The sequence below is a fragment of the Silene latifolia genome, chromosome 5, assembly GCF_048544455.1.
Source record: "Silene latifolia isolate original U9 population chromosome 5, ASM4854445v1, whole genome shotgun sequence".
NCBI lineage: Eukaryota > Viridiplantae > Streptophyta > Magnoliopsida > Caryophyllales > Caryophyllaceae > Silene > Silene latifolia.
The window spans coordinates 89,411,780-89,483,868 of NC_133530.1; the positions used below are offsets into that span (position 1 = coordinate 89,411,780).

Below are 72,089 nucleotides of genomic sequence, written 5' to 3' on the forward strand. Positions count from 1 at the left end.
TAGCAATGAAAACGAAAAAAACCACCAAAACTTACAAAGAGCTTTGGCGGCGATTTGTGTTTTAGCGACAAAGGCGATCGCCAAATTAGCGATCGATTGACAAGGTAGTCGCCAATTTGGCGATCGATTGATTGAAAGGTAGTCGCCAATTTGGCGATCGCTTTCGATCGCCAAAACACAAATCGATCGCCAAAATTGGTCACCAAATCGCTACGTCACCCAAAAAGGCGATGAAAAGCATTTGGCGATAAATCGATCGCCAATTTGGCGACTACATCAGAATCGGTCGCCAAATTGGCGACTACCCTATCAGTCGCCATTTTTGACATTTGGCGACTGATTTGTCAGTCGCCAAATTTGGCGACCGACTTTAGTCGCCAAAGCTAGAAAAGGCGACTAAGGTCCGCGACTGACATTTGGCGACTGATTTCAGTCGCCAAATTGATTTTGGCGATTTTGATCGCCAATTTGATCTTTGTTTTAATTCTTTTTGTAGTGTTGATTCCCTAAAATTTGGGACTAAAATTAAGGAAATGAATTTGAACCACACAAACCACCATACTCTACATGGAATTGAATTTAGACCACACAAAATTTACCAAAAAAAGAAAAGAAAACCAACACCCGATTAACATGAAAATCGAAAGGCAAACCAACACTCGGAATAGGAGGAAGTAGGAATTATTTTGCATGATGAAATATTGATATGACGAGTCGAGGTATAGAGAAAATATTTGGGATGCAATACGTGAATAACGTGATTACGTGAATGTAACGGAATATAATAATAAGTATGAAGTATTTGTTATGAAAAATTCTTAGGTTCTTCGGGAGGATCATTAATGTATCCTCTCTAACCAATAAGAAGAGAGGAGAAAAAGATTTGACGGTTTATTTACGCGCACTAGAAGAAATTAAGGGAAAAAAGATTTGACCGCAATAATAGGAGAACATAATACTTCGATTCACGGATAATATCGTCAATAGTTCCTTAGTCAATCGTGTAATTCGAAAATGGAGTACATAAGAGTCAAACAATTAATTACCTTTAATAGAGAAGTCGAACAATTACAAATTAAAAAATTAAGCAAACATTACCTTTAATTGAAATTTGATTTAAATTACTTTTCCATTAATTCCAAAATCATCAAGCATAATATGATAGAGATACTATACCAAACACATACACCAATGCAATAATGAAATAGTGGTCCTATTAATTAATTGTATGATTCCATCAATGATAGCTAAAGCATCTATTTAATTATAGTAATGCAATAATTCATAATTCAACCTTGATTTACTAGGACGATGCTAGAATTAGTCTTGATGTATATATATGACTATAATCTCTGGCCTTGTTTTCTCTTCTTGTAACATCTGAAGGCTAGATATCCCACGATTAGGAATAAAATAACTACCCCTATTATCTCCCATATAATGAAAGGCGCGTAATTTCTCTCTTTTTTTAGCGGCTCCCCGGTAGTATTGTATGGAGAGGGCAGGGGTGGGAGTCGTGTAACTGGAATTTTATTGTATTTCGGTGGAGGTTCTGGTGCAGGTGCCCGTGCCGGTGCTGAGAGTTGCCTCATCTAAAAAAAATTGATAAACCAAAAACCAAAAACCAAAAATAGACATCAAATTCAATCATCAAATATCATATAGTAGCTGCCAACTAAGTGCGGATTCAGAAAATTTTCTATCCGCCAAAATACTAGAGCTATTTTACATCAAAGGTATTCCCTATACGTTGTTTTTATTTTATTTCCATAAAAAATGGACAAAAGTAGAATTTTGTTTTCTGGTGTCCCCGGACACCGAAACCTAACACATATAGATTCACAAATGTTGCAAACGTAACGGATTTATGTACGAAGTATAAAACAAAATATTACATACAATATGGTTAAACCCTAAAAAAAACTGTAAAATGGAACAAAAAAAAATATTAAATATAATTTAAATAAATTTGTATGACAATAATGTTTAGAAATTAGAATAGCACTAGTTTTAATCCCGTGCAAAATTACACGGATTATTTTTAAAACTATGATATACAAAATTAGTTAACTTAGGCATCGTTTGGTTGCCACTAGAAATGTGGGGGATTTCGAAAATCCCATGAATTGGAAAAAATGAAGATGTTTGGTTACCCAAAATCCCATGATTTTCTTTTTCCTAGGAATTGCAAACTCCTCCATAATGGAGGAGTTTGATTACCTAGGTCCCCCTAGGTAGTTTGAAATTTCTGTGTCCATTCAATTCCTACATGTCAACCAAACGTTTTTTTAATAATTCACATGAATTACCTAATTCACGTGTTTTTGAAATTAACGGGAGATTAATTCCGCCATGACAACCAAACGACACCTTATATGAATAAATTTTTGATTGTCTTTTGTATTTTGCAGTAATACAACTACCTAAATTTTTTTTTTTTTAAATGATATGATATATAAAAATTATAAAATAAACAACTAAATGAATGACAAATTTCAAAACTGATAAAAAAAATGCAAAGTGCATATGACACTTGTCTAATCTTTAATTGCCGTTCTATATCTTATTCATGACATTGATAAGGGTTAATTAATCAGATAATATTAATCATATAAATTTGTGACTAAAGTTAATTAATGAGATAAAATTATGGTCATTTATAATTAACTTATTTAATTAATCTAAGAGATCTATCGTACTTTGTATCATATACTACCAAACATTAATATCATATGCTAAAAAAATAAATTCACTTAAAAGGAAGTCGGATTAAGCACTTTAACAAAAAAAAATGACTCTTTGAAATTCACAGGCTTTTCAAAAAACTCATTTTTATATATAGAAGATTTAAAAATTTTAATTTTAATAAAGAAGGATGGAGTAGTTAAAACATGGAAAAAAAATTGTAATCTAATTTGATGAAAAATTGACGTTAAATAATTCCACATTAATTAAATAAAATTTGATTGTTGATGTGGGAGTAAAAATAAATTTAATTGTTTTAGAAATGAGAAAAAAGATAATGAGGTGATGTCACCATGATATTATTACATGGTTGGAGAATGAGGTGGCTTCATCAAGATGTAAGAAATATTCTTGTATTAATAAAAGTAAGTAAGATACGTACCCATGCAGCTTGCGGAGGTTTAGCCGTAGACTTGAACGATGGACCAGATTGTAGTAGCTTGTTAGTATTAGCAACATTACCGTCTAAAAACACTATAATAAACACAAGAATATAAATCAATTTGAAAGGATTTATATATTGCATGAAGATCGACATCGATGAGGTCTAGAGAAAATATTAGGAATAATGTTTGTGGGAAGAGAGTTGTTATTAATTTATGAGCGAAATGATATGATTGTTGGGTGAAGTTTATTGTAAGACGTTCGTCCGTGAACGTTAGTTCTATAAGAAGGTATAGCTGCACTATTACAATAGTGACGTGATGGTGATGGGTTTTTTTAACCCAAATTTAATTTATTTTCTTTCAATATTTGATTTTGTTTTGGATGTTGTGATTGTTGTTGTTCGGTTTTTAAGTCGGAGTTTGTTGTTAAGTGACGTGGTGATGATACGGAGAACAACGAAGCCTGGCCAATAGGCAATAACCCCGCGTGCAATTTAAAAGACTTTGGGTGGAGCGGAAGTAGACTAGGCAATTGGGTCACGGTCAGCTTTGGGCCGGATCATTTCTAGGTCATTAATTATCGGGTTATTTAATTTGCCTAGTTAGGTTATTTTCGGTGGGGTTGTTTGTTTCATCTTGAGTCAAGTTATCGAGTCGGGTTTGTTTAGGTTGGGCTAGCTTTGAGAAACTCAGCGTATGTGTAGATATACTACAATAGGCCAATGTATATATGATTACTACGAAGTACAATGATAATTCAATTTCAGAATAAAACATACAGAAATTGTGATTATTTTTACTTGTCAAGACCGTATTAATTGTTTGAGCAAAACTCTATTTTGGGGTCCAATGTGAAACAAGGATCATAGGGTCCCCTTATGGACTAGTTTAGGTAATGATGCCAAAGGAATAATTGGACATCTAATATAGGAGTAGTAAATTACTTCTTAATCATTGTCAAAAAAAAAAAAAATTACTTCTTTTATCAAAGATGTTAGGAGTACACGGCGTGTACAAGGCTTTGGTACACTGGCCAATCAGCGCTCGCCACGTGTAAAGGTGAGTCAAAGATTCTTTTTTTGTTTGGAGGGAAAGTTGGAGGGAAAAATGGGAGGGATTATTTGGGTTTGGGCGGGATTAGTATTGGGAATAACCCCAAGATTAATTAACACTTATTTTAATCTAATCTCCATAATTAACAACACTTATTTTAATCTAATCTTTATAATTAACAACACTTATTTTTAATCTAATCTTTATAATTAACAACACTTATTTTTAATCTAATCTTTTTAATTGACACTTTATCTCTCTTATTATTTTCATTACTTAAATACAGTAACTTATACTAGAACAAAAAAAATACAGTGATTAAAATTTTGGAAACCTTATTTTTTAATACTCGTTGAACATCTACACCAAAAAAAAATATAGTCGTTCAACATTTGATTAAATGGCGCTTGATTTTGATCTCAATAACTTGTATGAAGAAGGTGAATGTTCACGAGCAGCAGAAACAAAAGGCAACGGTGAAGCAAAATATAATGGCGATGTTGATTTAATGAAAGAGTATGTCGAGTTGTATGGCGACGGTCCAGTGGATGATGTTGACACCGTCGTTCTTCGCAAGCGACAACGACAACATTGTTGAACCTGTTGTAGGTTTGGCTTACAAGTCATCTGAAGAACTCATGACTTTCGCCCATTCATACGCATATAAGAAGGGGTTTTCATGGTACATTCGCACTAATAAACTCTTTAAAAAGTACAAGGAAGACGGTGTTTCAAAAAAAGGTTCCTTCAAGAATGAACCGCGGTATCATATGTATGAAAGATTAAGGCTTTGTTGTGGTCATGCTGCTAAAACCAAGGATGCCTGCAATGTTTACATTGAGTCCCGTTATTTCGACGATGAAGACGTAGTGAAGATAACGCAATGCCATTTAGAGCACAACCATGAGATGGATCCTAAGAAAAGCCGGTTATTTGTTGGGTTTAGACATATAAATGACTACTTCAAAAAGAGGATGATGATCAATGATGCTGCTGGTATTTCTATATTAAATAATTACAAGTCGTTGGTCTTGGAGGGGGGAGGTCATGAGAACCTTGGCTTTAAGTTTAGTGATAGTCGAAACGCCATCAATCAAGAACGAAGACGTAGCGTCATAGATGGCGATGCTAAAGAATTGAAGGCATATTTTGAGAAGATGAAAGAGGAGGATCCTAATTATTTCTATGCAATTGAGCTCGATGATTTTGGGGCTCCAATGAATGTTTTTTGGTGTGATTCACGCTGCCGAGCTATGTTTAAATCGTACGGAGACGTTGTGTCGTACGATACAACTTTCTTGACGAATATGTAAGGCGTTATATCTCAATTTATCTGTGTTAAAATGTTATTTTGATTAATCGTATTTGTTTGTTTTGTTATGTAAGAGTACCGTGCTTCAAGAATTCATAAAATTTAAATTAAAATTACCAATTTAATTGTACTATAGAAATTATTCTGATTACTGATTTTATCTGTTTGGTTCTGTAAGTATAAGTTTTGTAGTATATCATTAATCTGATAGAGTAAATCATGGTGTTACAGGTATCGCATGCCTTTTTCCCCTTTCATAGGGGTGAATCAACATGGGAATTCAATTGCTTTTGCTTGTGCTTTGGTTACGCGTGATTATGAAGAAAGTTTTGAGTGGGTTTTTGCCAAGTTTTTAGAATGCATGGGTAAAGCTCCGTCAGTTATATTGACAGACCAGGAAAGAGCAATTGGTAATGCAATTAAAAAAATCTTCCCAAACACTCAAAGACAGGCTCGCCTTTGGCACATATTGAAAAATCTTTGGTAAAAATCTGGGAAAACATCCACTTTGGAACGATATCTCAAGTGACCTTAATTTAGCAGTTCACGACAGTTTGGAGGTGCATGATTTTGAGATAGCATGGAAGGAAATGGTTCGTAAATATGGTATTGAAAAATGTTCGTGGGTGACGGAGTCGTATTTGATCAGGGAGAGTTGGGTCCCCGCATATTGGCGTGGGATATTTTGTGCTGGGATGTCGTCGACGCAGAGGAGTGAGCAACAAAACCGGTTTTTCAAAACTTATGTCAATGGGAGGACTACTTTAAGTCGGTTGCCCAGAAAATTGAGGAAGCCTTGAAATTGAAAGTGGAGGAGGAGACCGCGAACAATCACGATTGCACAGAGAAACCGTATAAGATTGAGTGCAACTTACTTGTTGAGCAGGTTTTCCATAAATTGTATACTAAGAAGATATATAAGTTGGTACGTGACGAGGTAATTGGGTTAATTTATACGAACGCTGATCCGCCGAGAAGACTTGGGCATAGTGTGACATTTAACGTTGAAGATAAAAAAGTGGCGCCATTTGGTAAGTGTAAGAAATATTGGGTTGATATTGACAGAAGTGTGGGACTGCTCAAGTGCTCATGTAAGTTATTTGAGTTCAAGGGTATACTGTGTCGACATATTATTAGATGCATGGTTATCGAAGATGTGAAGGTGATCCCGGAGAAGTATATACTTGATCGATGGCGAAAGGACTTGGTTAGAGAATACGAGACAATCAAAACTGGGTACTATAATCCGGAAGCCTCAGCTCGTGCGAAGAAGTCGTTGGAGGTAACTATAAGGAACCATTACATTTCCACACTAGCGCTTCGAGACGATGAAACTTATGCAACATATGATAGATTGACTTCTGAATTAATTAAGGAGTTGGAGGGGATTGTTGGTGTTGAAACTATAGACGCCTATGTCCCTGGCGGTGTTTCTTCTAGGGTATGGGGTCATAGAAGGCTACAGCCCAAGGAATGCAATATTAGATATATGAAGAGGAAGGCAGCAGAGAGGGAAGGTGGTCTCAGGGATCCTGTTGATGAAGAAGATCTGGGAGGGTACCAAAAGGCAAGAGAACTCCCGATGGTCGAAAGAATAAGAAGGTGAGTAATATAGTAATTGTTATTCATTGTTGTACTAAATTCTTTACTCGGCTTTTTTGCATAACCCTCTAAATAACGTCATAATTTTTTGAATTGCAGAAAAAAACTAATGTTCCAAACCCATTCACCGCTAATGAGAGCAATCATTTAAATACTGCATGTAGCGAGTTTGGTGCATCGCAATCTACTCCTACAAGACAGTTTGGTGCGTCGCAATGTACCCCTACGAGGAGCCAGTTTGGTGCGTCGCAATGTACCCCTACGCGGAGCCTTTTTGGTGCGTCACAATGTACCCCTACGCGGAGCCGCTTTGATATGTCGCAATCAACTCCTACAAGGAGCGTATTTGGTGCATCGCAATTACCCTCACCTTATTCTACCCCTAGCAGAAGCACATTTGGTGCATCACAGCCTACTCCTCCTTTGCATGCGATGGAAGGAGATGTTAATCGATCGATGTATGAGTCATCTTACGAATTTTACCGTTAGTATGTTTGTCATGTAAATTGCATATGAATGAAATTGCATTTTGCATAATGAAGACAATCATCTACTTAATGAAGTCTAATTATATTGACCAAGTTTAATTTCACATACCATAAGTTTAATTCCGTAAAAACATGAGTTTATAATTACAAAATTACATACCAATTTAAACTTAGAGCCCTAATAGATCAACTTAAAAGTAAATAAAGTCATGGACAATATCGCCTCTTATAATCATTGTCGTAGAAGAGGTTCTCAGTACGCACTTGCTCTTCAATACGTTCAATGGTCGGGCCTGAGTGGAACCACCAGGTATACCATCCCCTTGTTGCCTTGCTCACAGAACGTTTCCACCAGCCGCACCTGGGTATTATATAACCCACCATCAAGTCCTCATTAGAACCCACTTCGTAAGCGGATGATCTCTCATCTGTCCCTTTGAGGATGACCTTTTCTTTTGGATACGCAACTGAATTTGGAACATTCCTAGCCCTTCTAAGAAATCTTTCTTCCTCTAGTTTTGTTATTTCTGCCTCCCAAGGACAATCCGGATTTGAAACCGCTTGTCTTTTATTTGGATGTTGAAACTTCCACCAGAAAGGGTCGCACTTCCGTTTTCTGTTCATATCCATAATATCTTCGAAAGATTCCAGTAAGATCAAACATGCATAAAGATTAACGAGATACATGATGTTACTCAAAACTCACAATCATCAATCCTTTAAACCTAAACCTCAATATATGTAGAACATGCATATTTGGGGATTACATATCATATAATCAGAATCATCAAGACATCAATATATGAAGAACAAGCATGCATCTTGGACTGACTAAGCAACAATAATCATTTAAACTTGTACAGAGTATAAATTTAGGGCAAAATTTGTATACAAAGAACAATATTCCATCAAGTACTTCATCTTCTACTGATGAAGAACAATAATTCTTTAACATATACGGTAACATACATACTTGTTAAATTATTAATAAACATATTTAAGTTTAAATGTGAGATCAAACCTACCTTGTTGATAATGATGAAGAAGTAGGCGTGATGTAGACGTTATCGACGGTATGTCTCTTCAACTTCTCTGTTCATCGGTTTATATGGGGAAGTGAAATGAATGGGTGCCACTTTGTTGTGGGATATTAAAATAAACGATTTGTATTTTTATTTTATTTTTTTATTCAAGACAATATGAACATGATTATAGGATTATACTTGTGGTAAAATTATAAAAAAAAGAGAGATAAGATCTTAACAATATTGCGTTATTTTAATAGCTTTATGATACGGATATTATAATATTGCATTATGTGATATGATGATCTAACAACGAACGAAACCTACTTAGATAAACGTAAACATTATAACATTAATATATTTTAACTTATGTGAAATGATCTAAAAAGAACGAAACTTACTTAGAATAAAAAACAAACAAGACATTTCCTAATTGAATATTGTCCATTTTCATGGACAATATGGTGGTTGTGGCCAACCACCACTAATTGACATTTTATACTTCTTCGTTTCATCACGACCACCTTCGTTATGGTACCAACTGCCCCATGCTCGCAAACCAGGCGATTCACCTAGTTTCCGTATCGCATCTTGGCAGGATGTAGGACATGATAAGGTCCCTGCACGAACCAACTCTGAATGCCGGTGATGTCTTGTTGTATCCCTTGACCTTATATTTATTTGGGGTATAGACCCTTGGTTCCCGCCTCATTCTTTTGTATGGGTAAACAACTTCCATTTAGGTTTTTTAGGGTTTTTTGGTTGTGTTGATGGAATGGTTGACAGAGAAAAAAATTTATGGGGACACATATATATATAGGAGATGGACATGGTGTCTTTTCATTTTTATACTCCATATTCAATGGTCAGTTTTACGTATATTGTATAGGTTCAATGTACATACGCCGTACGGTCCGTTTACTACGTATATTGTATAGCTTCAATGTACATACTCCATATTCTCTGGTAATTAATTTGAAGATGTGTGCGAAATGGTCCGTTTACTACGTTGTCTTCACGTGGAAATGCAATTCGTTAATTTAAAGTGTATACAAACAAATTTACATAAAATTAAACAAGTCATTTTCTTAATAGACTTCCCCGATCAGTTTCTTAATGATGTAACTGCTCCCGTTATTTTGGTGACCCAACATAAATCCTAACGCTAACTTACGGCACATTTTACCGTCTTTCTCAAGTTCTGCCAAGTTTCCATCAGATGGATATAGTAACTTAAGAAAACGGTGCATGACGTAAGTTGCTGAATCCCCCTCAATTGCCACTCCTTTCTTCTCCTTCAGTTGCCATTTACTGCACTTGAGCGAAATCCCACCGGCCAAACTTGTTGCTTTCTCCAACGTCCTTTTCTGAAAAAACATATAGAAAATTCCATCTATTAGCGTTGTGCTATTTATGCTTTAGTAGTACATAACATATACGAAACGTTATTAGGACATTAATAACGCTTGCTTACCACAGCTTCATGAACATTCGTGTTGTCAATCGAATCATCGGTTGTCTTGTAAAGGCGTACTGACTTTTTACACTTGTTCACCACATACAACATCCAGAGGCCATCAACAAATACAGGTACATGGAACTAGTCAATAAACATGGAAGGTTCAGGCACAAATAAAAACAAATACGAGTGAGGCACAGATAAAACCATCATGCATGCAAATTTATGAAGAAAAGGCACTTACATGGGTTGTCTCACTCAGTTTAAACCCCTTACTTACATCTTTCTTTACTAGGGTGGCCATATTCGGCATGAACTTATGATGACCTCTACCCTTCACAACCGATCAAGCATCTCCCCTACATAAATTGAAGAAACATGTAGTTCTAAGATTGTACATTACAAAGTTAGTTGAATATGTCTCACAATTTACCATAAGTTTTGGACAAAGTATGTAGTGTTGAGTGTCAATCGGATCTTCCATAAATAAAGTATAATTGATTACCCTTGCCAAAGCCTCCATTACCTAGTAAAAAAGTTAATCAAATTCTGATTTAGTAAAAATTAAACAATTAGTTAATGTAATTTAGATGGAAACCTTTTTCAACAACCTCTACACCAATTGGTTCTTCTCCAAGAATAGCTTGACGAACACGACGGACCGACAATTCAACTTCTCCGTCATTGAAAATTGAGTCGTCTTTGCACCTAAAAAATAACAATATGGACGATATCAAAGTACACAAACGTATTATTTTTTATGAAAGCAACTACAGAATCCTAAAAATTCCCATGCACTAACCCATACGCAGCTTTGGCAGGATGTAGAACTATACGGCGTAGAAGTTTGTCAACCCTTTCATTGATAAATGTCTTTTGGCCACATCTTCAACACTGCAGTTATTTGTTTCCTTTTCTGTGACCTTTTTAACTCGCTTACGTCCTACCGTTGTCGGCTGTACCTTCACCTTCTTCAAATCCACATCAACACCCATTTCCTTAGTCACCGAGCACCCTTTACCTTCAAGCCACTTTGGTCTACAGTAGCGTGGACCTATTGGGTAAGGTTGGCCATAAACGACATTCCGAACAACATCAGACCTTCCAAAATGATCCTCTGAATCACCTACCCTATCAGCAGCTATTGCCTTTTGAATATCAGAGTGTTGCCATGCACCCAATCTTGGCTCATCAACTTTCCACCTAAGGCCCTTACCCTCAAAGTTCAACCTATCAAGATAAATAATCTGCAAGTACAACACGTGACAGAGACAATGCACGATTATGGAGTGCAACTTTCAGGGAAAATTAACAACCATATCTGAAGCTATTCACATATAATGAGGAATCACTTACCATCAAGACTAATGCACACCGAAATACCATCACATGTACCTTCACCAGTATATTTCACCATCCACTGTAAAATGAACTTAGACCAATTCCATTTCCAACTTTCAGAAACGTAATCGTAAACAACCGCTCGTAGCAGCTCTGGACTTGCAAAGTTGCTCTTCGTAGTACAGAGAAGGACACCTAATACATAAAAAATGAAATGCCGCAAGAAAAGTACTCTACTTTTGACCTCAGATATACATGCATTGTAGATGAAGTTGTAGGGGACACCACCATAACATTCATAGTGTTTCTTCAATTCCTTAAACTCTAGACGCCTTGAAGACGTTTCTTCAAAGTCGAAGGCGTCATCACCATATGGTAAACCAAGCACCCACCCAATCATTTCCTCATCAACTTTAACAATATAATCATCCCGAATTTTCAGTTCACGGGATCTAGGGTTCCACCTACGACTCAACCATGCCAGGAAAAAACGGTCCAAATGACTTGTTTATTTTGAGGTCAAGGATCGTCTGAAAAATGGACTGCTTTACCCACTGGATTTGATTACTATTTAAGTTGACAATGAGCTCCATTACTTTATGAGGATAAAGTCGCATTGGAGGATATCAAATTAAAGATAAAAAAATGGGGTTTTTATCGAACAAATTGGAATTAATAGGGAGTACTAATAGGGAGTACTAATAGGGGTTTTTAAAATTTAAATATTACCTTTAAGGGGCCGGATGATTTGTGAAGCTTCCTTGGCCTTCCACGCTTTCTGGGTTTATCGATGCTTCTATCCTTCGAATGGGTGTCCTTTAAAAGAACCAGTGAGATTAATTTTAGTACATCTCCTGCAATTAATTAGCACAAGGATTTACATGAGTATGAAATTAATTTAAAGACATACTGATTCGATTTCGTCTCCGGATTTTGATTCATCCTCTTCATATTCGCCATCAGATTCTCCCTCGTTGTTAAGCTTCATGGTGAATACGGTTGTTCAATTAAATCTAAAAGATTGAGTAATTAACAAATGAAAAAGTGTAAATAAAGTATGGAAATACGTTATCGTTGACGTCTTCAAATTGCTTTGGTCGAACATGTTACTTCGTCTTCTTTTGTTTTGTCACCCATGTCTATTCCCTTATTGATATCTTGACAACAATCTAGAACATTTCCCCAATATTCTCTGCCTACATCCATTATTTTCGACTTGGAGGGAAGTTAATTTTTTTAATTTTTCGCGAAATAGGGTTTTGAATTCTGGATTTGGGGGTGTCTTCTTTCGATTTTTCATTTCGGCGCCTGAATGAATGTTTTCCCTATTTATTTTCCCTTTAATTTTTAAATAAATTTTTTCACTTATACCCTTGAAATATTGCAACTATGGAGGATGGATTTAGTGAAATTGAGGGGCATTATTGTCATCGACATTTTGTTTAAAATATTTATTTCTACCAAATAATTTGATTACGTTAAATAATGTTTAACCATATTACTTTGGACATTCTCCGGTACCAATTTTGTTTAAAAAATGTTTAGGTTTTAGGGTTTTAGGGTTTTAGGGTTTAGGGTTTAGGGTTTAGGGTTTAGGGTTTAGGGTTTAGGGATTTAGGGTTTATGTTTAGGGTTTTAGGGTTTATGGTTTAGGGTTTCAGGGTTTAGGGTTTAGGGATTAGGGTTTAGGATTACCTACACGGGAATCATATTAAACGAAGAAACATTATGGAGTATGGGGTTGATATACACTCTTTTGGATAACGTCCTTTACCAACAACCTGTATTGTGTTAATCATCCTACATGTGATGTTACAATCCTCAAATATGAAGCATTATGGATTATGGGGGTGACATATACACTACTTTCGATAACGTCCGGTACCAACTTGTATTGTGTTAATCATCCTACATGTGATGTTACAATCCTCAAATATGAAGCATTATGGACTATGGGGTGACATATACACTACTTTGGACAACGTCCTACCAACCTCGTATTGTGTTAATCATCCTACATGTGATGTTACAATCCTCAAATATGAAGCATTATGGATTATGGGGGTGACATATACACTACTTTGGACAACCTCCTGTACCAACTGCGTAGGGATTACCTACACGGAATCATACTAAACGAAGAAACCTACTCAAGGGTGGCAACATTGTATTAATCATCTACATTGTATTAATCATCTACATGTGATGTTACAATTCTCAAATTAGATTGAGCTTACTTATAAATCATTATTTAGTATAATTTATTTTAATATAATTAAAATTACTTATATTAACCATTAAACCATATAAACCCTAGAAACCGTAGTAAATGACCTATTTATCGTCATAACTATTTAATAGTTCTATATAATGTAACCTAGTTGCCTTCCCTATTAAATAGTTACATAACATACACTTTATTATCAACTCCTCATATCTACCCCAATATTTAAATCCAAATTAAATATATTATCACTACCTTCCGAAGATGATGTTCAATGTCGATGATGACGAATGTAATGTCCAAAGAATCCAGATAGACATAATGGATGAAGATAGGAAGTCCTTTAAGGAAAATCACGTAGAGGACCAAAAAAATGCAATGGAATGGCTCTTTAAACGTACCCACACACTTGAAGAAGATGGTGTAAGGAGAAATCAAAGTCGTAACATAATTCTCAATCTGGAAGAGATTGTGAGAGATGGAATCTTTAATAAGTTAGCATTGGGAGATAAGAAGAATATGGCCGAGGTTTGCAAATCCTGGGCAAAATGGTTCCTCATTGGAACAAATGGTCCTAGGCTTGACAGAGTTTATGATCAAAGTTTGACATATAAACTCCGGCTAGGAACGCAAGTCGTTAGTCGAGGTGATTTAGATGTTAAGAGATACTGCCTCTGTCATTATATGAACGGAGAAAACAGCAAAAGAAGCTTCCATCTTCATCAGAGAGTACAATTACTAAGTTATTTTGATTAATAATTTAATTAAGTTGGAGGACATGCATATTATGGGAACCTATCTAATATCTCTTTCTTATCTGTTGTTGTTAATTTGTTTTGCAGATTTTCTGGGTTGATGTAGAAGTCCCTTATCTCGAAGCAATATGATGGTTTTATTGTCTTCTTTTGTATTTGAAAATCATTATGTATTGTTGACATTATCGTTTATGCAATTTCAAATATCGTTTTAATTTGTGTTCCATTATCGTTTCGATGTTTGAATTTCAATTCATGATGTATTGTTCACATTATCGTTTATGCAATATGAATATCGTTCTATTTTCTGATCCATTATCGAATTATATAAATTTGACTTAAGTTCGAAGTACAATTTTTTAATTTTTTAAAAATCAAGAAATAATCAAAACAAGTCATCAAGCTTCAAATATTTCAATATCGTTTCGATGATAATTTTAAAATTTCATGATATTTTTTTTAATCAAAAAAATAAATAACTACAAAAATATCAATGGACCAATTGAAAAAGACACTGAGTAATGAACAGACATCTTCATATAAACTTTATTTTTTAGTTGCAGAAAGGTTTCTCTATTAACAGGTTGTAATTAATTATAATTAAAAAAAAATTTGAGTAATCAACAGACATCTTCATAAATACTCTGTCTTGCACAATTATCAATATCAAATGTGATATTTTAGTCCCAAAACGTCTTTTCTTATAACAGTATTGATTTATTATAATTAAAAATTATAAAGTATTTACTTTTAAACGGTTCATATTAATCCCACTTCCCCGTACACGTCAACCGTCATTGGTCAATAAAAAGATAATTTACGAAAAGTTCTTACACGCGCCGTCCCTATTAATAGGCTCATTGGTTTACAATTTCCACCAATGGTCCACATTTCCCATTTTACTCATTAATCATATTAAATTGATTTTTAATTTAAAAAAAAAAATCCCACAAGTTAACTTAAAACATGGCGGATAAACGATGCCTCCGTGAGAAGTTTGAAGAAGATAAAAGGAGAGAAAAGGCCATAAGACAAGAACCATGGTATTTAGAAGTGAAAAAGAGAAAAGTGGAACAACGTCAACGGCTTGAGAAAGATTATTTAGATTTCATTAGAAATCCCCCACAACAAATTAGTCTCGACGGTGCGGATAAGAGGTCATCCGCTACCAAGTTGGTTCTTCTGAGGATTTGATGGTGGGGTATATATTACCCCGGTGCGGATGGAATGCAATTGTCGTGAGCAAAACAACCGAGCATGGCATCGGTGGTGGTTTCGGTCCGCGTGGCTAATGGAGGAGATGGAGGAAAAGACTAGAGAAGAATTGGACTTCTACTACGTATATGATGGAAAATTATATTGTCCATGAAGTTATCTATTAAGTCTGTAATATTTTGGGATTTCATAATTAAGTTATTATAAGTCTTCAATTTAGTTATTATAAGTCTTCTACGGCGTATATGATGGAAAATTATATTGTCCATGAAGTAATCTATTAAGTCCGTAATAATGTTGTTTATGTAATATTGAGTTTCTAACGTTGTTAATATTTGATGGAATTGAATCATATGTTTAATGCAAAATAGTAGGAACTAGTGAATTCTAATATCTAATGGTTTTTAAATGTAGATACATGTAAAACGTAAACTTCTACAATAAAAATATATTTGAAATGAATTTATAATAAACCCTACCGATGCTTAAATTTTGTTGATTATACCTCTAAGACGTAAACTTCTACAAATATATTGGTTTGTGAAATTAACTTAATTTAAAACGTAAATATAACGATTTAGACAACTAATCCACTTGATATGAAAATAAACTCCATTAATGAAAGTTATGCATGCAAAATAGAAGTACAGCAATTGCGAAAGATACTGCTAACCCCGAACCCCCCCTCTCCCCCTCATAACTAAATTAATATTAATCCTTAGATTAAACCTTGTTAGAAGTGTAGTCTTCTAACAATTATATTTTCAGATCCATATTTCCTTTTCATTCCTCTCGTAAGAACATTTGGCCTTGGTGACGGCGTGTTAACTGTTGGGGTTGCTAACCTTACACGGTTGCTCCTTCTAGCAGTTGGTGTCTCAACAATATCATTCTTGACCGGGTAGAGAATGACATCTTCATCACTTGGCCTTGCAACATCAACGACCCGTTTATTTCCCTCGTGTCTGGTGATCTCTTCTCGGCTTTGACTCGAACATTAGGTTAAACTCCTCCTCGTACATGTTATCTAATAAGCGATTTGGAGTTCTAGGGATTCTAGAAATTGCGTTGGATACTGCAATTTTTCCAGATTCCTTGAGCATTTCCCTCATGAACATCCTTAAAGAAAGAAGATCAGCCATGTGGGCCTTTCTTTCCATCGACATTGTTTTGTATAGAGTAATAAAAGGATTTTTCTTTTACTTGAGTGTTAAGTTGTGTGTATAAAAAATGGAGGGAGGTGATTATTTTATAGTGTAAGCTTTCCCTCCATAATTACCCTAATGTAGTAAAATTTCCCTCCAAAATTACACTTAATGTAGTAAACTTTCCCTCCAAAAAACTAAAGGCCAATATAGTAAATTAAAAGTAACATATAACATTAAATCTAAAATATTGGATACAATTTAAAGAAAATTAACCACTATCTTTTTTTTGGAGTATAAGATATACAATATATACATATAAATAACCTTCCTTAAATTCGATTTTCATAAATTTATATTTTAATCTAAAAGGCCATTGAGTTCTGACATTTCTTTAATATTCCAATGTTATTTCATGATGATATTGTTCTTTTTTAAGTTGCAAGTAAATTGTGTTTCTTAAGTTCCCTATGTAATCTTTATTATGTCATCTATTTACGAGGTAATGTGTTTATTAACCTAGTTTTATGCGTACGTTTTTGGTAGTAGGTTTAATATTTTAGTATACCTAATTTTGTTCATCAATAATTTATTTTGTAACAAAATAAAACATGCCATGAGTAGTAAACGAATTAACAATTAATTTGTAAACAAATTAACGTAAATCCTTCTCAATTTTAAATGACTTCAAGAAAACATAAGTTTAATCCTAATAAAGAAAGGAAATAGATAACAATTGACCGAGACAGATGGAGTATGACTCAAATGTTATCTAAATCTATTTTGAGTAATAGAAGAAAAAAGGAAATAGATAACAATTGACCGAGACGGATGGAGTATCAATCAACTATTATCTAAATCTATTTTGAGTAATACAAAAAAAAGGAAATAGATAACAATTGACCGAGACAGATGGAGTATGACTCAAATGTTATCTAAATCTATTTTTAGTAATACAACAAAAAAGGAAATAGATAGCAATTGACCGAGACAGATGGAGTATGACTCAAATGTTATCTAAATCTATTTTGAGTAATAGAAGAAAAAAGTAAATAGATAACAATTGACCGAGACGGATGGAGTATCAATCAACTATTATCTAAATCTATTTTGAGTAATACAAGAAAAAAGGAAATAGATAACAATTGACCGAGACAGATGGAGTATGACTCAAATGTTATCTAAATCTATTTTTAGTAATACAACAAAAAAGGAAATAGATAGCAATTGACCGAGACAGATGGAGTATGACTCAAATGTTATCTAAATCTAGTTTTAGAAATAACATTTCAGTAATGAACCCAAAAAGGAAATAGATATCAACTAACAGACAAATTTATAGTATCACTCAATAGTTATATTATGATAATTTTAGTAATATTTGAGTAATACACCCAAAAAGGAAATTTAGATATCAATTGACAGACAAATATGGACTATGACTCAATAGTTATCAAAATCTATTTTTAGTAAATAACATTTGAGTAATACATCCAAAAAGGTAATTTACATATCAATTGACAGAGAAATAGGTACATAAACCTAAGATCGAGACGAAATGAGTAAACCTTTTTTTTTAAAAACAAACCCTAAAATAAACCTACCCTAGTAAAAAAAACCCCTACAAACCCTTTTAAAACCATACCCTAAAATAAACCCAACCCTAAAACCACCAAAACCAACCCTAAAATAAACGTGACGTAGAAATAATTATACTTAACAAACACTAAATACAACCCCAACCAACCCTAAAACACTAGAAACCCTAAAACAACCAACCCTAAAATAAACCAAACCTAGAAACAAAGCGCCATAAGTTAGACCTACTACTTCGTACAAAAAATAGTTGATCAATTAAGTTGTATAAACGAACATTGTCTCAGTATTGTTCACTTAAAATAGATATCATAATATTATATTTGGTATCTTTTCAATTAATTTAGTTTCATGTAACCTTTCATTATCTGATACATTCTTCAAATAAACAGTTGTGTATTTAAGGCCACAGACCCATTACGGTCACGCATCTTAAATAAATACCTTATGCTTCCAACCTAAAAGACTATCTCAAGTTAAATTAAACATAATTTAACATAAAAAAATATTCAAATATGAGAATTGTTGACTGTCGATTTCATTCAATCAATAGATTGGAAGAGGACAAACAATTGTTCAAAGAAGAATATATCGCCAACAAAAAGCGCTCCATGCAAATGGATTTCGATGTTGAATATAGTGTTGAAAGAAACCGGGGAACGGGTTCACCTATTACCAAAGTCCTCGGCAATGTGGATATTATGAGTACTCATATATTCGATGGGTTGGCCACAAAATGATAAGAAGAATGTAGCAGAGGTATGCAAAGCTTGGGCTAAATGGTTTCTTCTTGGAGACCATGAACCATCATTTATAAGAGATTACCGTCTGTCCTTACGCCGAGAGGTGAAGTTTGGTATCCTTACTATAAGAAGAGGGACTAATTTAGTCAAGGAATATTGTCTATGCCAGGGGGATGAGAGACCCGAAGAACAAAAGATTTGTTTCATCTTGACCAAAGGCTTGCCATAATAGAGGATAGGGTTGCAAGAATTTTATCAAGGGTGGATCAAAGAGTTTACTAAATAACTTTCATGGATCCTTTTAATTTCAAGTAGATTCATAGTCTCGTTTCGATTTTAGATGGTCGAATTTGTTATGTTCCTATTTTCAATTCAAGATTAAGTCTTATCTACCGATTCGATTTTACGTTTCAAATCCTTGCACTCTTTAATTTACCTTCAAATGTGCTAAATTAAAGTATTTAAAAATTATGCCAATTACAATTATTTAAATAATTTCAATCAAAATACAGCAATGGTACGCCAACAGTCACCAACTTATTTTTTTATATTTAATAGAGCAATGGTGAAGCAACGGTAATTAAAAAGTAATTTTAAATTAAATTTATATTAATTTAATTTAATTTAATTAATTTCTTTGATGTCATGGTAGTAGAACAGTCACCAACTTAATTATAAATAGTGGGGAGCTAACACAAAGTAGCCATTCTAAAACATAACTATTCCTCTCTTTATAAACTATTTCACCTTTGATCTTCTCTCTAAATAAATCAACTAAAATTTTTAGAATGAGAAACCTTAATGAATTGTTAATTGAATCGTTGCTATTTTTAGAAGAACAAGTTTCCAATCTTCGTGAACTCGAGTTCAAAGCAATGAAGGTGGTTGTCGGGGCGATTGAAACTCGTAACGATTGTTATTTAAGGGGCCTTAAGGAAACAGAAAAGGACGCGGATGATTTCATCAAATACGTGTTGGGGACGTATGAAAAATTTAACAATCTTAGAAAAGGGTTTGAAGAGGATATTGACGCTCTAAAGTTCATTATTAATAAGGATTAGGAGACCTTATTTTATTCCTGTTTGATATTTAGTTATATAATTACGTTGTACTTTTTTTTAAGTTTATCCTGGTATTATTTCTAAATTAGTTAACATTGTTGGGTTTTCTCTACTTCTACCTCTTACATTAGGTGTATCATTCATTTGATTTCTATGCAAGTGGCCATTGTTTGCAAGGTAAATGAAATTGGCAATCACCAACAGTCATAATTTATGAACCAATTTGTCAAAAATAAAAATATAAATAAAAACGCAAGTGGCAATTTTTTTAACTATTCAACGACGTTCTCCAAAGGTCATAAATTCAATTATAAATATTAGGTGGTTAACATCATTCTAAAAGAAAACAATTTAAAATAACAATAGTTATCTCTTTCTTCTCACTAAAACTACAAAAGATTTCAAATGCCAAACCTAAGTGGTATGTCAATGGGTTTGATCGCCAATTTGGAAAAAAACATTCAAACGGTACTTGAACAAGAGTTGAGAACGATGAAGATGATTGTTGGTGCGATTGAAACTCGGAACTATTGTTATGTACAAGGCGTTAAGGAGATTGAAAAGGAAGCGGATGATCTCATACAATCCTTGTTTGTTTCTTATGGAAAATGCATCGACCGTAGGAAAGAACTTGAGGATGATCTAAAGGCTTTAAAATCCTTAAATTAGTAAGGATTAAAAGAAGTGCTTAATTAGATATTCATGTATTTTTATAATATTATTATGTTGTACTTTTCTTATTTAAGTTTATCTTAATATTAACTATCATGGTTGGGTTTTATCTTCTACCCCTTTTATATTTTGTTCGATTTTGAATGTTAACTATGTGACGTCATTTTAATTTTGTACTTGAACAAGAGTTGATAAATAAATATCGGTTTTAAATACTCGGAATTATATTAATTACGTAAGATTTATTAAAATACAATTCATTGTACCGGAAGATTAAAGGACAAGTTGTCATTTCCTATAAACATATTAATTTTAATTCAACTTCCACTTGTTAATTTTAATTTATAATTAAAAATCCTCCTGTGTGGCATATGAAAAGACACGACCCACACTTTATTTATATATATGATTCATTTGTATATTCAGTAAATCCTAACCACATCTACTACCCAAGCCATTACCTAATTTGATTTGTCTATCAATATTTCAAACCCTAAACCTTTAAAACCTAAACTGAAAACTTCCTTCAAAATAATGGATCGGAACATTACCAAAACATTGATTACAATCGAGTACAACAAATGTTTCATAAATCGCTTAGAGGAAATCGAAAGGAAGAACAACCTATTCCTTGTTAATGTTCAGATCCCACTCAAGGTGGCCAAAGATCGTGGCTTTATGCCGGAGATGGAGAAGATGCAGGCAGATATTGCATCTGCTTTACGAGACCTCAAACTAGCAAAGGAGGTGAAGATCAAAATCATGGAAGAGAATGCCTCCCTAAGAGCCTCTATTTCTCGTTTAAGTTCTATTTAATTTAGTGGGCATGCATGATGTCACTTATATTAAGTATGTAAATTTTAAATGTGGGTTTTTAATATTTTCCATTTGAATCAGTTTTATTATTATTGATTTCCTTTGGTTTCGATATAAAATATGAATATCTATTAATAGTTAAAAATGTGGATTGATTTTCCTATTAAGTAGTCCGTATAAACTATTTTGATTTGACTAAACACAACACAAAAAGAATTACAATTGATTTGATTTGATTATGTGTGTCGTCTAAGCAAGCAAGGCAGAAATCTAGCATGCATGCATGTTGATTTGACTTCCAATTGACAGGATTTAAACACATCATCACTAATAAGAAAAATAAAAACATTTGTCTTTCTCCCCATTATAAAAGTAAAATGGCACTATTTTACATTCATCTACAAAAATAAAACTACCTTTAGATCTCATATATACTTGTAAGGAGGACTCCAAACTTGTTCACAACTCTTGTTACTAATTGTTTGATCATTCATCAAGGTATTTTAACCATTCTTTCTTTTTTACTGCTCATTTCATCAAGATATTTAACCATTCTTTATTTTAAATGAAATCGTTTGTATAAGTTTAAAACCGTAAACGATTTTTGCATGTATGTGACAATCAATTTAATAACCCGTCAATCATAACTATTTTTTGATTGAATATAAACGGTTCATCCAATTTTCCTTTTACATAACGTTTTATTTTTAATTTAATTAACTAGTATGAATTTCAGATGGTTAGACAGTTCATTCCTATATTAGTACAATACACTATCAATCGCAGAATCAAACTCGCTCGGTTGCGAGAGATTGACACTCAGTTGGCCGATCTAATAGACCGAGCGGAGGTGATAAGGCAATGCGGCAATAAGTAGAGGGATGAACGACGTGCGAGGAAAATATGGAAGCTCTTATACATGAAGTGAAAGCTAATCGTGAACAAGGGGTGATTGAAATCCAGAAAATTGAGTTGGAGCTTCATCAACTTGAACTTCTTGGTTTTTAGTTAGGTTAAATATGGTTTATATAGTACGTATTTTGTAAGGATTAAAAGGTTGGTTTATATTTTCCAATGGATCTATGATTATCAACTACCCATTTTCCTTTTCAAATTCCTGTTATTTTTTTTTAATTACTATCTTACGTTCTTCGTTAAAAAAATACCCGTAATTTTACCAATGTGTGATGACTAATTTTAATCCAAAATAAATCCGGCACATGAGGAGAACACGGCCAAGCGAGTAACAAACGCCACAACGAGATCTTATGCTGCTACAAATAATTATGCAATTTAACTTGGTAGGACTGACCATTATTCACTTGGGCCATTAATATTCATTTTCCATGTTTCTATGTTAAAAACAGACCATTAGGAATGTGGCCCAAATAGAGGAAAAGCCCAATCAAAATATAGGTCTTATATAACAATTTGGGCTCATTCTATTTATCAACTAACTTACTTCGGCCTTCGGTAACTAGACCCATTATTACTTCCTCAATTGGGCCATTTTCATGGATTACTTTTCCTCGACCCATTTACTTCCTCAATTGGGCCATTTTCATCCATTCTTTCTCGTCGACCCATTTACTTCCTCAATTGGGCCATTTTCATCCATTCATTTACTTGGGCCGTCAGTAACTAGATGTCATTTGCAATTTGCAATTTGCGAAGTTAACACATTACAAATTAAATGTTTTTCTTTTTGCAATTGATTCATTTTAAGTTTTTAAAACCTTAATAATCAAGCATAACAAACCGAGACCGAAATTATTTTTGATCGACAACGAATACTGGACAACTATCGTCAAATTACAAATTTAGATCAACAATCAATAACAAATAAACCTTATTTATGTAGTATTATCACAATACAAATTGATAATAATAATACAAATACAACCCATGAATAATACAATAACCGACGAGCTAACTTTTCTGATTTAGTAGCACGTAACTTCTGAGATTTCAATTTAATATTTTCCGATGTCAATTGCCGTAACCTATCCTCCAAAGAGTTGTTTAGATCAATCAACCTGTTCATGTTCCGATCAACCTCCACGCATTCATCCCATACGAAGTAACCACAATCTTCAGTCTAAAGATGCATTAAAAATTAATTAGAGCAATAAACATAGATATTATACTAATTATATTATTTTGAGCTATAAACATAAATATACCTTCCATAAGGGACAACGATAAAAAAACCTTCCTTTGTTAGGTCCATTTTTCTTCACGAGTTGACGGATTGGAACCAAGTTATGATAACAATGTGAATCGCAAGAACAAGATTGATTAAAACTCATATTTGAAAGATGATAGTGGTGTCGATACAATTGAAATATAGTATGAGATTTTAATAATTAAATATGATTATTAGATTTGGAAACAAAATATACTTATTTTTTTTAAGGAATTATTAGATTTGGGAAAAAAAATATACTGATTTTTTTTATGGATTATTAGATTTGGGGAAAAAAATATACTAATTTTTTTAAGTGAGAGAAACGAATATACTGATTTTTTTAAGTGAGAGAAACGATTTTTTTTAGTTAGACAAATGAGGTTAAAATAAATAAGAACATAAAATAAATATAAGAAACAAAAAATAATTAGTATAGAGATTAGTATAAAAAAATTAGATTAATATTGCTAATGATCTTTGGAAAGTGTAGCAATTAATAGGTTGTCTCTTTTTGAATTTGAAATTCAAAATTTTCAAATTTATCCCTCTAAAAACTCATTTGAAAAAGATTCCATATGGTCCCTACCAAACTCCACTTGGCGTGCTCTCACTGGTCTGTGTACCAAGGCACTTGTACACCCCGTGTACTTGTAGCCTTTTCGTTCTTTTATTAAGACTATGTTTAACCCGGTATGAGTGAGCGTCTGAGCATTAGACTTGCAGCTTTTTCATGCATTTTACTATTTAAGGGATAACAACCAGTCTATCACAAAATCTCATTGAAGACGGCACATATCCGTCACTTTGGAGTGACGGAGACCATTTCCTCTCATAAATGACCCAAATAGAGGAGAGAGGGAAGCACATGGGAGTGCCCCCACCTTGTCCCCCTATCCGTTTTGTGAGTGGCATTACCCGTCACTTGCTCCGATCCGTCTTCAGCAAGACTAACTGATCTGTTTATAGCTAAAGACGGGTCAAATAACTTAAAAGTGATAACATTTTTTGTCTCTACTACCCACTTGTTGCTTGTCCTATTAAAAATGTGGTATTATATTTAGTCCGTCTTTAATTATAGACAAATATATGCCGTCTAGAGATTTTGTGAAGGGATAAAGGGGTGCATTTGAGTTGAGAGCCTGAGTTCCGTCTTTGATTTTGAGGACGTCTGTTGAGTTGTTGAGACTCACAAATAGTAATGGTATATTATTTTATTAACAAAAGTTGTAGATTTTTTTGACATAGTCCGTTTTGTTTCAGGCCGTCTAAAATAAGATGATCAAATGTCACTATTTTTTAAAAAATATAATTATTTATTGATAAAATGTTATTTCACTAAAGTTGTCACTTTTTATCTGAAGATGATGATAACATTTTATCAGAAAATAATACTAAAATTTTATTGTAAAATGGTAACATTTTGTCCATTTTATTTCAGACGGGAAAAAGCCCGTCTAAAATAAGAATTTTAGACGGAAAAAACCCGTCTGAAATAAGAAATAGCTTTTTATCTTGTATGTCAGTCACATATATTTCTCAACTTATACTTAATATTGGATTTATTTAAGTGAAAAATATGTCATCATAAAATAATTGAAGATATTGATGTAGTTAAATAATTAGCACTTTATTAATGTCAAATTGGGGATTAGAATTAATTACATGTGAAAAATAAACATCCATAATAAATAAATAAATAAATAACGATAATTAAAATTACAATAAACTACAATGATTTAATTGATTCATGTCAAAAATACACTTAAGACGGATGATTTGAAGAAAAGAAAGGAAAATAAAGAAGGTTGGAAAATATGGACAGATTAAAAGTGTGATATTACTAGTCAATTAATCCCCTATTTACTAAATGAATAGGCAAAACTCCACTTTTCCCGCCTAAAACATATTTCCTAGAATAGTGCTTGGTATTTTTAGCATATATTATTGTTCCGGGTGTAATTCCAGAGCAGATACTTGTTACCACTCGTAGCCCGTAGAATGATGTCTTTGCTTGAATCCTCCTTGCGGTCTCCTGAAACGATGAACAAACTGAGGGCTCGGCTTTGGCCGAGCGTACTCACTCCGACGCTCAAGTCAGTAAACTTAGAGAGAAGTCGTTGTAACTTGGCTAAGAGTGTATTGTAGAGAGATAAGGAAGATATTACCAGATGAATAGTGGTTATTAGGTCAATTTGTGGATCCCTTCCTCAATGAAGGTTGAGGAGTATTTATAGGCATTCACCTTTTGTCACGTAGTGGCCAAGTGGCCAAGTGGCTATCAGGTGGAAAGACCGTCGTACCCTCGGCCGATGGACCTGTGGCAGGCTCGCCGAGGGTCTTGGATATGAGTACGCGGATGTGTGCCCCGGCTGGCAGTTTGTCAGGCCGAGACCCAAGTGACAGGCCGATGGCTCCATCGGCTAGACTGTCTGAGTCGTTGACTTTGCTGTGGATACCCTTGACCTTGCTCAATATGTTGATTTGGTCAGCGGTGCAGAATATGCCCCATCAATTTGCCCCCAGCGTAGTCTATGCCGTGGTATGGGCTCCGATGTATGTTGAGCGTATATTCTGCGCAAGTATTTTTGCAAAATTTCTGGTATCGGCTTCTTCTGATGCATCGGCGTGGTTCTTGTTAGGCCGTACCATATCCCCCCTCCACATGGATGCGTAAAGGGTATCCGATGTGGGAAAGAATGTGACGCTGGCCGAGACCAGGGATCGAGAGTGCTTAAGGTTATTTTTGATTGCCCCGGCCGTGCTTCCCCTGGCTTGGTCGATCATGTGGCCGGCGGATAGCAGGTACCTAGGAATTTGTTGAGGGAGATGAATAGGCGAAGAGATGTGAATGGGCGTGTTGAATACGCTTGTAATCGTAGCATTGATTGACATTTAATCGTTGCAACGATTGACATTCCGTGGTTGCATGTCCGACACGTGTCATTTCACGATTGGTTGACGCTTCATGGGCTGTGCCCTGATTGGTCCTTCTTCATGGGCTTTTCCCTATAAATAGGGCAGTTCTTCCGTGATTTTGGCCATTACTTTCATTTCCTCAAATTTTCTAAAATTTTCTCCCAAAATCTTCATCTTTCTAAACTTTCAAAGGCTTCATTTTCTTCTAATCTTCAGAGTTTTTGATCCGGCGAGTGTATTTCTTCAAGGTAATCAAACAAATCTTCTTTTATTTCGTTAGTAATTATTGCGAACATGTCTTCTGTTGATGCTGGACCTAGTAAACCCGCGTCGGGGGGCCCTAGGTCTCCTTCTCCTGATGTTGATCCTCAAATTCTTGAGGAATGGGAGGACTCTGATTCCTATGGTGATTTTGGTGATGATTTTGGTGATGAAGTGGAAAGGCCTCGTCCTAATGAAGGGAGGCAGTACGTCCTGGATCACGGCGACGCTTGTAAGGTCCATCTTGACCGTGCTTGGACTCATAAGCTCGCCAGTTGTTCAGGCGACAAATTTTTCGAGGGCCATTTTTTCTTCGGTAGGGGATACAAAATTGTTATCCCTGAGGAGGGTCAGGCCGTCTGTTGCCCTCCACCGGGCCACACCGGCGTGTATATGCGGCATTTGGAGTATGGGCTCCGGTTTCCGCTGAATGAGTACGTTATGGCCATTATTAGAGCCATGAACGTTGCCGTTGCACAACTACACCCGTTGGCTATGAGGACCATAATTGGCTTTGTCTGGCTCTGTCTCTTCAAGGGAGAGGCCCCAACGGTGAATTTATTCCGCCGGCTTCACTGTCTCAAACCATTCTCGGCGCGTCGGATGGTACAAAGTGCAAATGGAGCCGGGTTATGTCTCTCGTCGACAAACTTCCTTCTTGCAAGGATCGCAAGGCCGGTGGGTGTACGTTAAGGTGCCGGATGACTATCCGCGCCCCTCGCTCCTTCCAAAGACCGAGTTAACTTGCGGTGTGAGACTCGGGCGGAGCACGATAGATGGGTTTCCGGAAGAAGCTCAAAATGGATGCCGCCAGCGTCTATCTCAAGGAGGATGAGAGGCCGGCACCGAGGCTCTTTGAGGTGGACAAGAGTGGGGTGCCGAAAGATGGATTCCCCACGCGAGATCATCCTTCGGGATGAGCCGCTCTGCCATGTCGGCCTCATATTGGCCCTAGCACAGGGTGAGTGGGGTCGGTGTGAGGCCCATCGCCGTTCTTAACGCTCTTGTTCCTCGAACTTCAATTTATTTCCCCTACCTTAACTCTTGCTTTGTTTCTTTTGCAGATCACTTTGGAAAGGACTTGTCTGAGGATATTCTCCGGAGAATGGGGCTGCACAAAGATGGAACCGTTGCTAACTTACATCCCAAGGCTTTAGCCCACGACCGCAGGAAGTCGCCGAGTGATCTTTTGGAACAACGGGTGAAGGGCTTGAGCGTGGAGGAGGCTCAGGCGAGGGTCGTTAGCGGTGTAGTGCGTCGGACGCGGAAAACGGCATCGACCCCGGTTCTACCTCCTATCCCCCCCCCAAGAAGGTGGAGATTGTTGATATTCCTGATGAGGGGGACTCTGATGCGGAGGGATCTCCCCTCATCCGTAAGAGGAAGAAGACAGCCTCTACCGCTGGCGAGGAGGTGCCTCCTCCGGCCAAGAAGGCCAAGCACGGTACCTATCTATCCCGTGACTCAAATCTAGCCAGGCTTTCTGATATGTCGATACACGTTGATACTGATGTCTTTATTAAGTTTTTGCAGACCAACCGCAGTCGGGTTTTGCTCTCGTTGGGCAGCAGGTAGAGGGGTCCTCTGCGCAGGTTGGTGATCAAGGCGTCACCGTCAACCCTTCATCCCAAAAGGCTTCCCCCTCCCAGCCGCAGGCTGGTGGTCAAATTGTTACCACCGTCCCTTCATCCCAGAAGGCTTCCGTCTCCCAGCTTATAGAGGAAGGCACGAAGCTAATTAGGGAGTTGGCAAGGTGGAACGTGGCTACCGGTGCTCGTCTTAAGGAGCAGGAGAAGGCCGTGGCTCGCGCTGTTCATGAGCGTAATGTCACTAAGCATGTGGCTGTGTCGGCGAGGCTGGATCTCCTTAATGAGCGGAAGCTTAGGGGAGATGCTGAGAAGGCGCTCTTGGGCGAGAGAAAACTCGGGAGGACGCCGAAAAGGAGGTCCTTCTTTGAGAGAGCCAAGGCCGAGGCTTCGGCACCGAAGCCGCGGAGCTTCTTTAGTGAAGTGTAACCTTGTTCGGGGGCATGCCGACCTCTATCTCCAGCAGAAGAACGAGTTCAGGGGCTTGTTTAAGGCCCAGGCGGAGGTGGTCCGGAGCAAAGAGGCCATCATCAAGCAAAAGGAGGAGGACATTGAGATGCTCCAAACCGTCATGCTCCCCAACCTGTGCGCTGAATTCCGGGACTTGGCCGAAGGAGCTGCTAGGGAAGCGATCGGGGAGCTTTTCCCTCTTGATGGTTCCTTCCCGTGGGGCAAATATGACGAGCTGCTTGAGGACAAGCTCGAGGCTAAGGAGAAAGCCGTGGTGGAGAAGGCCAAGGAGGCGGCGAAGGCGAAGATGGAGAAGGAGGCGGCCGCGGAGAAAGCAGCTCTTGCTGAGAAGGCTAAAGCGGCCAAAGAGGAAGCCGAGAGAATGAGGGCAGCTGATGACGCCGAGGCCGAAGCGGTGGCTGCCAGAAAAGCTGCTGGGTTGCCTGTTGAAGAGGATGCGGCTACCGCTGCCGATGGTGAGCAGCGACAGGCATAGGGAGGCGGGCGGTCTCTGATAGCTTCAGCTGCTCACTAACACCATGGGCTGCTTGATGAGAACAAGTTTACAGCAGATCTGCTTCAGCTCCTCATATACTACCATGTGTTGCTTGATGAGAACAAGTTTACAGCAGATCTGTTTCGGCTGTTTCGGGAGCCAATTACTTAGGCCTTTCTCCCTGCCATCTTTTGGTGCTTCAAATGACATTTGTAATTTTTGTTTTTCTTTCCTTGTATTTTGTACAACTTTGGTAGGTTGTGTTTTGGCTTATCCCAATGGGGACGGCCGTCGTCTGCATTCTTTTTGCCTGTAAACTGTTATTATTAATAAGAGTTCGTTTCTTTTGCCTTCGGTATGACCGAGGTCTTTACCTCCTTTTTTGTTTGTCTGAGTTGTCCCCTCACGTTATTAATTGAGTCTCTTTTTATTTCCGCCTTAGATTGGCCGAGGCAGTTTAGAGTGTGCATCTCAACTGTTAACGCTTTTAAGGCATTTCGATTTGTTTATCAATCGTGCTGGCCGCGACTGTCGCGGCATCTGCTTTCTGATGGAGACCGCCGCTCTTGTCGGTACGACAGTATGAGTCGGCGTCTGTTACCGGATAGCGTGTTACACGGCGTCTACCACTTGGGTGACTACCATAGCGCTACATTTCTTCATGGGGACCACCGCTCTTGTCTATGACAGTGTGAGCTGGTGTCTGGATAGCGTGTTACGCGGCGTCTACCACTTTAAGTGACTGCCGAAGCGTCTACTATTTGGGGTGACTGCCACAGCGCTACATTTCTTCATGGAGACCACCGCTCTTGTCCAATTGACAGTATGAGTCGGCGTCGGTTTCTTCACAACGACCGCCGCTCTTGTCCAATCGACAGTATGAGTCGGCGTCGGTTTCTTCACAACGACCGCCGCTCTTGTCCAATCGACAGTGTGAGTCGGCGTCGGTTTCTTCACAACGACCGCCGCTCTTGTCCAATCGACAGTGTGAGTCGGCGTCGGTTTCTTCACAACGACCGCCGCTCTTGTCCAATCGACAGTATGAGCCGGCGTCGGTTTCTTCACAACGACCGCCGCTCTTGTCCAATCGACAGTGTGAGTCGGCGTCGGTTTCTTCACAACGACCGCCGCTCTTGTCCAATCGACAGTGTGAGTCGGCGTCGGTTTCTTCACAACGACCGCCGCTCTTGTCCAATCGACGATGAGTCGGCGTCGGTTTCTTCACAACGACCGCCGCTCTTGTCCAATCGACAGTGTGAGTCGGCGTCGGTTTCTTCACAACGACCGCCGCTCTTGTCCAATCGGCAGTGTGAATCGGCGTCGGTTTCTTCACAACGACCGCTCTCTTGTCCAATCGGCGATTGTGAGTCGGCGTTGGTTTCTTCACAACGACGCGCTCTTGTCCAATCGACAGTATGAGTCGGCGTTGGTTTCTTCACAACGACCGCCGCTCTTGTCCAATCGACAGTGTGAGTCGGCGTCGGTTTCTTCACAACGACCGCCGCTCTTGTCCAATCGACAGTGTGAGTCGGCGTCGGTTTCTTCACAACGACCGCCGCTCTTGTCCAATCGGCGATGTGAGTCGGCGTCGGTTTCTTCACAACGACCGCCGCTCTTGTCCAATCGACAGTGTGAGTCGGCGTCGGTTTCTTCACAACGACCGCCGCTCTTGTCCAATCGACAGTGTGAGTCGGCGTCGGTTTCTTCACAACGACCGCCGCTCTTGTCCAATCGACAGTGTGAGTCGGCGTCGGTTTCTTTCTTCATGCTAGTGACTTGTGGGGAAAATGGACATCTTTATGGAAGACTTGGTCGACTTTACATTAGATATAAACATGCGTCGGGGTGCCCACAACTGTTTTGGACACCTCCGCCGCTATACAAGGTCTACCAGTTTCCTAATGCCTCACTAGAGGCACTCCTCCCCGTCGGTGTCGGTCGCATCCATGAGGTCGCCCTCCCGCTTTGAAGACGAGCTCTTCCCTTCTCCGATTGCTTTGCCACTTTGAGGATTGCATGTTGCATCCTCCGCGGATATCCGGACGTTGACTACCTCGTCCTTCTCGTCCTTGGAGACGAGCTTATGCGCTTCCCCGGTCCGAGACGTACACCGGTGTGAGGGCCCGGATGGACATTCTTTGCGTCGGCATCGCTTAGAGTGACTCGGCCTATGAGAACGTTGTAGGCGGACGAGCCGTCAATGACTACGAACTCGGCTAAGACATTCTTAGCCGCATTCCCCTCGCCGAACATCACCGTGTCGATTGAACCCGGGGTACCAGGCCGGCCCGGAGAAAGTCAGTATAGTGGATTGGTGCGGGGGCTCAAGTCCTTCATTCTTAGGCCGAGGTGTGAAAGCACTCCACGAACATGATGTTTGTGTAGGCGCTGTGTCAATCGGGCACCTCTTTACCAGTGGTTGGATATGTCCAAGTTGACCACCGGTGGGTCGCGTGAGGGGCGATGATTCCCTCGTAGTCCTTCCCTCCAATAGTCATATCGGGAATCTTTGGAGGCGGGGGTCGCTTGTGTTGGGCACAAAGTTGATGGCCCGATACGACTCGTTCGAGTGCCGTTTGTGCCCATGAGCCGACCCACCGTTCTCGTTTCCTCCGATGACTACATGGATAACTCCTATCCGTTGAAAAACGGATTTCTTATCTGAGCCGCCGGCGTCGGTCTTGGCCTTTGGCCACATACTTGTCGAGGCTTCCTTCCGGATTAGCTCTTCAATGGCATTCTTCGAGATGCCGGCGGTTGTCGATGAGGTGGCCGGTGCTACCGTGGTACTCGCGATCGGCTTGAGTCACCGTCTCCTTTTTGGCTTGGGAGGCCGTTCCCACTTCGGCCCTCGCCTCGCTCGGGCGAAGACCTCGGCGGCCGATGCGACCGAGAGGGTTTTGTCATGGTAATGCCTTTGGTAAAACATTCCCGAACTCCCCGCGCCCGTCGAGTCCCGTTTCTTGCGAGATCTATCCGACCGTGACTGTTATTGTCACGGCGTTTCTCATCGGACCGTGACTGTTATTGTCGCGTCTCTCATCCGGCCGTCATCCGGCGGCTTTTCTTCTCGAGGGCTCGGCCTCGGCTGGGCCTACCCGGTCTTGTGGTAATCTTCCACCTTGATGGCCTGGTCGGCCATCTTCCTCGCGGCGTCTAGGCCCAGGCCTCCGTGCTTGATGAGCTCATCTTTTAAGTTTCCCTTTGGGAGGCCCTTCATTAGTGCGAAAGCCGCCTCGGGGTTGATCTCCGAATCTGCTTTGACCTGCCGTCGAACCTTTTCACATAGCTTCGTAGAGACTCGCCCTCCTCCTGTTTGATAGTTAGGAGGTCCGATGTCTCCACGGCCTTCCTCTTATTGCAAGAGTCTTTGGGCTAAGAAGGCGTCCTTTAGGTCGGCGAAGCGATATCCGAACCGTCGGGAAGCCCCTTGTACCAACTCGAGCCATCCCATGCGAGTCGTCGGGAAGACCGGCACCGGACCTCGTCGGGCTGCTCCCATACCGACATGTAAGACTCAAAGGCCTCGACGTGGTCGGTTGGGTCACTTGTCTCCTTTGTACGTGAACGCCGCAACTTGGCCTTAGGCGGCACGGCGATGTCGAGGACATAATCACGAGGGCTGCGACCACGTGTCGGATGATACGCGGCGACCGGCTCCTCGTATTCCTAGTGCGGCTTCTCTCCTCGTAGCGGGAAGGACTCCTTCTCCCTTGGGCTTCTTCTCCGACTCTCTGAGTCGGGCCATTAGTTCCCCGAGGTGTGCCTCGTCGGTGTTGCGGCGGCGATGTCCTCTCCCGAGTGCGAGAAGGACTTATGTTTACCACGAGCACCTTGGGCTCCTCCGCGTCTTGATAGGGTGCCGCACGCGGTGCTCCGTTCAAGTTTCTTGGAGTCACGCTGCGGCCCTGGTCTCTGGACGGCTTCCGCCGCTCGTGTCGGCGTGCCTATGTGAGCCGGTGTACTCGCAATTAGGTCCGGAGTGTCTTCGGTTTTGCCACGTCAACCACCCGTCCCATGATGGTGACCTGGTTGACGGGCGGTGTGTCCGGTATTCACGGCATTCAGAATCGACCTGTTGGACTACTCACGCCGGTGGAGGGTTGCACTACTCCAGAATTGTGAAAAGTATCATCTTGGTGTGGTTCGGTTTCGTCATTCACGAATACCTCTTGTTGTTTCGACATCTTCTTAGCTCTTTGGGTGGGTTTTTTTTTGTGTTTTTGTTTTTGTTGTTTGGGAATGAATGTGACTAGCTTCTAGTGTCTTTCCCCACGACGGCGCCAATTGTTCGGGTGTAATTCCAGAGCAGATACTTGTTACCACTCGTAGCCCGTAGAATGATGTCTTTGCTTGAATCCTCCTTGCGGTCTCCTGAAACGATGAACAAACTGAGGGCTCGGCTTTGGCCGAGCGTACTCACTCCGACGCTCAAGTCAGTAAACTTAGAGAGAAGTCGTTGTAACTTGGCTAAGAGTGTATTGTAGAGAGATAAGGAAGATATTACCAGATGAATAGTGGTTATTAGGTCAATTTGTGGATCCCTTCCTCAATGAAGGTTGAGGAGTATTTATAGGCATTCACCTTTTGTCACGTAGTGGCCAAGTGGCCAAGTGGCTATCGGTGGAAAGACATGATCGTACCCTCGGCCGATGGACTGTGGCGAGGCTCGCCGGGTCTTGGATATGAGTACGCGGATGTGTGCCCCGGTGATTTGTCGGTAGAGACCCAGTGACAGGCCGATGGCTCCATCGGCTAGACTGTCTGAGTCGTTGACTTTGCTGTGGATACCCTTGACCTTGCTCAATATGTTGATTTGGTCAGCGGTGCAGAATATGCCCCATCAATTATAGTGTGAACATGATAAGTTATAAATGGATATAATCTTTTGTATTTAAATATTTATAACATTTAATATTTCACATTCTGCACAAATTTGTCTCCGATTTTTTTAGGATAAAGATTTTTTTTTAAAGATCTTATTGACAAAAATGTATTAACTTTTATTAATAAGAAGTTGCGGCTAAAAAATATGGTATTAGTAAATATTTGTAAATTAACATCATTAATTTTTCGGTAAAAAAACAAAAAAACAAATTCAAAAAAAATACTCATTTTATTACTTCTTACGATTTAAATTTTTATTTATTTCTCTAATCAAAATACATTAAGGAGAAACATGAAAAATAAGTGAATTGTCAATTTAAATTCTATAAATAATACACTAAAAAGTAAAATTCTATAAATACCGTGCATATATTGCACGGAGTCGATATTAGTAACCTTTATAAATACCGCGCTTCATTGCGCGGGGTCTAAACTAGTTATGTAATTAAAGGATTAAGTCAAAGCAAGAACGGAAATTCAGGGACAGAACTCATCCCGGAACAGGCCTTGGAAGAGGCGCAGCTATCACTGCGTCTGATTATATGATACAATACACTTCGTCTCTTACCATGCCATGAAGTTTTTTGATATATGATAAATAGCAGGTTAAATCTTGTTGATTAGAATGTGAGAAGAAATTCCAATGTCGGAAATTGAGGCTGAGTTGTTGCTGTTTTTTAAATATTGTGTCGCCGTTGTATAACTTGCATGTCGTTTGAATAGATACAATACACTTGTTTCACAATTCGAGTCGTTTGATTGCATTTTGTGCAGTTTCACATGCTGCTGATCTTAGTTATTGTCATAGACTTTTGAGAGTTCTCCGTAACCCGAATGTGTTTTCTTGGAATGTTGCTATCAGAGGGTGCTCTGAGAGTTTGATTGCTGCTAAAGCTATGGTTTTGTACAGTGAAATGTTAGTTAGTGGCTCGTGTCGACCCAATAATTTTACTTATCCTGTGTTGTTTCAGGCACGTGCGCTGATGTGTTCGTGTTTGATGGGGTATATTGGCTTCTTGTGGGAAACTGGAGGATGCGCGCCACGTGTTTGATGAAAGTTGTGTGAGGGATTTGGTTACATGGAATTCTTTGGTTGGGTATGTGCATTGTGGGAAGGCTTCTGAGACGTTGGAACTTTTTCAGGAAATGAAGGTGAATGGTGTTAAGCAGGATGAGGTTACAGTGATTGGGATGGTTGCATCGTGTGCACAACTCAAGGATTTGGACCGAGGGTTGGAGTTTCAGCAGTTGATTGGGGTGGGGAAATGGGGAGTATGGATTGGAGTTTATTATCCCACTTTGTTGTAATGCCCTGACGGACATGTAAAGTAAATGTGGGGATATTGAGGCGGCAGGAATCATTTTTGATAGCTACAATGCTTGTGGGATATGCTAAATGTGGCATGCTAGATGAGGTACAGAAGCTTTTTGATTAGATGGAGAGTAAAGATGTGGTGCCATCATGGAATGCCATTATTGGAGCATATGTTCTAGCCATGCATGGTAAGGAGGCTTTGATTTTGTCTAAGGAAGATGTTGGGAGCATATATTATGCCTGATAAGGTGACCATGGTTCATTGCCTAACGGCTTGCTCACGGCTAGGAGCGCTTGCTGCTGGCAGTCGCATTTGGATTCATTGGTACATCATCAACAAGAAGCTACCTCTCAATGGTCTATTAGGCACTGCTTTGGTTGATATGTATGCCAAATGTGACAACATAAAGATAGCACTCAAACTGTTTCAGGAAATCCCTGTGAAAAATACCCCGCGACTTGTTCTTCTATTATCGGAGGCCTACTCACAGATTTGCAAATGATGCTTTATCACACTTTGACAAAATGGTTGAGTCTGGACTCAAGCCAGATGAAATCACATTCCTTGGCGTGCTAGCTGCTTCTTGTCACGGAGGACTGGTCAATGACGGTCGTAAATATTTTGATCAAATTTCACATTTTGTTTGATCAATATGTGTACATAGTGTCATAAAATAGTAGGTTAAACTCTTGTTGATTAGAATGTGAAAAGAAATTCCAATGTCATATACCGAGTCTGAGAATTTAACCTACTATTTATCATATATCAAGTTTGAATTTCGTATGAGCTCCTTTCTAATGATTTTTATTCTCTATGATTTTTTCAAGTTTGAATTTCTTATTATATGGTCCATTTTATTAATAATTTTAGAAGTGTTTACCTATCTTGTGACTGTGTGAGAGTGAGAGCCATTAAAAATTTTATAAGGTCGAAGTAACATTGTTTAATTGCTGCACCAACTGAATGCATCCTGGTTGTCTCAGTGTGAAGGTTAAGAAAGTTCAAAGGTCAGCTTTGTCAAAGTTGTATACTTTATAGGTCAACTTATTCATCTCACATATAAGATTTCTCTGTAAAAAATTTTAAGAGGTTTGTAGCCGAGTAATTCTTGGACGAAGTAGCTGGTATAGACATGTAAAGCTGGCTGTAGAGTAGTTGACACAATTTGTGATTCTGTATATTGAATTTATGACAGATTTATGACACTGCGCAATTTTACTTGTCCTTTGTTTGGATGCATGAAGAGTGTAAAGAGAACGTGATGTTATCGTGAAAAACTTATGGTGACCAGGTTTTTGTAGCTGGGGCGAAATAGTGTCATAAAATAGCACCTGCACAGAGGTGACTAGATAATATTGGTATAAAGCGTCAGCAGGCCTTACTCCAGACAATATAGGAGTTCTTTCTTTTTTAATTTGTCTATTTTGATGTTAACTTGTTTCTCCTGGTTATTTCTTTTATTTGGGGACTTTGGGAATGTGATTGTAGTTGATTTAGAGGACATGAATCTCCGTCTGTAGATCATAGCATCCGTGGTGAATTTTCATCCTCTAGTTTGGCGCTCACAATTTTAGGTCAGTGAAGATTTACTCTGTCGAACAAATTTGGATTGTTAATGATTATGGTTTCTTGGGGATTCTTGTTTTTGATCATAACATTCCTTATTTATGGATGAATGACGCTGCCAGTTGCGGTTTTTTTTTTTTTTTTTTTTTTTCTTTGGTCGCAGTGTTTTCCTCTCTCTTCTTCATTTTAAACATCATTTTAAATATGCATCTGTTTTGAGTGTCCTCAGGTTAGGAATAGTGAGTAAATTAGAGCCAAGTATGAGGTGGTTGTATTTAAGCACCATCAAATGTCCAGGTTGTTCAGAAAGAGTGACAATATGCTCGAGTTAGATAGTCAATGATCCAGAAAAAAGAGGTTATGTGTGTGCTGAATGCCTCGTTAATTATTTTACTAATTATCTTACGACTTAAAGTTAAAATCACTGCTGTAGAGTGGTGGATAGAGGGTCCAAAAGAGGGGCCTTACTGATCAGAGACAAGGCGAGCTTGATCTCATTAGCAGTAATAGGAGATAGCAGTTCAGGATAATGATCGAGAAGAGTCCAAAAGAGGGGTCTTACTGATCAGAGAAGAGTTTAAATCTGCTGCAATAGGAGTTGAAGAACCAACAAGGAATTTATAATATCAGCATGAAGATTCCATTTTCGTCCAAGATCTTCCCAATGTGAGTAAGGATGACCTGCTGTTATTTTTGAATGAAAATATTTGGTGTTGCAATCTGGGACTAATTTCAGATTTCTTCAGCTGCTGGTCATGGTTCCTTTGATTAATCTGGCATTTGGCACTCCAATAATTCTTTTTGGCAAATATTCACCCTATCAGTCAAATTGGAACAGCTGGGGGTAATGCAATTGCCAATCGACAGTCTTAAAACACACTATTGGGAGTTCATCAAAACATCAGCAACAAAACATCAGCAACAACAGTAGGGTATGAACTAATCCAGGCTTGATCTTATGCTATTTTTGACTCTTCAAAGTTGAGGCTCAGCCACCTAAACTTTGTGGATGATCTTATGCTTTTTGTGAGGGGTAATGTCCCTTCTGTCCAGACTTCAATTACTGGTGCTTACAGGACTTTGCTGCTGTGTCAGGTCTTCATAAAACTGACATCATTTTTGGGGGCGTGGACAATCAAAATAAGCAGGATATTCCTGTTGGGACTGCCGCCTCCACCACTCCGTCACATTAGTATGATATTGTCCGCTTTGGGCCAAGCCCTCACGGATTTGTTCTTGGGCTCCTTCCCAAAAGGCCTCATACTAATGGAGCGGTGGGTCTCTTCTAAACTAGGCATGACTCCTCTTCTTTTTCCAATGTGGGACTTGGGATGCTACCCCAACAATTCCTCCATATTTATGGTTACACTGAGGGGGTGTTTCCCTTCGATATCTTGGTTTGCCTTTTAATTTGCTAATCTTAAGAGTGATATGTTTGGTATATGCTTATTCAGAAGATTAAGAGTTGTGTTGCAGGTTAGAACTGATGTAAAGCTCCGTTTATAGAATTGTAATCTAAGGAGCAAGAAAGCGAGTGCATTAGCATGGGTGAAAGATATTTGTAGTGCCTAAGGATAGTTAGTCTATGACTATGCCTTAAAATTGTAATGTTTTTTTGATCTATAATGAAAAGCTTACATTTTTCCCAAAAAAAAAAAAAAAACACAGAGATATCTGGAGTGTTGCTCTGAAGAACTCTTATTCTGAATGTTGCCATGTTGGCGTAGTATACTTGTTGTCAGGGATGAGAATGAGATTTTGTTGAAATCAGGTAATGTTGCAGCTGATAACAGTGGTACTGAACTCATCGGAAGAGTCTCATCTGCATTTGTTTATTGCCTGCGATTTCTCTATGGTGGTGCTGCAACTCATCTCCAAATGGCTTGGGAAAACGCAAAGACCCAGGAGTTTGATATATGAAGTTAAGAAGCTGGCTAAACATCAAAGACGTAAGCATCGGGCTGTCAAATGGCCAAGTCTTAACTCTTAAGTCAGGTTGTTAATAGAATTAAGTTTTTATGTTACTCCTCAAAGTATTGTTTTTGTTTGCAAATTGATAGCAAGTCTTAACTCTTAAGTCAGGGCAAAAGAAGTTATAAACAATCTTCAATCTTTTTAGCAACAACTATTCCCTTCAAATAAACATCACTATAAAGCACCATAAATATTGCTTTCAGATTCATTAACTTGCATATGCTATATATGTTAGAACTAGTACGGGTGAGCATTGTCCAAGACCGAACCGGTCCGCTTCAAATTGGACCGGATTGAAGACCAAAATCGTGAATTTTGTGTACCAAAGATGAATAAAGCTAAAGTATTTGGTGTTTCTAAAAAGTTGGTACCCGAGCTAGTATATGTCTCATTTCAGACGAACATTTTCGTCTGAATGTGATTCAGACGGGTCATATATGACCATTTTAAAATGGTCCACATCTGAAGGCTTGAGACGAAAATGAGGGGGTCTGAAGTCTGATGCATCATATTATGCTTCTGCAAAAGGGAAATACTGTTTGGGCTGCATGTTTGGTTGGTCCACCGTTCAAATGGGTTGGTATTTTGGCCTTTTTTTGATTCGGACTTCCATCATTCTGGCTACTTTGACTATACTTCTACGTGCATGAATCATTCAGTTGATAATTGAAAGGGGGGCCTTAACGGTGTGATCAAACTTTTGGGGTCTTGTTAACTACCATTGACTCGATAGATTGTTTCATTTGATTAAAATATTCCTTACAAAAGAGTAGAAGTATAAACATTGTTGAGTTGTAGGGAGCAATGTTTTTAGGATTGGGATTTACTTTGGATTGGTGGAGTTAGGTAGGATCGAGATTTTACTTTGGATTGATCAAACAGGTAGAATCGGATCGTTAATCTGTACGTGACAAAACACAACCCTTTTTTATTTGGTAAAAACATATATTTGTTAATATTTGTCCATAAAATATTGATAATTAATCATTTTAGTATCGGTGTATGAATATGTTTGTACATCTCACACGAATTCTAGGTTTTAAAATATCAATATATAAAAGTAAATATTTATTCTTTTACGATAAATACCGAACCGTTGGATTATATTATGATTTTGCCTTTACAAATTTTTTAAATGAACAGGGTCGTTAGATTCTACATCCAGAATAGAATCGTAGGATCGCGATCGCTCAAGCATTTTTGTATCGTAAACAATGGTACCCCTGGCAGGGAGTATGCTACATTTCTTTTGACAACGATTAACTTTCATAAATAAAATAAAACTAGTTATAAAGCAAATCGGAGGGAACTACAGGCCCCTAGACCTGTAGATAACCAACTAACGTAACCAACATTACAAACTGGCTCAGTAAAAACACGAAGATGGCACTTCTTAAGCGGGGAGAGATAAATGTTGTTGAATTGCAACTAACAATTCTCTTTTCTTTTAGAGTCCAGGGCAATTTCTAGAGTCTTTGTAAACCTAAGAAAAAAAAAGGTTAATTTTTCACTTCCTTGCTTGTGTCACTAAGCTAAAAAGTAGAACTAAGGGTACGATTATTGTTAGTCTTGAGACAAGATTTTGGTAAGTCTTGAGATAAGACTCACTCAAGACTACCAATAATCTACCCTAGTCTTAACAAAGTCTTAAGTTGAGTCTTAGAAATCCAAGACTCAACTTAAGGCTTTGGGTGAGTCTTGACCCCACCTTAAAGAAAAATTATCCAATGGGTGAACAACATGTATCCTTTTTTTTGTTAAAAAAAATAAAGTGGAGTGAAAAAGTAGAGTCTGAGGTGAGTCTGACGAATAATGTATAAAGTCTGAGATGACTCTGAACAATAAAGAAATAATAAAAGTTAGTGGAAAGCTGATGTGGCAGAGTTTTAAGACTTTAAAAAGTCTGATTGATAATCTCATCCTAAACTGATCTGGTTCTCTTTGTTGTCATTGATCTGTTTTGGATATTTGGATATGTGGCTTATTGCATGGGCCAAATCCTTTACCAAATTAGACTAGGAATGGAAGCCTCAAAGAATTAATACATGACCCACCCACCCCTAATTTCTTCTCTTTTTTCACGTGATTATACCCGGACCTGGTAAAATTTAGGGGTATTCATTTGTGGTTCGCTTCACCGAACCTCTAATTTAATTCGGTTCGTACACGGTTTGGTTCGCCAAAACACCGAACCTAAACCGCACCGTTAGAAACGGTTATAAACGGTTCGGTTAACCACTTTAAACGGCTATTAGCAGTTCGGTTATCGGTTAACCGATAATCGTTCTACATTTTTTTATTTCAGTTTTCGTTAATTTTTGGGAATTGTTTATAATAGTTTAATTAAATTTTCATTATATATTATACCCAACAATAAAGTTATTAAGCTAAATTTTAACATTAATCAATTTAAGAAATTTTAAATTTGGATACACTAAGAAAATTGAACGAACGAACAATTTTTTATATAATATTATAATTTTTTGCTTACTTTTTTGTGAAACGGTTCGGTTCGCGGTTAACCGGTTATCTAAAATTGCGAACCTTAACCGAACCATTTCCATAATAAATTTAACGGTTCGGTTCAAAGAACCGCTTTGTCGAAACGGTTTGGTTAATCGAACCTTAAAAATGGACGGTTTTTCGGTTTTGCGGTTCGGTTATTGCGGTTCGGTTTATTCTGAACACCCCTAGTAAAATTGACCTAGCACCTGAATTAAAAATTCGAACTTGACCTAAAACCCGAATTGACCCAATCCACAATAACCCGGCCCCGAATATTTATTGTTACAAACTAATTATTATCCATAATAATTTGATAATATCTGATCTGAAAATGAGTCGAACCTAAAATAACTCAGCCCGACCCGACCCGAACCAAGCGCGACTCGGTTAACCTGTTTATCAAGTCTAATTATATTTCCTTCGCCCCTCTTTAGCACCAAAAAAAAAAAAGTCTAATTATATTTCCAGTAAAATAACTCAAATTTTCTCGGTAGTGGAATTCCTAAATCACGCCTCCAATTTTATTTGTTACGGCCCTAGATATTATTCCCTCCATTCAACTGTCTTCTTTTTTTCCAAAATTAATTGTCTCTTTTGTGTTCAAAATTTGGTATGCTCAAATGAGTGGGCTACCATGATTTTTCCGTTCTAAATAAGGGTTTGGTTGTTTTATTTGTTGTTCTTTTTTGTTAACTTGTGTGGGACTCTATTCGCCGTAAATCTCGAAATTTACCCCTTCATTTTAATAATAATAAAAAAAAGAATACTGAGAGTAAATTTACATTTTTTTGTGTGTATGTTTGTTTGAGTGTTTGAAATGTGAAAGTTAATATTAATATAAATATATGATTATGACGTACATCACCACTTAAATTATTTTCACATATAATTGTTGTAAATAAGAATTTGTATTTAAGCGAATCAATTTTATAACCTACGGTTATTAATTGGAAAAAAATTAACGTCAGAACCACCACGCATGCTTACTGCCAGGGGCGGCCCATAGAATTTGGAGGCCCTGTTCCAAATTTTATTTGGAGGCCCTATTTTAAATTAAATTTGAGGGTTGAAGTATTATCTTTGTGGAATCATTTAAGAATAAACTAAACAAAATATAATTTAAAAAGCGAAAAAATAATAACTTCACGCTAACTTAAGGATATTTGGCTAATAAATGAGATAAAAAGAGTTTTTATTTACATTAGATGGATTGAGCGAAATATAATGTGAAATGTAACGATAATTATTGCATGAGACGAACTAACACAGTGAGACAGTCTCAATATATAAAAAGACAACTAATTTCTTTGCATTAAATGAGGAATTTGTTTTATAAAAACTACTTTTAAACCTATTTAGGACGGTATGAATGTTTTTTTATGAATATTTTATTTTTACATTTCTATTATAATTATCTAATAGTTCTATATCAGTGATCTAACTGGAAATGAACATTCTCGACGTTTGTTGAAGAGTAAATTTACTAAGTAGCCTATCATTGTCACCTACCATTTTCGGTGTGCGCGGCTAGTAGTTAAGTTGCCGAGTTTTTAACTGTAAGTAAATACTCTGTCATGATTTTTTTTTTAAATATATCGTACTATCTTGTTTTAAAAAATTATGCCTGTAATTTATTCGCATTATATGTAATAATTCAATCCCGTAATTAAATATAAATCCTTCTCGTAATTATGTAATTTTATTGTTATTCAATTTTTTTGTAAAATTATGTAAATTCTATAATTTGTAATTAGTTTCATTTATTCCGATTTGTAATTCATACCGCTTATATGTCATTAATTTCATTTATTCGGAATGTATAAAATTATTTCATAGTATTATTTTATAGTATTTGTTCTAAGACGGAATTTGTCGCATGTTTGTATTGGCGGAATTCTGAAGAAATAAATACTTTGCACACTAACGGGTCCCACCATAACATGAATTTCCAAAAAAAAAGAGGAGGTTGTATTAATGACGTGGCACGTCCTGGATTGAGTATTGTCTTCTGAATTAATAAAGATAAGATGGACCGTGTCACATGTGAGACTGTCTTTTTCTATATTTTAAAGTGTGACAAAAGAAAAGTACAAAACTTCACATTTCTCAAACTACGTACATATTTTAATCAATAATCTACATAAACAACTTAATACTCACTCCATACTAGACAAATGGTAACACTTACCTAGTACGGCCGTACCACACCAATGGTAACATTCCTTATTTGATCCACAACATTACCAAGTTATCCTTATACCTTTTTTATATTTACAACTAATGTCATTACATACCTCACCCATCAACTCACAATTAAACCCACAATTACATAACCCCATTTTTACCCTTATACCTGTTTTTACCCTTTTTTCTTAAAAACCCCATTTTTTACCATGTTACCATTGGTCTGGTATGGAGGGAGTAATAAAGTAGGCTAATAATACACTTAAAACAAATTAATAACACAAATTGTTTAATAAGGCGGTCTTATAACATAAGACCGACCCATTAGATAAAAGCCTCAAAAAATTAAATACGGAGCAGTTTATAAAGGGAACAAAATATAAGCCCAATTGAACTCTACTGTCTTCTTTCCACCAATAAAACTAACTTCTTCAGGCCAAGTAAGACCTCAGAGGCCACCAATGGCTACCTCCACCCCGGCCTCAATGGCTACCTCCACTCCGGCCTCAGATGACGACGATACACAAGTAACACAAACGACTGTGAACTTCCACAAAAATATCACTCAAACCCAAAATGTTTGAACTTACGACTTAAAAGTTTTCAAATAAAATTTAGTAGTTATTAAACTAAAATCTTACTTTAAGAAATAAAAACAAAAATTGAAAGCCTCAAGTGTTCATCTAATATGGAGTTTTCAAATTAAATTTGTGAGTTTTGAAGTTAAAACTGTAAGATAATAAAATTATGTAAATGGGGAAGCTGATAAAATCAATTAAGCATAAATCAGAATGCGATTTTTCAACTTAAATCACAAAGTTATCTATTTAAAAACACAAGTATTCAACTTTAAAAACTGGAACTTGAAGATTAAATACGAAACCTAGTTGTCGGTTGTTAGCGTCGAGGAGCCGTCAATGATTATCTTGATCGTCAACCGTGAAGGTGATGAGGTCCATAGGAAGCAACTTTTTGCGGCTGTAGAGGTGGTGGAGGAGGCGGTGATGGTGAGAACTGGGCTGCAACGGAGATGGCGGAGTTGACGCAGCCAGGATCTGGGTTTCAAAGAAATGGAGAACGTGGGCTTGAAGGGTAGTGGAGAGTGGGGGTTTTGTATTTTTTTTATTTCATTCTAGCTTATAATTATCTTGTTGGGCTAATCTCTTCTATTGGATCCGTCCTATGCTATAGGACGGTCCTATAGGAGAGTTACTGAATTAATAAAGAAAGAGGAAGGCGGGGCCCACAAAGAAAACTCAATTGAAAAAAAAATGTAGAGGAAGGTGAGGCCCACGAAGCAAACTCAATTGAAAAAAAAAATACCAATCATGAAAGTTGAACACGAGACCTTCAAGAAGTTGGATAGAAACTCTACCACTTTGACAAGTGATACATCAACAGTTATGCTGGATTGCTGGCAGATGTTTCTAAATATAATGAGGCCCTCTCCGTGTTGGGCCCCGGTTCCGAGAACCGAATTGAACACCCAACGGGCCGCCCCTATTTACTGCTTACTTGCTTAGGCCATCCTATTGTACTCTTGTAACTGGGTGGTTACCCAGTGCATTTGTGCCTATGTTTTATTGTAAACTTGGGATTTAGGAACATTAATTTTATAATGAATTATAGCCAAAAAAGGAAAAAACTTAAAACATTTACTAATGTCATATTTGTTGCAACTTTAAAGCTTTTTATACAATAAAAGAAGACCATCACGTGGAGTCGTGGACCATGAATATGATATAGTTGCGCATAAATTACTACCATGCGTAAAACAAGACTCCACGTATGCAGGTTCGAGTAGGCCGGTCGAGGATGTCGATAGGAGACCGTCTAGACTGGTTGTTTCCGTAACTCTTCCCCTCGACCATAGGCGACGTGTACTCAAATTGACCCATCAATTTAGACCGTATCATTCTATATCTTTTTTTTTTTTTTTTTTTTTAAAAAAATCCTAAAGTAGGATTATATTCTCATAGATAAATCTGTTGTAGCAACTTCAGCGATGTGACGAGGAATCGATCCGCCATCAATGAACCTGCTATCACCTACAATACAAGAATGAGCGAGCATATGGGCTGCTCGGTTATAAGTCCTACGAATATAAGACCATGCCACGGAGGTAAAACCTCTACACAAACTTAAAATATTACTAATAACCATATGAAAGTCACTTCGTCCAGACTGACGACACTGAAGAGCTTCAATAACCGTCTTGCAATCACTCTCCACACGAACGCTTGAGTGCTTCATTCTCTTAGCTTGTCGAAGCGCCATAAGAACCGCCTCAGCCTCCGCCACTCTTGCCTCAAACTCCTCTCTACGACGCCCCTCCCATGCCCATAATAAGCTCCCCTTCTCATCCCTACAAATCGCACCCAAACCCATTCCTTCACCCTCCTTGACACCCGCATCCACACTAATACATACCTCTCCCGGCACCATCCTCCTGTCCCGCACGCCATGCTCCCTTCCCCTAAAGCTTCCTGGTACCGCCACTTCCCGTTTCTCTCCTCCATTCTCCACATTCTCCAGCTCACCCATAATTCCCTTAACTCGCATCACCACGTCTTCCACCCTTGCCCCCTTATTTTCGAATACCACCTTATTACGCATCTCCCAAATCGCCCATACACCCGTAATGAACACCTCAACTTCCTCCCCGTCGAGCTCCTCCAAAACATCCCCCACCCATTCCCTCGCGTTCTCATAACCCCAAACCGGCCTCAACGCCATTCCTAACCCTTCCCACACCCCAGCCGTATATCCACATCCTCCCGCAACATGGAGACAGCTCTCAACATCATTCAAGCAAACCGGGCAAGTAACATCAACCTGCGACATTCGTGTAGCTAAATTCCATTTCGTAGCAATCGCCTCCCTACAAAACTGCCAGAAGAACATTTTAACCCGCGGCAACGTACGAGACCGCCAAATTTTCTTCCATAACCATCCACTCTGAGCCCCATCCGACTGTCCCTCATCAATACCCTAATCACCCATCAACGCCTTATACGCAGACTACCGTATATACCCCATCCCTCTCCAAATCCCACATCCACTCGTCCTCCTCCCCATTCCCACCAACTCTAGTATTCAGAATACGTTGATGCTCAAACGGGTGAAAGAACTGACGTACTTTAGACATATCCCATGCACTACCTTCCACATTCAGCAGCTCCGCAACCAAGAGCCCGTCATCAGCTCCAGCCAGCGGTGAAAGGACCATCCGCGTCTCCGTCTTAGCAATCCATGGGTCATACCAAACCCGAGTGCTCAAGCCATTACCAATACGCCTTCGTAACCCAACCATAAGAGCCTCCTTTGCCTCATAAATACCTCTCCAAGTGTAACTTGGATTAGTACCAAGCTCGGCCTTCATAAACGATTTATTAGGGAAATATTTACCTCCCAAAACGCGAACCATCAAGCATTCACGGTCAGTGATCATTCTCCAGGCCTGCTTTCCCAACAGAGCCAGATTAAATTCAGTAAAGCTTCGAAAACCCAAACCACCCAGACACTTCGGCTGACATAGCTTTGTCCACGCAACCCATGGTATCTTCCTCCTACCATTTTCCGAGCCCCACCAGAACCGAGAAACTAATGATCGAAGCTCATCACAAAAATTAGAAGGGAGCTTGAAGACACTCATAGCATAGGTCGGAATCGATTGGGCGACAGCCTTTATCAAAACATCCTTCCCTGCCTTCGACAATAGCATACCCTTCCATCCTTGTAATTTACGACACAATTTATCTCTAATTACTCGATTAACAACCTGTTTAGAATGACCCACCACAGTCGGAAGCCCTAAATATTTGTCGTGCTCATCTACAGCTTGAACTCCTAACCAACCCGCCACTTGTTCCCTCCTCGCAGCCGTAGTGCATTTACTAAAGGAGACAGTAGTTTTGTTATAGTTCACAAGCTGTCCTGACGCTTCCTCATACATATCCAGAATCCCCTTAACCTTCTTTACCTCCGCCTCCCTAGCTCGAACAAACAAAATACTATCGTCTGCAAACAACAAATGTGTGACCGTAGGAGCAGCCGGCGCCACTCTTATCCCCCTAATAGAACCATCCTCTGGCGACTTTGCGAAGTCGTCACGACAAGACCTCCGCACACAAAATAAAAAGGTAAGGCAAAATAGGATCACCTTGTCTAATCCCACGGCTTGGTTGAAATTCTTCAGTAAACATACCATTCACCCTGATAGAGAAAGTAACCGTTGAGACACACTTCATCACATTATCAACCCATCCAGCCGCAAATCCCATGCTGAAGATCATCAATTTGCAATTATTTTATTAAAACTTTGCGAATTGATGATTAGACCCGACAAAATTAATTTTACTCGGATTTCCGATTCAAATAACCCGACCCATTTCTCAGGTCTAGTTAAGACATTTACTTTTTATTTTGTCAGTATTTAGTTTAGTTTTTAAACATTCAACTAGTTTAATTGCCCGTGAAATTCACGGGTCCGTCTTTGGTGCATGTTTCTGATATTTTTGTTTGCTTTTTGACAACATCTAAACACATCTAATATTCTAATGTTAAGGGCGTGTAAATTGTAAATCATATAAAGTGATATTAGTAGTTTTGAAGCGTAGTTATTGAGTTTAAATTGCTCAAATTGCTTTATAACCTAGTCTCACATCTAGATATAATAACAATAATCAATATCATGATCCTCCGGATTACAATAGGCACAAAATCTCATTGAAGACGGGCAATATTCGTCACAAGCTTGTGACGGATACCGTTTTCTCTCACAAAATACTCATTGAGAATTGAGTGGGAAGCACATGGGGGGTGCCCCACCTTGTCTCCTCTCCCTTTTTGTGAGAGGTCACAAGCCTGTGAAGGGATTAGCCCGTCACAGGCAAGACGTTTTGCACAATAGGTCCCCAAAAATCCACATATACCAAAATTCTAACCCACAAAATGTTGTTTTGTATTTCATACATGAGCCCACTAATTTTTCATTGTCTATATCCAATTCCCTACTTGGCATATTTCTTGACTCATTTCCACCACAGATTCTTATTTGTGACGGGCATATCCTTGTGGATAGATAAAACAAAAGCAAAATGCCTAGGAAGTAGCAATTTGTTTTGTAGTCTAATGGACTTTAAACGACCCTCCCCGATAGTCGACAGACTCTAAAATGTTCCCGACGACAGGTCCTTGGCTCAGACCCCTTGAGCCGCCTCGCGTCGCCATAGTCGTCAGGTTGTAATCATCGATTAACCCGATGGCTATACTTTGACTTTCGCCTTGTCCAAGCCTCCGTCAAAGCGGGGGCTCTGTAGATACCTCATTTCTGCATCTCCTGCAAACCACCCGGTGATGATTGGGCCGCATGTTTGGTTTGCGGAACGATTTGTGACAGTTCTTAAGTTTATCATCAAGTGATTGCTCAAACACTGGTGTCTACCTCTTAATTGTCATCTACGCGCCGATACGGTCGTTTTGACAGTAATTAGAGTACATTTGGAGTCCGGGCCTAAAACCGTCTTCATTTTCGATAACGATAGCTAAAATCCCGAGTCAGAATGTTCTGGAATGTTCCGGATATTTCTATTCCATATTTCACAATCTTTTAATCTTTGGTAAAGAATTTCCCGTAATATTCATACAAAATATTAAGGAAAATAAGATTAATCCGTTATTCCATAAATTAAACACGAAAATCTTTCTTCCGCAGGAGGAAACCACTTGGGAACAGACGCAGCAGGTGCTGCGCCTCTTCCAAGAGACGCAGTGCCTGCTGCGCCTCTTCCCAAGTCCTTTTCTGCGTATTTTTCGTATCTTTTCATATCTTTTCGAGATTCACTTCCAAAGTTTATCCGAAAACCCTAATTCCTTCACGTGATTAGTATAAATAGGAGCCTTCGCTCCTCATATTTCTCCCGCGAGTGTCCGCCCTTCTCTTCTCCCTTTGCATTCTAGACCACGTTCTTACTTTTTGGCGTCTACATGCTTGAACTTTCGACCACGTAAGCTCAGATCTTTCTGAGTACCAGCCTCGTTTTGCATGACCGACCAATTTGACCAACTCCACAATCAATCAACTTTAATCAACTTGTTTCTTTCCTCTTACGAGGGCACTTTCGTCTACATTCGAGTCGAGCATCACTAAAACATAAACTTAGTTCATCTCGTTTCGTCAAACATGTAAGTCTGAGGGTGTAAATCCTCCCTTTATTTATTGTTCTTTACTTTTTGTAATCATCATGTAAGATTTATGTCAAAAATACAATTAAAACCGATTTCTAAAACCCTTTGTTTAAATCCTTTTTGCGGATTAACAGAAGACAGACGTCGATAAGGGACGCAGCAACTGCTGCGCCCCTTGGAAAGGATGCGGCACTTGCTGCGCCTCTTCCTGAGGTTGTCGCCGTTCTTGCTTCTCTTCTTCTTCCTTCGTCCTCTGTTAGTTTCGTTTCTTTGTTTTCTTTCGCCATTGTTTGCTCTTGTTTCATTCACATGATAGTTTTGCATATTATTAATCACTGTTAGTATATAATTCGTCATTAAATCCCGACTTAAATCCCTTATAACCAATATTTGCGGGTTTTCGTCATTAAAATCAATCCGGGTTGTAGAAATTCGATTCATTCATATTGAGTTTCTGGAATTCAATCTTTGATATATTCCCATCTGTTTATCCGTCATTAGTTCTTCATTAATTCGTCATATTTAACCTAATTAATTTTGTTTAGTTCACTCATGTCATTAATCAATCTTTTATTCATGTAATTAATTCGTTTACATTAGTTTCATCCGTGTTTATTGTTTTTTTATCACATTCATCATATGTAAATAACATATTAATCACTTTCATCCGAGTCAAATATCGTAATCAATCATTAAATTCACCCACGAATACTAACGATTTGCAGTTCCGGCTTCACAGCCAGAACTCAGCCTAGGAACAGAGGGCGCAGCTCTGCTGCGCCTGTTCCAGGTTGATTTCTGTCTCTGAACTTTCGTTCTGCCTTGACCTAGTTTAATTAGTTTACGTATTTAATTAATTATCACTCGTATTATCATTAATAATCTGTTCGTTTATTTATTTATTTATTCTTTTCCAAATTATCCGTTTTGAAAGTATTTTCGACATAAATCATTTAATCCCATTGTAATTATTGTAATTTTTATTTTCTTCATTGTATTTTTTATTGTATTCCTTTTATCATATTGTTTGTATGCCTTCACATGTAATCAATTTAAATCCCAATTCGACTCAATTGTATGCTAATTACGTGTTCACCGACTTAGTATTAATTCACATGTTAGGATCAAAATAATTGATGTTGCATTGCATGCATATAATCGACAATATATCGAGTATAGACAATTTCCCTAATCATTAGTAGAGGCCGCTATCGAGGCGGGCGGGATTAGGTGTTCGATCAAAAGAGCTTCCTAATACGTACCCTCACCCCTTACTCCAGATCTATGTGAACATCCGTGTTCATTGACATCCACGAGAGTTATTCTAGACATAGAATGCTAAGGGTAACGAGTTCTTGGTGTTCATGTCACTACTTTGTGTCTTGACATTGCACGAGGTATTCGAATGGTTTCCAATTTTCCACAATAAATTGGTGGCGACTCCACAAATGCAAAAGCTTGTTCTTCCCAAGCGTCCCCGTGGGCCCGCGTCCACAGTGATGATTACTAGCATAGCGAAATTTTCGAACATATGACATGAATAATAAAAATCTTGGGGTAATTTAATTTTTTCGAACGTGCCTAATGTCCATTTGTTAATATATACTTGTATATGGCTAAAAATATGGTTGGTGACTTATCCACGACTGAAAAGCTAGATGGTACGAACTATGATATCTGGCGTAGGAAGATTCAGTATCTTCTTAATGAACGTTGAAACCTTGACAACTACTGTGGCTAAGCCTCAAGAAACTGAGAGAACTGAGGATTTGGCTAAGTATAATGAAAACTTGAAAGCACACGATGAGTGGTTCAAAAAGGATCGTTCTGCACGCTTTACTATGTTGTTCTGCATGCACAATGATTTAATTGGTGAGTTTGAGATGTGTCCTACTGCTAAGGACATGTAGGACAAGCTTAAGATCTCTTTTGGTCAAACTTCGGCAACGAGGCTCCGTGCCTTGAACCTGAAGTGGATGGATTATTCGATTGATCCTAAACACAATGTGACCGAACACTTACGTGTCATGAGTGCCATGATACGTGATCTGAAAGCTGTTGGGCGAGACGTGCCCGATGAGGAACAAGTAGTGAATGTGCTTCGCTCTCTTCCCTCCGATACTGAGGAGTGGAAGAATTTTAAGCTCCTCATGTCTCACAGTGAAAATATCAAGACTTTCACTGAACTTGCTAAACATGTGGAGATGGAGGTGGAGCGTCAAAAGGCGCTCAAACCGCCTACTCCTGCTGCTGCACTTGTTGTTCATAATAAGTTTAAGAATAACAAGGGTAAGAGGGGTAAGAAAGGGAAACGCCCAACTAATACTCCCGGACCACAAGGTGGAATCCAAAAGTAACAAAAGGCTAAAGAGCCTAAAGAGGTCAAGTTAGCGCGTGTGAAGTGCTATAATTGTGAGAAGAAAGGTCACTTTGCTCATAAGTGTCCCGAGCCAAAGAAGGTACTTTTCTCCTCTAATGATCATGATTTGCTTGTATGTTCCCATGCATTAGTTGCTAATTCTCTTCCTAATTGGATGGTAGATACGGGGGCGAGCAAGCACATAGTTCGTGATCGTGATGAGTTTATGGACTATCATCAATTTCCGGTGGGTTCACAAACCGTCATGCTTGGAAACGGTAGTGAGGAAGATGTCCTTGGAACTGGTACCTATCAAATAAAGCTTCGTGGAGGCAATACGCTACTTCTACATGATGCCCTATATGCACCTGGGGTGCGATGTTGCTTAGTTTCAGTAATTAGTTTATTGAAAATAGGATTTGTTTTCAATTTTAAAAACAGTAGTTTCGAAATTTTGTATCATGGCGATGTGTTTGGCCATGGTATTTTAAAGAATGGTTTTTTTGTACTAGACTTGGATGATATTTATAGTAATTCATATTATGCTTTTGTTTCTCATTTTGATGTCGATTCTGAATCAGTTAAATGGCATGCTAGACTTGGTCATATTGGTCAAGAAAGGATGAATAGACTAGCTAAAGATGGTCTTTTAGATCGGCTTACTAGGGTTAAGTTGCCCATATGTGAGTCTTGTCTAGCTGGTAAAGCAACAAAGAATCCTTTTAGTAAGGCTTCAAGAACTCTATGTCCTTTAGAGCTTATCCATTCTGACATTTGTGGGCCTTTAAATGTAAAGGCTCGTCATGGTGCTATATATTTCCTCACCTTTATTGATGACTATACACGTTTTGGTTATGTGTATTTGTTGTCTCGACGTTATGAAGCACTTGATACGTTCAAGCGTTTTGTAGCAGAAGTTGAGAACCAATTGGATCGAAAAGTAAAGACTCTTCGAACCGATCGTGGTCGCGAATACCTTTCTGATATGTTCAAAGGTTTTTGTGAGGAAAAGGGTATACGTAGACAACTTACGATTCCTCATACTCCACAACAAAATGGTGTTGCGGAGAGAAGGAATCGTACCTTACTTGACATGGTTAGGTCGATGATGGCTCAAGCCAACCTACCAATTAGTTATTGGGGAGATGCGTTGCTTACGGCAGCCTACATTCTCAACCGTGTACCAAGTAAAAGTGTACCCCTCACACCATATGAGTTGTGGTGTGAGAGAAAGCCCTTTTTGGATCATTTGCGCCCGTGGGGGGTCGGCTGGCTATGTGCATAACCCGATCCATAAACATGGAAAACTTGGTCCAAGAGCCACCAAAATGGTGTTCATTAGATATCCTGAACATTCCAAAGGATATGTTATGTATGGTGAGCACCCAAATGGTGGCATGACCGAGATTGATTCTCGTAATGTCGCTTTCCTTGAGGATGAGTTCCTAAGTATTGGTGAAATTAATAAAGATCTCGAGTTGTATGAGTTACAACAACCATCTCTAGGTGAAGAGGGGGAATTTAGAACTCTCGAAGTCACCAGAGATGGTGAAATCCCGTCTAATGGTGTGAATGATGGAAATAGTCCCGTAATTCAAGAAGATGGAAATTTTCCTATAAGTGAAGATCCACTTGAAATTGAGGTAAGTCCTCAACCCTCAAGTGTAGAACATGAGATTAGTCCTCAAGTTCAAGATCCCATTTCTTTAGAAGATAGTGGGAGAGATTCTTCACTTAATGGTATGGAACGTAAGAGTGAACGAGGGAGAGTTCCTCGAAGATATTTTGATATCGAAGAGTGAGCAGCGTTCCTTTGTGCTATTACAGAGATCGATGAGCCTACTTCTTTTAAAGAAGCTATGGATTCACCCAATAGTAAAGAGTGGATGGATGCTATGAAGGATGAGATGGACTCTATGACAAGGAATGAAGTTTGGGAACTTGTTGACCTTCCGCCTAATCGTAAGTCAATTGGGAACAAATGGGTTTTCAAAGTTAAACGTAAAGCGTATGGGTCAATTGATAAGTTCAAGGCCCGATTGGTAGCGAAAGGTTTTACCCAAATTGAGGGTATAGACTATGATGAGACATTTTCTCTTGTGGTGAGACTTGCCTCTATTCGCCTCCTGCTAGCTCTAGTTGCCCATTTAGACTTGGAGTTGTTCCAAATGGATGTAAAGACTGCTTTCCTCAATGGGACGCTTGAGGAAGAGATCTATATGGATCAACCTATTGGGTTTGTCTCAAAAGGTGAAGATGGCAAAGTGTGTCATCTTAAAAGATCTATATATGGTCTTAAGCAATCTTCTAGACGATGGTATTTCAGATTCCATGAAGCTATTACTGAATTTGGCTTCTATATGGTAGATGGAGATCATTGTGTGTATGTCCATAAAACTACAAAGGGGATTGTGTTTCTCTCATTGTATGTTGACGATATATTACTAGCTGGTGACAACTGCATAAAGTGATTCGATACTGACTTGCTAAACCTGAACTCCTACTCTGACAACTGAAATATAGTCATCAACCTTACTCAATACCATTGGAAAAGGGAGATTTTAATGAGTTATCTAGGTTATAACAAATATGTTTATACTCCCTTTGTCACACAGTAAGGTAAGGTTCACAGCCCCCATGGCGTAAGAATTAAGGAGGGCAAGAATTATGAGGTGTATTGTTTGGGGTAGGAGAATCATGAGGTGTATTATGTGTAGAATGAGCAGAAGGGAACTCATTTCGAGACACAGGTGTGTCTTGCAAAGGTGTAGAACCAGCAGGAGAGATGGTGGCAGTCTGAACTGTTGCAGAGTCATTGTTTTGTACTGCTCTGGGGTTTTGTTTATAAGGAAAGACGTCTTCTCGAAAAATAACATCTTTATTTGTGAGTGTTTAGATCATAGAGTTTGTAACCTTTTTGAGCAAATGGGTAACCTAGGAATATGCATTTCTTAGCCCTCAGTTCAAACTTATCCCCTAGCTTTTGAGCAGCATAGCAGAGACAACCAATTACCCTGAGACCTGAATAATCTGGTTTATTCCCAAATAAGACTTCTGAAGGTGTTCTCCATTGTAGAACAGAAGTAGGCATTAGGTTGATTAAATGAGTAGCAACAAGAATTTCTTAGGAAGTCTAGCTTGAAATCTAAGAGCCCGTGCTGTTTCTAAAAGATGAAGATGTTTCCTCTCGACCCTCCTATTTTGTTGAGGATTGCCATGTATGCTTTTCTGATGGATGATGCCCTTAGTGGCTAAGAGACTAGAACATTCAGATTGCACAATTTCTGTGCCATTATCACTTCTGACAACTTTGACTTGGGAATTAAAATTGAGTATTAACATAACTCAAGAAATGGGATAAAAGAGAACGAATTTGAGTTTTTTCTTTTAAAAGTGTTGTGCGGAAGCGTGAATATCACGTGTTGGGCCTCTGCTGCATCTGTGTCCACTATCCATAATAGTACGATATTGTCCGTTTTGGGCCAAGCCCTCACGAATTTACTCTTGGGCTCCTTCCCAAAAGGCCTCGTACTATTATATTTTGTAGACACTTCTAAAGATGATCTTCCATCTTTATTCCACTGATGTGGGACAAGGGTTTGCACCCTAACAATCCTCCCCTCAAACCAAGGACCATCATCTCGACTCGGACCTTGACCTCTATGGAGAACTCCCACACTTCTACAGCCCCAACTTCAGACACCCGAAACATCACAAGTCTTGATAACCTCCCCTTAGCCGATACACCATGTTAATACCACGAGCCATGTCTTGCCCTTCTTGGGGATTTGCTACACATGCATATCGAACATCCTCTGCATCCAATATACCCTGGACCGGGTCCGTCACTTCAGAAGTCCTAGAACACAAACGGTCTCTGACATCCAACCTGAAAAGGACCCACCAGACCTGTGGCACCCAATCTGATAAGGGTCCACCTGATCAACAGTTCTAGTACACAAATGGTCTTTGTCCCACAAGACCTATGACGCCTTTCATCCATTTAACCCTGGACCGGGTTTGCTCAAGGACTCACCCCGAGCTAGGAGTTCCATGCCTTACAGTGTACGAGCCATGTCTTGCCCTTCTTGGGGATTTGCTACACATGCATATCGAACATCCTCTGCATCCAATATACCCTGGACCGGGTCCGTCACTTCAGAAGTCCTGGAACACAAACGGTCTCGACATCCAACCCGGAAAGGACCCACCGGACTGTGGCACCCAATCGATAAGGGTCCACCGATCAACGATTCTAGTACACAAATGGTCTTTGTCCCACAAGACCTATGACGCCTTTCATCCATTTAACCCTGGACCGGGTTTGCTCAAGGACTCACCCCGAGCTAGGAGTTCCATGCCTTACAGTGTACAACTTCAAGTCTTGGGCCTGCTGATGCATCCTCGTGTCTAACCCAAGTCAAACCTTGGGCTCTGATACCACTTGTTGTGCGGAAGCGTGAATATCCCGTGTTGGGCCTCTGCTGCATCTGTGTCCACTGTCCATAATAGTACGATATTGTCCGTTTTGGGCCAAGCCCTCACGGATTTACTCTTGGGCTCCTTTCCAAAAGGCCTCGTACTATTATATTTTGTAGACATTTATAAAGATGATCTTCCATCTTTATTCTACCGATGTGGGACAAGGGTTTGCACCCTAACAAAAAGCATTGTCCATGTTACGCGAGTATGATCATCAACGATAGTAAAAAATATAGGTGTCTCCTGAAACTGACTTGACTCTATATGGACCCCAAAGATCCACATGAATAAGGTCAAAAGGGTGAGAAGCTATGGAAGTGCTAGGAGGAAAAGGTAACTTATGATGCTTGGCTAAAACACAAACTTCACATTGAAATTGATCAAAAATATTCTGAACATTAAAATGATGAACATGCTTCAAAGCAGATAAGGAGCTATGCCCCATTGTAGCATGAAACAGCACCGGATTACAAGATTGAACAGAACTGCCTAAAGCAATATTAGCAACATTACAAGAAGAGAAATAGTTGCTATTATTTATTACAGGCTTATGTAAATGAGATCCAGCAGCATCATTCTTGCCACTAGCTGTTATGCCAAGAAGGTGAAAGATTCCAGCTGATCTCTTGCCATGACCAACTACTTGTTTACTGAGAGGGTCCTGGAAAGTACATCCAGTGGCAGTGAAAACAGCAGTTAGGCCAGCATCTTTTAATAACTTACCAACAGATAAGAGTTTGTGTTTTAAAGTTGGAATATAGAAGACATTTTTAATAATTAAAGAAGAAAGAAGGACTTGACCAACAATGTGAACATTTAAAACTTTTCCATCAGGAATAGTCACCTTAAAAGGCTTTGGAAGGTATTTAATATCAGAAAATTGGGAAATATCATAGGACATATGGTCAGAGGCCCCTGAATCAATTATCCAATTGTCATTTAAGGATAAATCATGGATGAGTGTAGCATGGGAAGCATAAGCCATACCTGCCATGGAGGAACTTGCTGCATACTGTAACGCCTCGTAAATTTCGGACCGTTAATATATTTCGAAAATAATTAATTAATCAAGTAAAATTTGACAATAATGTATTTAAAGTAAAAATAATTCAAAGAAATATAATTTTATTATATTTTGAAGAAAAGTATTTATTTTGATAGTTTTGAAATGTTTAAAAATAGTTTAAACCGTGTAAAATCTTTTATTTCGAAATAAGGGCGTATCGGGGGTAAACGAATTTGGAAATGGGCCGTATGAATACTCAATTTTATTGTAATCTCGTGTTTAAAGACTTTGGTCTTGACGGAATTTGCATTTGACTTACGGATTTAATTATTATTGAAACAAGTCAAACCCGAGTCGTAAAAATCCCGACTAAAAATCCCGCACTTCCTTTTTCCTCCTTTCCTTCCTCCCTCACGCGGCATCCCCTCCCCCTATTCTTTCTTTTTCTGATTTTGTTCCTATCATCATCATCAACATCTCACAAAGACCAAAAAACACCATTTTATCATTTCAAGCTCAAAATCGACGTAATTTCTTCGTTACTAGTCCGTTTTTCGCATAATTTACCTTTCCGGAATCCCCTCGTCGCGATCTACAACTTGGTATAATTTAATTTCAGTTTTCATTAAGTTGTTTTAAGACCAAATTTCGGTATTTTCGGTTTTGGTGCTTATTTATTGTGTTTTAATTGTTTATTTAGGTGAAGGATTGGAAGACGAGTTTGGGGACTCGTATATTATCGAAGATAGCGGATAGTTGCTAGCTAGGGTTTGGGTTTGAGGTGCTAATTGCTCTTTTTTCTAGCTTAAGGTAACATATTTCGAGTTACTCGACGAAAGATCGTCACATGTTTTTGATTTTTGTATGTTTGGTGAATTTTTGTTTGAGAATTAGTTTTCACATGTTTAGAATGGTTGCATGCATGTCAATTGTTAGCTTAAATTGTGCCTTTTGTTAGTTTAAATTATCAAAGTTGAATTAGGGACGATTAATTAATGTTCAGACGGTCTTTTACTAAAAAAAAAAATAAAAAAAAAGAGGATTAAGGGTGGGGCAGCAGGCCGTGGCAGGCCGTGGCAGGCCCGTGGCAGGCCACGGCTAGCCCACGGCTGACCCGGTCGATGGCTGTTTTGTTCGCGGTTTTCCAAGCTTTGTTCATCATTTTAGATTGATTAATGTTATGATTAGTTTAAGTAACAAATGGGTAGTAATTTGAATTGAATCATTCTAGTAATAAAAAAATATGTTAATGGTAAAATTGTGCTTATATTAATAGTTATCACATGTTAGGGTAGTTATAAAAGGAAATTGTAATTAATAGGCTCAAAATGAATTTTATAGCGATAATTGTAATGTTTTGTTGATTGTGCCGAAAACTGAGCCTTAGTCCCTTTGACTGATGCGATGTCAGTTAATTGAGTGATTGGTCAGCCGCAATTTGACCCGCACTGTCCGCAGGTGGGGTTGCGGGTAAAAATTCGGTTGAATGATTTAGATAATCGGCCTTTTTCTTGTTTTAGGCCATTTATCAAGCTTTAGTTCACATGTATAGCTTATTGAATTTAATAGTGTCTTGTATTGTAGAAACGGCCCTAGATTCCCTGAAGCCTTTAATATGGTTACTATTGTTAGAATTAGAAAGTAGTATTGAATACTTATTGAGGATTCTGTTGGGATTGTATGCTGTAAATAGACATTTATATAGCCTTTAACATGATAGAATGTTAGCATTTAGGTTGGTAAGTAGGACTTTTTGCCCTCTTAAGGTTAAGTGGGTGTCTTACTTGACTTGTGTGGTGAGTTTTGTGTGGTGTGGGCTAAAATATTCAAGCTGGGACTAGCTGGGACTAGGTCCTAGGTGAGTATTTCGGCCTCCATCATAGATAGATCTTTATAGTCTCTGACGAGTATATGTTCACTGCTTGATAGCCTTTGTGTTCCTGACTAGTGGATTTATATCCAAGTTGGGGCATGACCTTAGGTACTTATTTTGTTAGTATGGGGTCAGCTTAAGTACTAGCCAACCCTTCGGTGGTGTCCTTAGGGTACTCACTTCACTTTGTTTTAAAAAAAGTTGTGGGTCTTGGGTGCGGTGGTGTGTATCCGCATGTCTAGGTCTCTTGTGAGATTTTAGGCTAGGGTTGTGTTGTCTCTTGGCCATGTTTTATTAATATTAACCGCTGAGCCAAGATACCGGTTCGATTACCTTCCCTACCTCGTGGTATAGACTCGAGTTACAAAGTGACTATTGACGGGGCTAAGAACTTATGCCTGTCTTTGATATATTGCCCTTTCTTGTATGGTGATTTTATGAACTGTAATAGGTGAGATGTAAGCCGGTTAAAGTTGATAAAGTTTGGATTACTATTTGTTATCTGATTCACATGATAGTTTAGTTTGGTCAGTTTAGGGGTCATTTGTTAGAATACATGATAAGTAAATGGTTTATCAAATTGTTTACATGTAACATTACATGTTACATTAATTTTGACGATTCGTGGCTGAGAGGACTCGAAGTTACTCCCCACTGAATTGTGGCTTTCGTGTTTGTATAAAATGCGATTGACAGGTTGTTGATGCTTTGTTGGGGGTCACAGACGGCTAGTGAGCAAGGAACCTTGGACCTAGTTTGGTTTTCTTTTGTAGAAACCTTTTACCTTTTGGTTATGTAAATAACCTTTTAACTTTTGGTTTGTATATAAATTATAATTCGAAGGGACATATGTCTCCCTTTTCCATTTTGGGTTGTATCATTATGTATTTTCTTACCTTTAGCGGTGTTAAGTAAGTTAGATTGTAGCAATTGCAGGTTTGGCACCCGTCTTTTGGGAATGTTGGATTGGTTGTGAATGGTTTAGTTAGAATTTTTTTTGAAATTGCAGGTTTTTGACTAGTTGAACCATTTACAAACATATCCTACCAGTTTTTCTGTAGAATTTAAGTAATTAGATAATGTTATTTTTAAGGGTGTCACAGTTGGTATCAGAGCCTATTGCTCTCGACGCACGTTTGTGCACCCCACTTAGAAATCACTTGACCTTTAAATAATAAACTTGAGAGAAGGGTAGGATGGGTAGAATTAGAATTTTATGTGGTAGTCTGTTTGTGATTGCTAATTGATAGGTACTAATTAAATTTTTTCCCTTTTGTAAGATGGCTCCGCCAAGAAGAGACATTGATGATGCTATTTTATTAGTTCTTACTCAAATTCTCCAAAATCAACAAAATCAACAAAATCAACAAGCTCCTCTTCCTCCGCCTCCGCCAGCTGAGGGTACTCCAGGCACCTATACTTGGGTGGCTAACCAATTGACCCGAATCAACACTCCCACTTATGGTGGAGAGATTGATCCAGCTGCTCTTACAGGGTGGTTTCGGGAGTTGGAGAAAAGCTTCACGTTGTATGATGTCAAGGAGGAACATAAAGTGAAGCTAGCCTCTCATTTCCTAGTACGAGAAGCAGACCGGTGGTGGTCCATGACTGGGCCTACCGTTTCAGCTGAACCAGGATTTGACTGGGTACGTTTCAAGGAGTTAGTGGAGGCCTGTTTCTATCCTCAAGAGCTGAAACAGCAAAAGTTGAAGGGATTTATGGAGTTGAAGCAAGGAAGCCTTCCAGTTCAGGCCTTCACCGATAAATTCAACGAGTTGGCTCATTATGCAACTCGATTGGTGAAGGATGACAACGAAAAAGCTTTCTTTTATCTTGAAAAGCTCTCCCCTAAGATCAAAAGCATGGTCCGTCGGGATTCCACTAGCTTTGTTTCCATTTACAATGATGCTTTATGGGCCGAGAATTCATTGAAAGAAATTGAAAATGAAGCTCGTGCAACTAGTTCTAGTCTTGGCAAGAGGCCTTTATATCCCTCTTCTAGGCCCTTTACTCCTTCACCCAGGTTCATTTCATCTCCCTCTGACCCAAACAAGAGGAGATTTGTTTCTAATGTGCAAGCTAACCGGGGTGGTCAATCTTCACTTTGTTAGTGATAATAAAGGTACTAGAGACCGACTGCTATAATCGCAAGAAACCAAAGACACCCCTGGTAAATGCTTCTTTGACCCTATCATATGCTTTTCTTGTAACAAACCGGGCCACAAGGCTAATGTTTGCCCGGAGAGGAAGGTGATGACTCCTGCTACCCCTGTCGTCCCAGTGAGGCCAGGGAGGCCGAAGGGCCGTATCTTTGTTATGAGCCGAGCTGAAGCTGAGGCACATCCTGATATCATTACCGGTACATTTTCTATTTTTGATGTTCCTTGTTTGGTACTATTTGATACGGGTGCCTCTTTATCTTTTATTTCAATAAAACTTTCCAACAAATTATCACTTGAATCATCACAAGAAGAAAGCACATCTATATCTTTACCCTCCGTGATGTCTTTTCCCGCTCAAAAATCTATCCTAAGTTCTTATTTCTATTGTGGGATCTATATTTCCGAAATCTTTTCCAATTTCCACTTGAAGAATTTGATGTCATTTTGGGCATGGATTGGTTACATACTCATCATGCTCGATTTGAATGTCGAGACCAGAAAATAATTCTTACAAACCCTTCAGGTCACTGTGTGTCTTATCAAATGGTTAAAAGACAAACCGGTACTAAATTAATTTCTGCTATGAAGTTTATCAATGCAATGAAAAAGGGTCATCAAGCCTTCTTGTGTATGGTGACTACTTCGATTCTTCTTCTCTCGCCTCCTAAAGAGAACATTCCAAAGAGTATGTGAATTTCCCGATGTTTTTCCCGATGAGCTACCGGGAATTCCTCCCGAAAGAGAAGTTGAATTTGCTATTGATCTTATTCCTCACAAATACCGCCCTATTGCAAAAGCTCCTTATAGGCTGGCACCGTCTGAAATGAAAGAGCTGAAGACTCAGCTGGATGACTTGATTGCCAAGGGTTTTATTCAACCTAGCTTTTCACCTTGGGGTGCTCTTGTTCTCTTTGTAAGAAAGAAGGATGGATCTATGAGATTATGCATAGATTATCGTGAACTTAACCGAGTTACTATCAAGAATAAATATCCTCTTCCTAGAATTGATGATCTTTTCGATCAGCTCCGAGGTGCTTCTACTTTTTCTAAAATTGATCTTTGTTCGGGCTATCATCAAATTCCAGTCCGAGAAGCTGACATTCCTAGAACTGCTTTCAGTACGAGATATGGTCATTTCGAGTTTACGGTGATGCCATTCGGTTTGACCAATGCTCCAGCTGTATTCATGGATCAGATGAACCGTACTTTCAGAGAACACCTTGACAAATGCGTTGTAGTGTTCATTGATGACATCTTGATCTATTCTAAATCTGAAGAAGAACATGTCCAACACCTTCGTGCTATTTTGGAGATTTTGCGCCGTGAAAAATGGTATGCTAAATTCTCTAAATGTGAATTCTGGTTACCTAAAGTGACCTTCCTTGGGCATGTCATTTCAAAAGAGGGTGTTATGGTAGATCCTGCCAAAATTGAAGCCGTTGTTGATTGGAAAAGTCCAACCAATGTTTCTGAAATCCGTAGTTTCCTTGGCTTGGCGGGTTACTATCGACGATTTGTGAAGGATTTTTCAAAGATTGCTAGGCCGATGACTCGATTCTTTGAAGAAAGAGTCTAAGTTTGTGTGGTCTCAAGAGTGTGAAAATGCCTTCCAGAATTGAAAAAGAGGTTGACTACCGCTCCTCCCGATGTGTTGACCTTACCTGAAGAAGGAGTGGACTTTGATGTTTACTGTGATACTTCTAAGCATGGTATAGGTTGTGTCTTGATGCAAAAAGGGAAAGTCATTGCTTATGCCTCTCGACAGCTTAGAGTTCATGAAGTTAACTACCCGACTCATGATCTTGAATTAGCTGCGGTAGTACATGCTTTGAAGATTTGGAGACACTACCTCATTGGAGTCCATTGCAACATCTACACCGACCACAAGAGCCTGAAATATCTTTTTACCCAAAAAGAGCTGAACATGAGACAAAGGAGATGGTTAGAATTGGTGAATGACTATGATGCCAACCTAATATATCATGAAGGAAAAGCTAATGTGGTGGCTGATGCTCTTAGCAGAAAATCCTGTCATTCTTTGAATTCTTTTCGGGACTTACCTCCTGAACTTGCTCTAGAACTTCAAAAGCTAGGAGTAAGCCTTGTAAAAAGGGGCTCTCATCATCTTGATGCCATGTCAGCTGAACCTGACTTCCACCGTGAGATCCGTACTTGCCTTCCTAATGATCCTACCTTCATATCCATTCGAGCTAAAATTCAACTTGGGCAAGCTAAGGATTGTAAGATTGATGATGATGGGTATCTCCGTTATCATGGTAGAATCTATGTTCCGAGTGCAGCTGAGTTGAGAAAAAGAGTTCTTGATGAAGCACACCTTTCTCCTTACTCCATTCATCCGGGAGGTACCAAAATGTACAAAGATTTGAGATTACAATTCTGGTGGCCTAGGATGAAAATTGAAGTTATGGAGTATGTCAGTAAATGCCTCACTTGCCAGAAAGTAAAGATAGAACATCAAAATCCCGGGGGTTTGCTTCAACCCTTGGATGTTCCTCTTTGGAAATGGGAGTCTATTTCCATGGATTTTGTAATGGCTTTACCCAGTGTGACACCCTCATATAATGCGGAAAAGTAAACACGTAATACTACAGAAAAACTAACAGGATATGTTTGTAAAAGGTTCAATTGGGTAAAAACTTGTAATTTTTAAAACTTGAACCTGTTATAAAGATATCCAAAAGGGAAGGTGTCAAACATGCAAGGTCCAAAATATGAGAAGTTATACAAACCAAATATGAGAAAGGGAGACATATGTCCCTAAAATGTATGTGACATAAAAAGGGTTTAAGGGTCACAATGAAATAAAACCAGTCTAGGTCTCAAGGTTACTTTGCTCGCTAGCTCGTCCATGTACCCCATATATGCATCACCTACCTGTCATTCGCATTTTATACAAATACGAAAGCCACGGTCGGTGGGGAGTAACTCAGAGTTCTCCCGACCACGAAATGTCATAATTAATATAACATGTAAACATAAGAATATGAATACGAATCACACACTGCCTTAGCATATAGATGCTAAGGCAATCGTGCTTATCATGTGAACAACAATATAACGCCACATAGTCCTAGCATGTGAATACTAGACCGACTCATACTACACTATCATGTGAATCACGTAACATCCAGGAATCCAAACTCTATCAACCATAGCCGGCTTGCATCTCACCTTCTATGATTCATAGAATCATCAAACAAGAAAGGGCAATATATCAAAGACAGGCATAAGTTCTTAGTCCCGTCAATAGTCACTTTGTAACTCGAGTCTATACCACGAGGTAGGGAAGGTAATCGAACCGGTATCTTGGCTCAGCGGTTACTATTAAGAAAACATGGCCAAGAGACAACACAACCCTAGCCTAAAATCTGCGCAGACCTAGACATGCGGATACACACCACCGCACCCAAGACCCACAACTTTTTTTAAAACAAAGTGAAGTGAGTACCCTAAGGACACCACCGAAGGGTTGGCTAGTACTTAAGCTGACCCCATACTATCAAAATAAGTACCTGAGGTCATGCCCCAACTTGGATAAACATCCACTAGTCAGGAACACAAAGGCTATCAAGCAGTGAACATATACTCGTCAAAGACTATAAAGACCTATCTATGATGGAGGCCGAAATACTCACCTAGGACCTAGTCCCAGCTAGTCCCAGCTTGAATATTTTAGCCCACACCACACAAGACTCACCACACAAGTCAAGTAAGACACCCACTTAACCTTAAGAGGGCAAAAAGTCCTACTTACCAACATGAATTCTAATATTCTATCATGTGAAAGGTTATATAAATGTCTAATCAGCAGATAAACCAACAGAATCATCAATACCAATTCAATAATAATCCAAATTCCAGCTAACCGACAATACCATAATCTATGAGAACAAGCTAAAATGGCAAAGACAAGAAGACTGAAGTATAAGGCAACCAATTCATCCAACAACCAACATGTGAAATGATAATTACGAATATCAAGGCATAACATAAAACCTCCAATAACAACTAATCTTACCTCAAAGACAAACCCTCGACCCGAGTCCCGCGACGGGTCATCGGTCAAATCGAGGTCGATCGGTTTAAACCTAGTTTGACCAAACTCGTTCGATCAATCCGCCCACTTTCTCGAGTCTTGGCCTACTTTGGCCCAAATTACAAATTTTATCGCTATATTATTCTCATGCTATTTCTAATTTCTATCATGTGAAAAACGAAAGTAACACATTATCAATCACCTAAACACTTAACAAACAACAAACACCACTTTAACTACTAATGTGACATTAATTCGTCGAGTAACTCGGAATAGTTACCTTAAACTAGCAAAGAGACAAGCAATAAACTTGAGGAAGCTTCTAAAACCCAAAATTACTCTTCATCTTCAACCACATATGAGTCACCTAAAATAATTATGTGAAGGGACGATATTAACGAATTATCGTTATATAAAATATGAGACGGAAATTAATTTAAATCAAAACACGTAAATCATATTCATTAGCTATCGTCTTATGTTCATAAACCATTATGACCCTCCTTTTGACAGCATACCAAGAAAATTTTCACAACTTATACGCCCTAGAAACAGTCCCATAAAGCACCATTTTATCCGTCCCAAAACTGAGCCCAAACCAGTCTGTCACGGCTCCCAAAACCGAGGCCAAAACAGCCCACACGGCCTCCCATTTCGACGTCCCAAAACAATCAAGGTCGCACAAAAATCGGTACCAAAACAGAGTTCAATCAATCCTAAACCAGTTCTAAACCGAGTCAAAACAGTCCCAAAAATGTCCCAAAGTACTGCAGCGGACTCAAAAACAAATCCTAATTTACTTGCACAATACCACAACTAAACAAGATCCCAAATAGCATCCCAAAACAATCCCTACATGTCAGTATACACCGTCTCAAATATACCACTTACTAGCTAGCATCCCAAATGATCCCTAGAGGTCAGTATACACCGTCTCAATCATTTCCACATATCAGTATACACCGTCTCAACTATACAACTGATTAATTAACATCCATAATGATCCCTATATATAATTATACACCGTCTCAACTATAAAACGGACTAACCAGCTATCAAAATACACAAATTTAACAAGTAATACTGAGTAACCTATCATTATTACCTTTTTCCGATTGAACTAATCATTTATGACTAACAAATATTCTACCAGACCGTTTATTTTAGTACATACAACCGTCTTATAATAAATAAAGCTGAAAATATAAACTGGGTTTGTAAAAATACATGACGAAAATGAATTTTACTTACAACGGATTGACGGAAACGACGAGAGGAATGCTATGGAACGAAAATCGTCGAAAACGGATGAGAAACGGACGACCGAAAATCGATTTTGCGATTGACAGAAGAAAAAAATGAAACGTGAAAAAGAAGAACAAAGAAGGAAGTAGAAGAAAAGAAGAAGACGTGCGTTGTTTATAAATGAGACAAAGAAAGCTTTTGCTATTTATTATACGTACGTTTCTTCGTCGTTAAGAAACTTCGATCGTTATTAAAACCGTTTCGAGTTAAATTTAACCGATTTAAGTAAAAGTTTCAGTAATAAAACGGAATCAATAATAAATAAATTTAGTGAGTGAAAATAAAATAAACTCAGCTAGTTAACGGAAATAATACGATATCCGCTTGAATCGGAATTATTAGCGATTTTTACGAAACTAACGGATATTAATAAAAATTGCTAATTTAGTGAAATAAGTTCAAAATAGCTAATTGGACGGTTTTGTTCCCAAAATCCATCTCGGGTTTACTTAAAACAACTTTCATAAGGACTCGTAAAGAAACGGGAATTATTAAATAAATAAACCCGAACTAACTTCAATAAATTCGAACTAACTTTAAATAAACTTATTAATGATTATTAAAATTAACGTATCGAATTATGATGAAATTAATTAATTAGCAAAGCATATATATATATAAATCGTTAAATGATGTAATTAAATTCAAAATAGCAATTAAAAGAATTTTATTCAACTTAATAAAATACGGGGTGTTACACCCAGGACTTCCACTGGGAAGAATGCTATTTGGGTGGTTGTGGACCGATTGACTAAATGTGCTCGGTTTATTCCCATTAGAGAGACCTGGGGTTTAGAAGTTCTAGCTCGTGTCTATGTGGATGAGATAGTGCGCTATCATGGGGTTCCTAAAGATATAGTTTCAGATCGGGATCCTCGATTTTGTTCTCGTTTACGGACCGCATTACGGGAGGCCTTGGGTAGTAAACTATTGATGAGCATTGCTTTTCACGCCGCCACTGATGGTCAAACTGAGAGAACAATTCAAACTTTAGAGGATCTTCTTCGTGCCTGTGCTTTAGATTTCCAAACTTCTTGGGAGAAATGTTTACCTTTGGTTGAATTCTCTTATAACAACAGCTATCAAGCTTCCATTAAAATGGCACCATATGAAGCTCTGTATGGTAGAAAATGCCGTACTCCTGTATGTTGGGATCAAACCCAAAATGTTCCAATGTTAGGTCCTGATTTGGTGACCGAGTCCATTGAACAAGTTAAGATCATTCGGGAGCGGATGAAAGCCGCCCAGGACCGTCAAAAATCATATGCTGATGTCCGTCGTCGACCACTTTCCTTTGAGGTTGATGATCAAGTATTCCTTAAAGTGTCACCTATGAAAGGGGTGAAACGGTTTGGCGTTAAAGGGAAGCTGAGCCCTAAATATATTGGACCTTTTCAGGTGATTGAAAAGATTGGTCCAGTTGCTTACCGTTTAGAATTGCCTCCAAATTTGAGCAAGGTTCATAATGTCTTCCATGTTTCTCAGTTGAGGAAGTACATTAGTGACCCTAGCCATATCATCCAAGAAGAGATTCTTGAATTGGAACCTAACTTGGTGGTTGAAGAAAGGCCAATTCGGATTCTTGAAAAAGCCGATAAGCGACTTAGGAGCAAAGTTGTACCTCTAGTCCGAGTTCTTTGGCGTTGTGGAAATGTCGAAGAAGAGACTTGGGAAACTGAAGCTTCTATGTTAGCTAAATATCCTGAGTTATTCTCATAAGGTATTCCTTTTCTTACTCTTTTTCCGAGTTTCTAAGCCTTGTATAATCATATTTAGTAAAGATAGTATTCTTACTATAAAATTTTAAACTAAAAGTTTGAAGATGCTTGTATGATTTTCAATGGTTTTAACATTAGTGAATGTTGAATCTCGTTGTTGGTGACGTCCCAATAATGGGTTTTCTCATTTATTGGTGTAGAAATATTTTTATATCTTGATATGAATATGGATGTTCTTGTCTGATCAACAAGAGTATCACCGTTTCATTGAAAAGATACCTATATTTTCTAATAACTATAATTTCTCCTTCTAAGTTTCGAGGGCGAAACTTTTTAAAAGGAGGGGTGATTGTAACGCCCCGTAAATTTCGGACCGTTAATATATTTCGAAAATAATTAATTAATCAAGTAAAATTTGACAATAATGTATTTAAAGTAAAAATAATTCAAAGAAATATAATTTTATTATATTTTGAAGAAAAGTATTTATTTTGATAGTTTTGAAATGTTTAAAAATAGTTTAAACCGTGTAAAATCTTTTATTTCGAAATAAGGGCGTATCGGGGGGAGAATGACAATTCGTTTGAACGTTGGGTAAACGAATTTGGAAATGGGCCGTATGAATACTCAATTTTATTGTAATCTCGTGTTTAAAGACTTTGGTCTTGACGGAATTTGCATTTGACTTACGGATTTAATTATTATTGAAACAAGTCAAACCCGAGTCGTAAAAATCCCGACTAAAAATCCCGCACTTCCTTTTTCCTCCTTTCCTCCCTCCCTCACGCGGCATCCCCTCCCCCTATTCTTTCTTTTTCTGATTTTGTTCCTATCATCATCATCAACATCTCACAAAGACCAAAAAACACCATTTTATCATTTCAAGCTCAAAATCGACGTAATTTCTTCGTTACTAGTCCGTTTTTCGCATAATTTACCTTTCCGGAATCCCCTCGTCGCGATCTACAACTTGGTATAATTTAATTTCAGTTTTCATTAAGTTGTTTTAAGACCAAATTTCGGTATTTTCGGTTTTGGTGCTTATTTATTGTGTTTTAATTGTTTATTTAGGTGAAGGATTGGAAGACGAGTTTGGGGACTCGTATATTATCGAAGATAGCGGATAGTTGCTAGCTAGGGTTTGGGTTTGAGGTGCTAATTGCTCTTTTTTCTAGCTTAAGGTAACATATTTCGAGTTACTCGACGAAAGATCGTCACATGTTTTTGATTTTTGTATGTTTGGTGAATTTTTGTTTGAGAATTAGTTTTCACATGTTTAGAATGGTTGCATGCATGTCAATTGTTAGCTTAAATTGTGCCTTTTGTTAGTTTAAATTATCAAAGTTGAATTAGGGACGATTAATTAATGTTCAGACGGTCTTTTACTAAAAAAAAAAATAAAAAAAAAGAGGATTAAGGGTGGGGCAGCAGGCCGTGGCAGGCCGTGGCAGGCCCGTGGCAGGCCCACGGCTAGCCCACGGCTGACCCGGGTCGGTCTGTTGCTTGTTCGCGGTTTTCCAAGCTTTGTTCATCATTTTAGATTGATTAATGTTATGATTAGTTTAAGTAACAAATGGGTAGTAATTTGAATTGAATCATTCTAGTAATAAAAAAATATGTTAATGGTAAAATTGTGCTTATATTAATAGTTATCACATGTTAGGGTAGTTATAAAAGGAAATTGTAATTAATAGGCTCAAAATGAATTTTATAGCGATAATTGTAATGTTTTGTTGATTGTGCCGAAAACTGAGCCTTAGTCCCTTTGACTGATGCGATGTCAGTTAATTGAGTGATTGGTCGGCCGCAATTTGACCCGTGCACTGCCGCAGGTGGGGTTGCGGGTAAAAAATTCGGTTGAATGATTTAGATAATCGGCCTTTTTCTTGTTTTAGGCCATTTATCAAGCTTTAGTTCACATGTATAGCTTATTGAATTTAATAGTGTCTTGTATTGTAGAAACGGCCCTAGATTCCCTGAAGCCTTTAATATGGTTACTATTGTTAGAATTAGAAAGTAGTATTGAATACTTATTGAGGATTCTGTTGGGATTGTATGCTGTAAATAGACATTTATATAGCCTTTAACATGATAGAATGTTAGCATTTAGGTTGGTAAGTAGGACTTTTTGCCCTCTTAAGGTTAAGTGGGTGTCTTACTTGACTTGTGTGGTGAGTTTTGTGTGGTGTGGGCTAAAATATTCAAGTGGGACTAGTGGGACTAGGTCCTAGGTGAGTATTTCGGCCTCCATCATAGATAGGTCTTTATAGTCTCCACGAGTATATGTTCACTGCTTGATAGCCTTTGTGTTCCTGACTAGTGGATTTATATCCAAGTTGGGGCATGACCCCAGGTACTTATTTTGTTAGTATGGGGTCAGCTTAAGTACTAGCCAACCCTTCGGTGGTGTCCTTAGGGTACTCACTTCACTTTGTTTTAAAAAACGTTGTGGGTCTTGGGTGCGGTGGTGTGTATCCGCATGTCTAGGTCTCTTGTGATTTTAGGCTAGGGTTGTGTTGTCTCTTGGCCATGTTTTATTAATATTAACCGCTGAGCCAAGATACCGGTTCGATTACCTTCCCTACCTCGTGGTATAGACTCGAGTTACAAAGTGACTATTGACGGGGCTAAGAACTTATGCCTGTCTTTGATATATTGCCCTTTCTTGTATGGTGATTTTATGAACTGTAATAGGTGAGATGTAAGCCGTTCTGATTGATAAAGTTTGGATTACTATTTGTTATCTGATTCACATGATAGTTTAGTTTGGTCAGTTTAGGGGTCATTTGTTAGAATACATGATAAGTAAATGGTTTATCAAATTGTTTACATGTTACATTACATGTTACATTAATTTTGACGATTCGTGGCTGGGAGGACTCGAAGTTACTCCCCACTGAATTGTGGCTTTCGTGTTTGTATAAAATGCGATTGACAGGTTGTTGATGCTTTGTTGGGGTCACAGACGGCT

The 72,089-nt window shown here is 38.4% G+C and overlaps 1 protein-coding gene and 1 pseudogene across 1 annotated transcript; one reads left to right on the top strand and one right to left on the bottom strand.

Moving 5' to 3' along the window:
* The first annotated feature begins 29,421 nt into the window (after nucleotides 1-29,421).
* On the top strand, nucleotides 29,422-39,224 carry LOC141655740 (pentatricopeptide repeat-containing protein At2g22410, mitochondrial-like; annotated as a pseudogene).
* Nucleotides 39,225-45,932: 6,708 nt separating this feature from the next.
* Nucleotides 45,933-46,811, bottom strand: LOC141655741 (uncharacterized). Its single transcript, XM_074462804.1, has one exon. It carries the CDS (start codon nucleotides 46,809-46,811, stop codon nucleotides 45,933-45,935), a length of 879 nt encoding a protein of 292 aa, XP_074318905.1.
* Between the last annotated feature and the right edge of the window lie 25,278 nt (nucleotides 46,812-72,089).

Excerpts from the sequence above, each read along its gene's own strand:
- LOC141655741 (XM_074462804.1), bottom strand. The coding sequence starts at position 46,811 with ATGTCGCAGGTTGATGTTACTTGCCCGGTTTGCTTGAATGATGTTGAG.